Genomic DNA, 72,089 nt, shown 5'->3' on the forward strand with positions numbered 1-72,089 from the left:
GTCTTGAATTCACTTTTAAAGTTAAACGATGGCATGACTGATCTTGAGAGCAGTGTTGCTCTTATGAAACCATCTTTTTTTTCTTCCCCGCAAACTTTTGTACAAGACTCAGTTACCAGTTTTACTATTCTTTCCACACTTTGAGTATGGCAAGGAAATTTCATCGGGTCAAACTCCGGCAAAACATTACTACCAATCAGTTGTTCTAAGCTCTCATTTGACACATGGTTCATTGCTGGAGGAGGTGAAAGTTTACACTGAGACCAGTCAATCAGTTCAATGTAATCTGAAGCAGCAAAATTGATGGTCGGAGGTTGAAATGTACGCACGGATTTCCCTTTGGGCTCTTGATTTCTAGCTTTTAGCAACCTTCGAAAAGCTAACTGCCCTACATGGATTCTTTCGTCTACTGCCATTGATATTAACATATTTTCCGGATGACAAAAGAAAGCATTCCTCTGCATCACAGGATCAATGATATGCTTTACACTATCGGGTAGCTGACGTGACGACTGAATAGCTTTGAAGATGTGCTTGGGTCCAAACTTCACTGATGGATGCCTTTTGATTTCAAACCAAACTGGGGCGTATACTTTCATAATGTAGTCTACAAGCATCTTAAGTCCTTCAGAGGGTGTCACTTCAGATATGTATAGCCTTAGTGTCCTATTTGCACATGTCAACCACCTAGAATGACTAAGAGGACCAGGATCTTTCACAGTAAGATCTGAAGGACACTCTCCTGTCTTCACTGCTTGATATATGTCAAGTAAGTACTTTTGGTCCTTGCTCAAGTCAGTTTTTGTTATGTTTATATCTTCACCAGGGATTGTTTCAAAATTAACAACCGGGCGTTTTTCACAGTTCAATAAAAGTATGCCAATTGTTCCCGAGAAACTTGTTGGCCCTGAAGTCTCACCATCAACACTTTCAAACAAATGTCTCAGCGGCAGTTCATTGAAATGAAGCAAGCATATGAACCACTGCACTGGGCGGGCAAGTTTAATCTCAAGATTACGTATTGCACCGTTTTTCCAACCTGTATTTGTTGCTGTGCCGTCACATCCAACAGCAACAAGCTCATTATGGTCAAATTCCTTACTTTTTAAAAAACTCAAAATGGTTGATGCAATTTCGCTTCCTGTGCCACTTACTGGTGTCAAATGGCCTATGTACTTTCCACCAGGCTCTTGTACTAAACTTATGTGCTCTTCCTTCTTCACTCTCCGATACATTTTATTACCAATTTTTTCTTGGAAATAAACATTGTCCTTCCTCCCATCAAAATGTACCCCATATATCTCAGCACTGTTATTTTCGGTTTGTAAGGACTCTCGAACTTTATGTTTTTCACGTCTCATCTTGCTCTTGTCTATTACAAGCGATAAATCACCTTCATTGATTAAGCCGATGTCTTGTAAAACACTTGAAGCGATAGCGGCAGTGGCTCTATCTGATATCCCGTATTTATCACTCATCAATGCACTCGCAGGAAGTTTAATTCGCATTTGAGAGGTCGATGGTAAACTGTTACTGTCATCTCCGCAATTCTCGATTAGAATGTCATGTAAAGGTTCAATTGTAATATCTGTTTTACTGGCATTAACATCAGGTTCATCAATTTTAGGTTTCTTACAGATTTGTAATCGTTGATCTCTTTTAATTAACTTATTTGTCTCTACTCTGTCCAAGGAACCAATAAACCTTAACCTCATATTTCGTTGGTCATAGATAAATTCTCTCTCAATAATAGGGATTTTCTTTTCCTTATCACACCTACAATCCATAACTATTTTACAATTACAAGAGTTTGGCCTCTTACCACATGAACACGTAAAATGCATAACACATTTGCAGAAAGCAATGTCAAAAAGTTTGTTATTGGCTTCACTGACAAATTCGTTAAGCTTTTTCTTAAAGTTAGGTTTTTGTTTATCACGATTGAATGATTTTTTCAAAGTAAAATACTTGTCATGCAAATCTTTAATTAATTTTACAACACGTTGATGACTTACAGTTGGTATAGAAGCTTTACTGTAAATTTTTTCTATTTGATTGCCAACACAATGAGATATCTCGGAAAAGGGTACATTTTTCGCAGAATTTGATGTTTCCTCAATGCATTCTAACAAAACATCTTTATGTGTGGGTAAAACACTTTCACTAAAAGGTTTTGACTTACCAAGAATTGGACAAAGACTCAAACGCTTAGAAGTTTTGGTAGACGCCATGTTGATTGTTTAGGACTGACTGACTGATTGTGAGGTGAGGAACGGGTGCGGTATGGTTCCATGTCAGCACAAGCTCGGCCAGTGTGCTGCATGTCGCGACAAGTAGGCGCCGTGCCGCGGTGGCTTAGTGCGTGGATCACGGCCTTGGCGAATAATTTAGTTTATTTTTGACTTTTATAGAAACATACATGCATCGATCACACTTTCATTTTTAAGTGTAGTTAAAACCTTTTAACTATTAATTTTGGTACAACGATGTGATTTAAATATAGTCGAAAATATCCGAATTCACCGATTTATTACCATTTTATAACTTTTTTTGCGAACCAAAATTATTTTAAAACAGCAATAAAACCATTTTTAAAATCAAATATATGTTACATACTGTTGTTTTTTTGGTGTTGGATAAAAAAAAAACATAATTAGAATTTTTTTTCAACACTATGAAAAATTTGAAAAAAATTGATTTTTTCGTAACTTTAGGCGACATGCGCGAACTATAGATGATAATTTTAGAATTTTTTTATTATTTTTCCCGAATTCAGGGTACAAAACTGCAACTTTTGAGGGGTAATCGGATACCAAATTCGAAAAAAACGTTTTTTTCGAACCACCCTAGTGTATGTATATGTGTGTAGGTGCGTGTATGTATGCGTGTAAGTGTAGGATATTGACGAAACCTGGAGACGGTTTTCGCTAGAGGTGCAGCATCGTGAGGAGCCGGTCGAGGGTGATGCTGGTTGGTATAATCAAAGGAACGTCAACAAGAAGTTCCGTCTAGAACTATACGAGCCTACTTTCCCGTATACCCATTTAAAAATAAAAAAAACAGCACATTTTAACCAAAGCAGCTAATACACTTTTTTCCCTTTAAAAAAATTCTTTAACAGCTTTCAAAACGAAAAAATAATAATTAAAATTAATAAGCTTATTAAAATAAATACATCATATCAAAAAAAAAAAAAAAATCGTTTCTTTTTCCCCCTGTTGCCAAAAATAATTTTTTAAATTAATAAAATGTCAACTTAAAGAAATACTTTTCATTGTCAAAAAAAAAAAAATCGTCTGCATATATCGTTTTGTAGAAACATAAATGACTTTGAGGTTATTCGCCGAAAACGGAATACCTAAATTAAAATTTTAGCGTGAAAATAAAAACAAATCATATCAACAATAATTATTTTACAGTGAAAACCATAGCTGCGGAGTCGGAGTCAATCTCATTTTGGGATAAAGGAGTCGGAGACGAATATCCAAGAATCAGAGTCAGTTATTTGTCCTCCGTGTATAAATGTTTGCCAAAGCTACGAAGTCAGAGTCGAAGTTGGGGAGTCGGAGTCCGATTAATTTGTCGGGCACAGGAGTCGGAGTCAGGTGCCTCTAAATTCTGGGAGTCGGAGTCTGGAGTTTGGCGTCAAGAGCTATTTCCAACAAAATTTGTTTGAAATAAATCCACCTTCAATTACGGAATCTACATTGACTTTCAGTTTTCCCCGTAGGGCGCTAATGTTAAGTTTTGTTGAACTGTTCAAAATTGAACAAAAAATAGTTCAAAATCAAAAAGTGAAATATGGGACTGAGGTGTCCTCGCCCGAGATCTTTCGAACAAAAAAAAAGTTTGTTCGAATCGGACTATTCATTCAAAAGTTATTAGGGGGAGACAGACAGACAGACCGACAGACATTTTTCCCCATCTCAATACCCTACTTTCCAATTTTTAATTTTTCGATATTTATTTAATTATTTTATTTATTTTTGACTTTTTTTTGTTTTTCGCGACATTTTTAAGATGCATTAAGCCTTCTTTCATGCTTTTTTCTTCTTTTTCTGACTTTTACTGGGAAAGTACGCTAAAAACAGTCAAATGAAAGCAATAAGCAATCGTAATTGCTCAAAAAGTTCCAAAACTTTGCGCAAGTGAATATTTCTATCAAAACCGAATGACTGAAGTTCAAAGCAGGGCCGTGGAGTCGGAAAGATTTTGGGGTAAAGCAGTCGGAGTCGTTAGACTGCAGGCATTTTTCTTCTTTTAATTTTCATTGACTTTCCTTGCTTTTTTAAAAACTGACTACTAATTGGTTCTATTACAATTACATGTTCAAAACTCTACTAATAAGAAAATAACTGCCATTAGCAATGAGCAGTCTCGATTGTTTATTGAATTTTCTGTAATAGCCAGCTACGCTGTTCCCAAGTTTACCTGTATTTTAACATTCTTGAACTAATAGCAACTGCGAGCAAATGGTTTTGAAACCTAACATTTTACGGTAATCACTTTTAAACGAAAATAATAACCTTTTTTTTTTTTTACTTCGATCTCATTTATAAAATTGTAAAAGGAATGGATCCCTTGATTCTCACTAAAAAGTATGAAATAAAATAAGTATATGATTTCTTTTGGTTACAATACTCAATAATGGAGTGGTTTCCTTCAGTCAAAAGTACTACTTTTAGTCATTAAAATGTTTAGAATGAGCAAAAAAAAAAAAAAACATGGACCCAGAAAATACTTTTATTTTTCCAACAGTCTTTTTTACATTAATTTTTTTTAATGTCCGATTTTTCAAACAAGGCGTGGTCTTGATGACGTCACAAATGATGCACTTTGCCGCTTTCTACTACGTTTCCACGTTATGATAATCAAGCAGCGAATTAGATATTGCACTCTACGCTTGCTATCAACCCTATCGTTGCCAATACACGTGAGTAAAGATGCGAATTAAAAATTTTGCACTGTGAATGGCAACACTGAAAGGCATTTCATCATTTGTGATGTCATCGGCAGAAGCCGTAAACAATGAAAGCGCTCCGATTAAAGTAATTTTTTAAAAATATTAAACGTAAACAAATGTATCAAAAAATGGTTAGATCCAATGTTTTTAAAAATGCTCTTTCAGAAAAAAAAAAACTTTTAAAATTTTGGAAACGACCCCATTGCAGTTAATCTTAAAAATCTTTACATTAAAGTTAATTCTAAAGTAGCCAATAAGATTAGAATTAAAAACTGAGCAAAGAAGAATAATAGGAAAAATAAAAGCTATTTGTACACAGCTGCATACCGCCGCATTTCTGTAAAATTGGCTCCAGGAGTACATGTACCCCATATCTCCCCGCAATACAAGAATAGTGCCCTATTTTCGTTGAAATTTAATAGATGAAATATCATTTCAGATTTATTGGGGATTGTTTGCCGAATTAAAGTATGAATATTTTTTATTAACTCTAAAATTAACTTGGAGCCACCCACCAGATGGGTCTCAGCCGGGGAGAACCTTCCTACGCAAGAACAAATTTTTGACTTTGTAAGAAAAGCGTTTTTTTTCCCCTCACGAGTTACAACTTTCAAAAATGAAAAAACACACGATTTGATTAACATGTATTTGTTAAACATTAATGAGGAGAAAATTAAACCCTATCGATTTTTTAAACAATGGGATGATTGTGTGATCCCAATGTTAAAATCATAATTAGTGTAAAAATTTGATTTTCAAATTTATTTTTTGACGTTGTATGCTACAACTAGTGGCACCCGCATGGCTTTGAACGTAGTAGAAAATTAAAAGGTCTTTTGGTTCTCCTGTATATTTACCAATGATGTATGGTGAATTTCTCGCCTATTGGCTTTCCCATGTTACGGTTCCACCTTGTGATAACTTGGTCATTGACTCCTCCATCTTATATGTTCGGGAAAATGTTCTTAAAATTGGATAGAAAAAGAACAAAATCGAATTTTCGAAAAATCGCTTCGAGGTGCTCTTCCCTATGTTAAGAACTAATTGTGTGCCAAATTTGATGAAAATCGGCCGAACGGTCTAGGCGCTGTGCACGTCACAGAGATCCTGACAGACAGGGAGAGATCCGGACAGAGAGACTTTCAGCTTTATTATTAGTAAAGATGAAATTCAACGCTTAACTTTCATAAAAAGGAATTATTATTTCAATCTCTGTATAGAGGTTTTTCCCCCTTCTGATGAGGCGGGAGGTTGTTTCCTGTGTTTCTTTTCTTTTTTTCTTTTTTTTGTTTAGAGTTTTAACTTAAGGTTCTTTTTTTTCCCAAATCTCTCTAACGAATTTTGAAAGTTTTTACGCTGGGCCAGAGTAGTTCATAATTTTTTGGTAAAGAGATACGTTGTTATTGTGAAATTTTTAAACAAAAACCTTAACAGAAATGAGAAGGACAACTATGCTACTACACAAATTATTAAATAGCGCTTATAAATAGGTACTTAATAAACTCTTAGCTGATATAGAACTGCTTCTACATGTGGAAGTCTGAGAGACTATAAAGGCATATGTTAGCACAGGGCTTCGCAACCGGTGTGCCGCGGCACACTGGTGCGCCGCAACAAGGAACCCGGTGTGCCGCAGTATTTTCGCAGTTATATAAAAAGAATGATCCTTGACGTATTTTATTTTAAAGTTACGACCGAATAGCGTTTGATCGTTCTGTAACTTCTAAATTCACCCTGTCGATCATGTGCAAAGGGACATACCTGACCCGACAAGGGGGGGGGGGGATTTGCTGCCTCCCTTCTGTTAAATTTCTTGTGATCCTGTTGCTTTCAGTTTTTTAAAACGGATTTTAATTTTCACGAACTCAACTAATTATACGGAATTTTTTCTAAATATTTTGCAAACGGGAGTATCGTCCCCTCCCCAGAAATTTCAGCCCCAGCTTTAGCTTTCGTTTTCCTCTTTTCCAGTTCCGATACTAATTTCCTTTTATCGTAGTTTCTCAAAGCTTGGTTCTGAGACTTAGTAGATTAGAAACTAAAATCATATACTGTTTCCTCCATCATGAAGCTCTCATGGCAGAACTTACCAGATGAGCTGAAGTCAGCTTTGGCTGAAATCGTGAAAATCGTGAATTAAAAAAAATCGAGGCCGCGTAATTCTCGCTTTTTCTCGGTATTTTTTGAAGAAATGGGGACAGATCACCACTCCCTACTTCTTCATATAGAGATTCGCTGGTTTTCACGTTTTGAGGTACTATCAAAAATTTTTGAATTGAGGGACGAGGTACGACAGCTTTTGATTTTAAAAAACGAAATGCAGTACAACAGTTTGTTGCAAGACAAATATTGGCTGGCAAAACTAGCGTACATGGCTGACATTTTTGAAAACCTTAACGAATTGAATCGGAAAATGCAAGGACAAGGAGAGAATTTGGGTTACATGTATGGATAAGCCAAACGGGTTTAATTCAAAAATTCAGCTGTGGAGAGAAGATGTAGTTCGTAGCTCATTTGTCATGTTCAAACGTACCGCCAGCATGGTATGTGAAGAAAATGGCATGGAAGAAAAGCTACTGAATGTTGTTGCAAAACATTTAGTCATACTTCAGGACAAGTTTAAGCACTATTTCAAGAATATTAACATGGAACAGTATGACTGGATTCGCGCTCCATTCTCTTCATCGGTTGATACATCAGGTTAAAGACCTTTCTTTGAAGGTGCGAGAAGAATTTATGGACCTCAGAGAGACCGTACTCTTAAACTTAAGTTGAGCGAAGTGCCTCTGGACGACTTTTGGTTGCTGGTTAAAAATGAGTATCCCACTATCTCTTGTCTTGCTATTGATGTGCCGCTACCATTTTCAATTACATATCTTAGCGAACTCTTCCTCTCAGCCCTCGCATAAAAAACAGTAAGAGATCACCTCTAAAGAACCTGGATCAAGAACTTCGTGTAGTTCTTTCCCGCATAGAGCCGAACATCAAACGTCTTTGCAAAAATTAGTGTCAAACGGATGTTAGGTGCATGGTTTTAATTTCTTGTTTGCTTCTTTCTTGAAACATTATTTGATAAATCGTTTAGCTTCAGTGTGCACTTTAATGAAATGTTTGACAGAAATGCTTTGAAACATATGAAGCATAATTTTCTGTAAATTGCTATAGTTTTGTTGTTTATTATCAACCTCAATACATTCGAAATATTTCTGCTTTCTAAATAAATTTAAATACACTACGTTTGTTATAATTGTTTTATTCATGTGAGAAAAGTCCCCCTCCCCCGTCTTTTTACCAGTGAATGATAAAAACATTTCTATACTACCATTGCAAAATTAAGTTCAGTGTGCCCCGTTGATCTAGAAATTTCTTAAGTGTGCCGCAAAGTAAAAAAGGTTGAGAAGCACTGTGTTAGCACAAGGAACATACAACCAGTAGTTTTGATCCTTGTTGAGAGCTATCAAACTGCTTGGTGGTGTAAAGTGGTCATAAAATCGTAGGTTTTCAACTAAGATGGATATAATAAATACAATAAATTCTTTAAACATTTCAACTTTTTTGTTGTTATTTTAAAAAAGCACGGTACATTGAATTTCAGGAAAAAAAATATTGATTTAAGTAGTTTTTTTTTTTTTTTTTTGTAACACTTTCAATTCCCTATGTATTTATGACCACTTTACCCCATGGGGTGGGGGAAAGTGGTCATAGCACGGGGTAAAGTGGTCATGGTTAAATATAGATGCAAAACCATTATAAATTACATTAATATTTGTATATTTCGTTTTTTTTTTATAGTAACAAGTATATGCACAAGTATTTGTGTGTATACACGAGTATATACGTGTCGTGTAAACACGAGTAAACGCGTTAATGTGTGAGTGGATACATGTATACATCAGATACGTGCATGCACCTGGTATTCAAGTATATACGTGTATGCACGAGTATATAAGCATGAATACATGATTACCTACAGGAGTTTACACGTGTTTACAGTAGTATATACGTGCCTGGTGCATATACGAGTATATACGCGTAAAAACGAACATCATATGCGGGGATGCACTTACCTCGGGGATACACGTGCATATCTGAGTATATACGTGTATAGTAGACGTATATACGCAAATATAAGTATACATGCATTCATGCATACATATACGAGTATACACGAGTTAATTCGTGGATACATCCAGTGCGTCTTTGTACGCGTTTACTCACGTATATACATAAGGAAGCACGAGTACATCCGTATGTATACTTACACGTATACATACGGATATCGTGTAAACACAATTATATACCTATATAGATGTCATATACGTACATTTGCGCTCATACACCAGTACATGTACGTATACACGAGTATATACCCTTACATACATGTATGCATACAGAGTAAATCCAAGCTCTTGGGCAAAACTCTAAGTGGTGTGAGAGGGGAGGATAAGAAGCAAAGAATCATTAGGAACTTATGGTCGCTGACGCGCTACATGCACCGCGCACACAAAGCCAGAAACGGATGATGCAAAACAGGTCACAAATTTGTTGCACAAAGATGATATAAGTTTTTAAAAAATATTTAGAGCAGTTGTTAGAAGTTACGGCTTGCAGTAGCTCTAATATACGCATCGCAACAGAGGCGCAGACACTGATGAAAGTTTTTTATAAGTCTCGTTATTGCAACAGAGAATGATTTGTGATTGCGACGCATGTAAAAAACAGCTAGAGGCCGCAAATTTCATCAATCGCTTTAAAACTTTCTTATGACTTTTAATAGTTTGCTCAAGAGTTTAAACTCACTAGGTATAATTTTACATTATATGCTTGTATGTAAGTGTCTACTCGAGTACGTACGCGTATATACCTATCTACCTGAGTATATATAAGTGTTTGTATCTATACGACTATAAGCGAGCATATAAGTGTATAGTCGAATGTATATCTGTATAGATAAAAAAATACTCGCAGATACTCATATGCGTATTTATTGGTTCATTTATGTGAATACGTCTACATACGTGCCTACACGAGTATTTATGCGTATACATACGGATACACTCATATATTTAACCCCGTTTACTGTAAAAACAATACATATTAAGTGAAGTTATGTCATAGCTCTCACGGGTCCCCAAAAGTGCTTTACTTTATGGACCTGTTGCAAGAGACCCTTTAAAGTGCTTAATTTTAAATACAAATTTTTGATTGAAGCACATTATTTGACAATGTGCTTTATTTATTGAGCAATCACGATTGCTTATTGTTCTCATTTGACTGTTTTTGGCGTTACGCTGATTTTTCCCACCGCCACCCTCCGCACCATCACCGTCGACGGGCTGGCTCCTCACGATGCTGCTCCTATAGCGAAAGCCGTCTCCAGGTTGCATCCATGTCCTACACACACGCGCATACATACACAACTGCACACACACACAAACATATACACACATACACACAAGCACATACACACACACACATACACAACTACCCACACATTCATGCATGCACACAGACACAAACACATATGCCTACACACATACACATACCCCCAACACACATTCATACACACACATACACATAACCCGTACACACAAACACACACGCCTACATACACACACTCGTGATTGCGAAAAACATGATTTGAATTCAAGATGTCAAAATTCAAATTAATTTTTTTTTATTTATTTATTTTTTTTAAAGCAAGAATTTAAAAAAAATTTTTTTTTTTTTCAGTCACCTCTCTCTTTAATTTCCAAGCCCATGACGAAAGCATTTTGACGAAATTTGATGAATGACTAAAGAAAACTGCTCATCTTTCTGAATATTACGAATTTATTGAGCAACACGATTGCTTATTGTTCTCACTTGACTGTTTTTGGCGTGCTATCATTTTATTTTCCCACCGCCTTCCTCTGCCAGCACCGCCGTCGACCGGCCGGCCCCTGCTCCTCTAGCGAAAACCGTCTCCAGGTTGCGTCCATATCCTACACGCATACATACACACACGCATGCCTACATACACACACATACACACACGAACACATACACACACGAACAGATACCCAAACACACACATACCCACGCACTCATGCCTGCACACTGACACACACACGCCTGCACACAGACACAAACACACTCACACACATACCCACACACACACTCACGCCTGCACACAGACACAAACACACACCTACATACACATGCCTGCACGCAGACACACACACGCCTGCACACAGACACACTCACACACATACCCACACACACACTCACGCCTGCACACAGACACAAACATACACCTATACACACACACTCACACACGTACCCACACGCACGCCTGCACCTGCACACACACACAGCCACAAACCTACACACCACACACACACCTATACACACACATGCCTGCACATACGCAAAAAAACACGTGATTGCGAAAAACATAATTTGAATTCAAGATGTCAAAATCAAATTATTTTTTCTGCAAAATTAATATTTATTAATTTTTTTAAAAGCTTTCCCTGCTCCCGTTATCTGTTTTCTCTTAAAAACTTATTTGCTCGGGAAAACTGGTCATTCATGTTTCAGTTTCATTGACAGTTTCTTCAATTACTGCACAGTTATCAGCTTTATGCATTAGCAGGATTGCCAGCTACTCCACATTTCTCAGAGTTTCTGTGCAATAACAAAAACTCCGCAGAGAAGTTAGTTAATTTGCTTCGCATTGCTTGTCAAAATGTGTTAAACGAGCATTTTCTAACAATCACATAAATATCTTTCTTTTCCAATGCGTTGTTTCAGTCGGAATTTTTGAAGAGGAATATATTCTTCTCATTCCGATTTCATTGTTTCCTTTTTATATTTTTAAATAATTATTAAATATTCTTTTTCAACATTATATAAGGACTATTTTTTCTTTCAAAACAAAGACAAAAAAAAAAAAAAAAGATTCTACTCGAAAGTACGGATTTACATTGCTATTTATTTATTTTTTAAGAATTTGGGGGAATGATATTTACCATTCATTTTCGTTTTTATTTCTCCCAGTTAAAGCTAAACATGAGTCACAGCTTGCTCAAATCTTCTGAGAACAATCGTGTGTTGATTTCAAGCCTTTCGCAACGTCAAAACAAAATACGACAATTTAGTATTAAACAATTACATAACTCTCTCTTGTTTCTAATTATTTGGGATAGTTGCATACACACCTACAATCTCTCTCTATATATATATTTACAGGGAAAGAAATGGTGCTCGGACACATAGCGTGGATCCGGACCACGTCAAGATGAAATTCTTTTTCATTTTCCTCGTCATTTGCAGCATCACGTAAGTCCATTGTTATTGTTTATATTTTCCCTGTACAATGTACAGGAAGTACTGAATTCGCGAAGGAATGTTCACTCAAATTTCGACATAAACTTTCGTTTCACCCTTTCCATCACCCGCGAATGAATCTTTAAAAAAAGAAAAAATAAATAAATAAAAACATTACAGTAAAATTCTCCTTGAAAAAAATTACTATTTAAAGCAGTGATATACATGGATTCCCATTGGTCCACACTGGTCTCCAATGGGTGCGTGTCAAGGAAAGAATAAATTCCGGGTTTCAATAGCTGTAAATTTGGGTCCATTCGCCCAGTGGCGTAGCCATGGGGGGAAAGCTGGGTCAGAACCCCCCCCCCCCATGAGCCCCAAAACAATGTGTATATATATATATATATATATATATTTTATATATATATATATATATATATATATATATATATATATATATATATATATATATATATATATATATATATATATATATATGTACAGTATAAGTGTATAAACTTGAGGACATGGTTTTACTTTAAACTTCAGAAAAAATTAACACCCCCTAAGGATTTTTTCTCGCTACGCCACTGCATTCGCCTGAACCTTATTTGAATCGAGTATTTCAGGAAGGGCATGAGTCCCATTTTTACTTCCTTACACAAAAAAAAAAGAAGTATTGTATTCGCGATAAAATTTTCACTCAAAAATCTGCTTTAATTTCCATTTTTCTTTCCCCCGAATGAATGTTGAGTTTTTTTCCCGATCCGATCACACGTGGATATATGCCTAGGAACCTACAGACACCCGAAATATCCATTTCGACGACCCCCGAGTTAATGACAACGAATTTTCTCGTGACGTCTGTATGTACGTATGTGTGTATGTATCTCGCATAACTCAAAAACGGTATGCCCTACAAAGTTGAAATTTGATACGTAGACTCCTAGTGGGGCCTAATTGTGCACCTTCCCTTTTGGTTACATTCGAATGTTACTAAGGGGTCTTTTGCCCCTTTTTGGGGGGAAATCATCGTATATTTCGATGAAAACTCAAGTGGTGTTAAAATTTGTCGGACACTTGGCGATATATCGCCAGTCTTTTGGTCGCCAAGTTTTGTCGCCAACTTGGCGACAAATTTGGCGGTTTTTTTTTTTTTGAGCAATCACGATTGCTTATTGATTTCATTTGACTGTTTTGGCGTCCTGTCATTTTATTTTCCCACATGCAGCACCCTCTGCAGCATCACCGGGGGGGAAATCGTTATTAATTTTTCGATGTAAACTCAAGTGGGGTTAAAATTTGTCGGACGCGATATATCGCCAGTCTTTTGGTCGCCAAGTTTTGTCGCCAACTTGGCGACAAATTTGGCGGTTTTTTTGAGCAATCACGATTGCTTATTGCTTTTATTTGACTGTTTTGGCGTCCTATCATTTTATTTTCCCCTCTGCAGCATCACCCCCGGGGGGGGAAATCATTATTAATTTCGATGTAAACTCAAGTAGTGTTAAAATTTGTCGGACACTTGGCAATATATCGCCAGTCTTTTGGTCGCCAAGTTTTGTCGCCAACTTGGCGACAAATTTGGCGTTTTTTTTTTGAGCAATCACGATTGCTTATTGCTTTTATTTGACTGTTTTGGCGTCCTATCATTTTATTTTCCCCTCTGCAGCATCACCCCCGGGGGGAGAAATCATTATTAATTTTTCGATGTAAACTCAAGTAGTGTTATAATCTGTCGGACACTTGGCGATATATCGCCAGTCTTTTGGTCGCCAAGTTTTGTCACTAACTTGACGACAAATTTGGCGTTTTTTTTTTTTTTGAGCAATCACGATTGCTTACTGCTTTCATTTGACTGTTTTGGCGTCCTATCATTTTATTTTCCCACAAGCAGCACCCTCTGCAGCATCACCGGGGGGGGGGGGATCATTATTAATTTCGATGTAAACTCAAGTAGTGTTAAAATTTGCACAAATTTGGCGTTTTTTTTTTTTTTTTTTTTGAGCAATCACAATTGCTTATTGCTTTCATTTGACTGTTTTGGCGTCCTATCATTTTATTTTCCCACAAGCAGCACCCTCTGCAGCATCACCGGGGGGGGGGGGGAATCATTATTAATTTCGATGTAAACTCAAGTAGTGTTAAAATTTGTCGGACACTTGGCGATATATCGCCAGTCTTTTGGTCGCCAAGTTTTGTCGCCAACTTGACGACAAATTTGGCGTTTTTTTTTTTTTTTTGAGCAATCACGATTGCTTATTGCTTTCATTTGACTGTTTTGGCGTCCTATCATTTTATTTTCCCCTCTGCAGCATCACCGGGGGGGGGGGGGGGAATCATTATTAATTTCGATGTAAACTCAAGTAGTGTTAAAATTTGTCGGACACTTGGCGATATATCGCCAGTCTTTTGGTCGCCAAGTTTTGTCGCCAACTTGGCGACAAAGTTTGAGATTTTTTTTTTTTTTTGTTTCAATTCGGCCACTGTTGGTGTTATTTAGAGAGTAAACAATTGAATCACATTAAAATTGCCAGTGATGGGGAAATGTCATTAAATTGGAGTAAAAGGAAGACATGTGATGTTCATCAGCTCTTTTTTAAATATATTTTTGCACCAGACATTATTATTTGACAAAAACAAGACGGGAGAAAGAGGAAAATACAAGATGTATTTTCTTAAGATATTGAATTTATGCATACGGGCTTCATTAATTATTTTTGTCACTTTGCTACATACACACATACGCACATCACGAGAAAATTCGTTGTAATTAACTCGGGGGTCGTCAAAATGGATATTTCAGGTGTCTCTACGTTTCTAGGCATGTATCCACGTGTGGTCGGGTCGAAAAAAAAACTCAGCATTCATTCGGGGGTGAGCAAAATGGAAATGAAGGCCGAATTTTGAGTGAAATTTTTTTCGCGAATACAATACTTCCTTTTTTGAAAAAGGAAGTAAAAAACATATTTCCCTGAAAAATGTTAGGCCTATATTAATGGAAAATTCTTCATCTCCGCGAATCTCACCTCCGTGACAGACCTTATCAATGTCATTATTTCTGAGGCGAAAATAACTGATGGAGGGGAAATACATCAATAGGCATTCTAACCAAAATCAAAAATTGCAGTGTATCCTTAAATTTACCAAATACTATTTTTAATATACATTTGAAACTACTAATTAAGCCGTATTTTAATTCAGATCATAATATTATATTCCCACTAATCATTAAAATAGCTGATTGTTTGCACAATTAACAAAATGACTACTCTGATATTAAATTGGCCTCGATTTTTAAATATTAAATGTTTTTTTCTTTTTTTAAATTTCTATGAACAAGGCATTTTTTAAAGTTATCTTAAGTATAATGATGAGTAAAATAATTGCAACTTAGCTGGGCCATTGTTTATGGTAACTTCTAGTAGGTAACACTTTCACGTAAGAACGAAATAAAAAGAAATTAATTTGAATTTTGACCTCTTGAATTCAAATTATGTTTTTCGCAATCACGAGTGTTTGTGTGTATGTAGGCGTGTGTGTTCATGTGTGTATGGGGGGTATGTGTGTTTGGGTGTAGGGGGTATGTGTATGTATGTGTAGGCATGTGTGTTTGTGTCTGTGTGCTTGTGTGCAGGTATGAGTGTGTGGGTAGTTGCGTGCATGAGTGTTTGTGTGTATGGGGGGGGGAATGTGTATGTGTGTGTAGGGTAGGCATATGTGTTTGTGTCTGTGTGCAGGCATGAGTGTGTGGGTAATTGTGTGTAGGTGTCTGTATGTATGCGTGTGTGTGTGTATGTTTGTGTGTTGTGTATGTGTTTGTGTGTGTATGTGTTTGTGTGTGTATGTGTTTGTGTATGTGTGTGTGTTTGTGTATGTGCGTAGGTGTATGTATGTGTATGTGTTTGTGTGTACGTGCGTGTATGTATGCGTGTAAGTGTAGGATATTGACGCAACCTGGAGACGGTTTTCGATAGAGGAGCAGCATCGTGAGGCGGCCGGTCGACGGTGAAGTTGCAGAGGGTGCTGGCGAGAAAATAAAATCATAGGACATCAAATAAAAGCAATAAGCAATCGTGATTGCTCAAAAAAAAAAAAAAAAGAAAACAAAAGGATTCGAAATTGAAAATTATTTGCGTTCAAATGTTACGTTTTCTGGAGAATGACTGGGAACTTAACGAACATGAAATGATGCCTCTCCAACATCCTCTGCTACAGTTCTTTCGTTTGTCCGGATTCCAGTCCCCCGATAAAACGTCAAGCCATGGAATCCGGTAAATTACGGTGTCGTGGCATTTTCCATTCAAAAAAAAAAAAAAATTGAATTTTGACATCTTGAATTCAAATTATGTTTTTCGCAATCACGAGTGTGTGTATGTAGGCGTGTGTGTTTGTTGTGGGGGTATGTGTATGTGTGTGTAGGCATGTGTGTTTGTGTGTGTCCTGGCAAAAGTGTGTGGGTAGTTGTGTGTATGTTTTTGTGTGTGTGTAGGTGTCTGTATGTAAGCGTGTGTGTATGTGTTTGTGTGTGTATGTTTTTGTGTGTAGGTGTCTGTATGTATGCGTGTGTGTATGTGTTTGTGTGTGTGTATGTGTATAGGTGTATGTGTTTGTGTATTTGTGCGCGTGTAGTTGTGTATGTATGCGCGTGTGTGTAGGACATGGACGCAACCTGGAGACGGCTTTCGCTAGAAGAGCAGCATCGTGAGGAGCCGGTCGACGGTGGTGCTGGCAGAGGGTGGCGGTGGGAAAATATAATGATAGCACATCAAAACATTCAAGTGAGAACAATAAGCAATCGTGATTGCTCAAAAAAAAAAAATAAATAAATTAAAATAACGGTTGAATATTACCGCTCAGACAGTGAAAAAATTGGCCTCTGTTAAATCGTGATTTTCGCTCTTGTAACCTTTTTCCGCTTTTCGACGACAGAAGCTTTGATGTGCTTCCGAAGTTTGCGTTTTATTCTCATGTTTTCTGAAAACATGGACACTTTATTGGAAATTAATTTCCGGAATAATATTTTACTCAATTTTGTTAAAATCATTTGCCCCGAACTTAAACTTTTAGGAGGGTGGAAATTCTCAGTTTGCCGACTCCAAATGAATAATGATAATTTTGTTGAATCGTTAAACAAAACGTGGAAATTTTGGAAGGTCACAGCTACCTCCTCACTTTATAACTTGATTATTTCAAAAATTTTAAGTGATTTCAGGTCAAGCGCAGTAAATGACCAAAAGCAAAAGTTTAAAGTATTTTTTTTTTAGAGCTCAGTAATCTTTGTGTGTGAGTGTGTGTTTACATTGTTTTTGAATACCTTGGATTTTTTTCTAGTAAAGACACTTTTTTTTTAAGTAATAGTTTTTGTAGTTGATTTTTTTTAAATGCAGTTGACTGCAAAATATATCTTCTACCTAATACTAAGAAAACGACAGCTCATATTTGTAGGATTGGTTTTGTGTTTATTTAGCGAAAAACATCCTTTGAAATTTTTTTTTAAAAAATAAACTGTTGATTGCGTGCAACAAATTTGCATGCAAATAGTTTCGAAAAATTATTTATTTTTCTTAATTTAAAAACTTATGAGGTTCCTCAAACCTTGACGAATATAAAAATTCAAAGCATCAAATTCATCCATGCTATTAAAAATATATTTATTTTTCAAAGCTTTTCTAATGCTGGAATACAAAAATGCGTGCTCATGTTTTATGCTACTTTTTTCTACATTAATCATAAGTAGAAGAAATAAAAAAAAAAAGTTTAAAATTTCTTTTTAGGACTTCAATGTAGGAAACGTTCTGTGGGAGAATTCCCGAACTCCATCCCTTCCTCCAACGTCGTCAAATATTTGTTCAAGTTTAGCGCATTTAAAACATTAATTGTCGAAAAATTTCCAGGGGGACAGAACTCAAACTACTTCTTTTTCTTTAGTCATCAAAGATGATGTTTAATTGCGTTTTCAAGACTTAAACTTCAAAAAACTCTCCGAGGGAGAGCCACCTAAGTTGCAGCCGCTTCAATATCACCAGCCAAAAGTCATTGAAGCTCATCAAAACTTTCGGGACCTGAACTTTAAAAACTTCGCGGGATGCATCCGCCCTCCCGATTTCCACCCTGCACCACCATTATTGAAAATCGTCCAAAGATACCATTTTTGAGCGTTCAATTTTGAAAAATTTCATAGGATATTTGATATTTCAGAGGTATATTTATTTTTCAGGTTTCGGCCGATGACGGCATCAAAGGGAAAAGATGCAGGTGAAAAAGTTGGAGAGACTGCCGGTAAAGGTGGAGGTGGCTCTGGTTCGGACTTCGCACCTCCACACTCCAGGGTCCGCCGATTCTACGGTGGTGGTGGAGGCCCTGGTGGTTTTGGAGGGCCTGGCGGTTATGGCGGTGGAGGCCCTGGTGGTTATGGAGGACCTGGCGGTTATGGCGGTGGAGGCCCTGGTGGTTATGGTGGTGGTGGAGGCCCTGGTGGTTATGGTGGTGGTGGTGGAGGCCCTGGTGGTTGTGGCGGTGGTGGAGGGCCCGGTGGTTATGGAGGCTATGGTGCTGATGGTGCTGGTGCTCCTCCTCCTGCCGATGCAGGTGGTGGTGGAGCTTCTGGTGGTAGTCATAGTGGCGACAGGACCATAACAAACACCATCAGTGGCGGCTATGGAGGCTATAGTGCTAACGGTTACCCTAGCGCCGCTGACGCTGTAGGTTACCAATTCAGGAGGCCAATGCCCGGCAATCGTTGGTTTCCTCAACGCTAAAGGTGGAGTTGGTAGCGCTGGTGTTAGTCCTGGAGGTCACGTTTTTAGTGTGCTGGTGTGATCAAGATTCATCATCAGAGGGGGCAGAACCCCGCAGATTCTCCCATGCCCTGCGACGTTCATGTTCCAGGTCAACCAACAGGTACTTCGAGCAGCGCTTGCCAAGGACAACCCTACTTTCATGTTCTTTTACTGATAAATAAATCGATTTTTTGTAGTTCGGTTACTCATTCGTAAAACGACATTAACACGCAGTCAAAATACATCGTTTTTAAAATACGGTAATTTCAGTTCATGCTAGATGAGTCATGGGGGTATCCCGAAATATACTTTTCAAATATACTTTCTTATTTATGTTAAAAAGCCAAACATAAAGACGGGAAGATTACGAATCTATCGATACCTGGTTCGATGGCCAGTTCACTGTCGTTCGGGAGAAGAAGATTGGACATAGATACAGGGTCCATTATGAAAGTAATGAGCATTTACTGGCAAAATTTGTTTATTGATCGTAATTTGTACAAATGTTCAATATTCTTCAAAATACATTCCTCCTGCATCAATACACTTGCGGAGACGTGTTAGCCACGCCTGAAAGGCACCCTGAAACTCCTTGAAGGGAATGCCTCTCAGGAACGTTGTAACATGGTGTTGGATGTTTTCCACGGTTTCCCAATGTTTTCCTTTCATTTTTCTCTTGAGTCGTGGAAACAAAAAGAAGTCACATGGAGCTAAGTCGGGACTGCAAGGGGGTGAGGGATCACCGGGGTGTTGCTCCGGGCCAGGAAATTGGTAATGCTGAAGGCTTTGTGACTTGAAATGCAATCGTTCTTGAAGGCTTCTTGCAACATCTGGAATGTTTCGGTTGCATTTTTTCCAAGCCTCACGCCAAACTTTACGGCGTTTCGTTGTTTAAGCGAACGCTCCATCGTGTCATGTTACAAAAGTTGAAAACACACTTCAAGCGGAGGCACGTATCTCCTCTCACACTGCTCGAACTCAACTGACGATGGGATGCATTGAAAGGGCATGTCTCCCACCACATTTTCCAGCCAGTTTTACCGTGCTGCCATCTATCGTCGCGTCACAATAACATTATGATCATTACTTTCATAATGGACCCTGTACATAGGTACATACGCTCAGTTTTTAATTGTATAAGATAACTAGCAGCCGAAGGCGGCTGCGGTGGACTGGTGAGGATGTAAGCAACTGCAAAGGACTCTGTTCCACTGTACCTCCAAAGCAGAATTTTTAAGACAAGAGTCAAAAGTTATGAATGAAACATATGACCATTACATGACTGCAATTGATGAAGTTTCTAATTTATGCCTCAAATTCAAAAAAGACAAACTTAGCTTAACAGCTAAACTATAGCAAAAATTATAATCTAGTGTGGACCCCTCACTGCTTCCTTTTCCGACTATTAAATAATCGTTTCTTTTTTTTAAACAATTCAAAAGAATCGGTGCATGTAATGTACGAGCGTTAGAAGCAATACTTCTTAAATCCATAGCGTTTTACAAATTTTCTCACACTCATAAACTTTACTAAATATTTCAAATGCCTCCAGCTTTTTTTACTTCCTTTTACAAAAAAGGAAGTATTGCCAGACGTGGATAAGTGCCCAAGAACCTACAGACACCCGAAATATCCATTTTGACGACCCCAGAGTTAATTACAAAGAATTTTCTCGTGGCGTCTGTATGTACGTATGTATGTGCGTTTGTGTGTATGTGTGTATGTATCTCGCATAACTCAAGAACGGTATGTCCTAGAAAGTTGAAATTTGGTACGTAGATTCTTAGTGGGGCCTAGTTGTGCACCTTCCCTTTTGGTTGCATCCGGATGTTCCTAAGGGGATCTTTTGCCCCTTTTTGGGGGGAAATCATCGTTAATTTCGATGTAAACTCAAGTGGTGTTATAATTTGTCGGACACTTGGCGATATATCGCCAGTCTTTTGGTCGCCAAGTTTTGTCGCCAACTTGGCGACAAATTCGGCGGATTTTTTTTTTTTTTTTTAATTTTGTTTCAATTTGGCCACTGTTGGTAATATTTAGGGAGTAAACAATTGAATCACATTAAAATAGCGAATAATGGGGGAAACGACATTAAATTGGAGTAAAAGGAAGTCATGTGATGCACACATCAGCTCGTTTTTAAAGATGTTCAATTCATTCTCTTTTTCTACATTACATTTTTTAACGGAACACTGTGAAGCGCACCAACGCGCCCCGAGCGCGTTGGTCCGCATAACGAAAACAACTTCAATAACAATTTTTTGACAAATATTATCTAACGTTGTAACTAACTTATATTATATTGTGTTTAGCATGAGGAACAAAGATCAAAGTTCAGTATTACGTATTAAATTATTAAACTGACAGATTTCTACTTTTACGCTATTTATGCCATAACCGTCCACATTTCACAACTCAGCACAACTTGATTCAGCCAAGCATGAGTCATAGCTTGCTCAAATCTTCTGCGAACAGTCGCGTGTTGATTTCCAAACCTTTCGCAACGTCAAAAAGAAAAAAAAAAGAAAGAAAAAAGAAAAAGAAAAAAAAAACAATGCCGATTTAGTATTAAACAGTTACATAATTCTTTTGCTTCCAATTGTTTGCGATAATTTCATACACACATACAATATATACATATATATATATACAGGGAGAGAAATGGAGCTCGGACACATAGCGTGGATCCGGACCACGTCAAAATGAAATTGTTTTTCATTTTCCTCGTCATCTGCAGCATCACGTAAGTTCAATGTTTTTTTTTTCCTTGTACAAAGTACAGGAAGTACTGAATTCGCGAAAAAATGTGCACTTTTTTTCACACTTTCCGTCACTCACAAATGAATGTTAAGCGAAAAAAAATAAATAAATAAAACTAAATTAAAAAAAAAAAATTTGAATTTTGACATCTTGAATTCAAATTGTGTTTTTCGCAATCACAAGTGCGTGTATGTAGGCGTGTGTGTAGGCATGTGTGTTTGTGTCTGTGTGCTGCCATAAGTGTGTGGGTAGTTGTGTGTATGAATGTGTGTGGGGGGGGGGGGGGGTATGTGTATGTATGTGTAGGCATATGTGTTTGTGTCTGTGTGCAGGCATGAATGTGTGGGTAGTTGTGTGTTTGTGTATGTGTGTGTAGATGTATGTGTGTTGGTGTATGTGTGTATGTGTTTGTGCGTGTACGTGTGTAGTTGTGTATGTATGAGTGTGTGTGTAGGATATTGACGCAACCTGGTGACGGCTTTCGCTAGAGGAGCAGCATCGTGAGGAGCCGGTCGACGGTGGTGTTGGCAGAGGGTGCTGGCGGGAAAATAAAATGATAGCACACCAAAACAGTCAAATGAAAGCAATAAGCAATCGTGATTGCTCAAAAAAATCAAGGATTACAGTAAAACTACGCTCGAATAAGTACAATATACACTGTAAAAAAAATCCGTAAAATTTACAGAAAAAAAGCCAGTTTTCTTCCGTTTATTTTACAGAAATCTTCCGTATTTTTATTATTTATTCAAGCTGATTTATTATTTTATCAAGATTAAAAAATGAAACTATACTTTCATAAATACATTTCAATATTTACTATACTACTACGAAATACATGTATACAAAGGTAAATTTCCGAATATGCCTCTGTAACAGATGACAAAAAAACAGAATAATAAAATATTGATTAGAATGCAATGAAATGGAAGTTGCAAACGATTTAAGACTTACTCGCTTTAAATAAATATAAGATCAAAAACTCGAGCACGGGAACGAAAATCCAAACACGCGGGCGAAATTTCGAAGATTCGAAGAAAAACAAAGTATAACCGGTTACAGATTCAAAAAAACAGAGAAATCCTGTATTTTATTACGAAATGTTTTTTTCTGTAAAAAATACGATAACTTCTTCAAACTTTACAGTTTTTTTTTTGCAGTGTACTACTTTTAATCATAATTTTTGAAGTTGGCGCAAAAACAAAAAGTAAAATACAGTGTATTTATGACTCGTTCATATTTTTTCAGAAAATCATCGAAAGTTATGAACGAAACATTTATATCGCTACTCAAATATGCTGTCATCAATGCATAATGTATGTGGTAGTGAAGAAACTGCGCCTGGTTAAATTTATAGTTTTAGTTGAGTTATGGCTGTGAATGATTTTATCTATCGTTTCTGCGCCAACTTCAAAAATTATGTTTAAAAGTAGTATCGATGGTGTTTAAAGAATAAAATTATTTTTTACTTTTTAGAGCAATTTTGAAGTCGGTTCAATTTTTTTTTCAATTTTTTTTAATTTTATTCTTTTTAGTGTATTTCAGAAATAGTAAGAAGTCATCATCACGCAACTTCACTTTTTTTTTCATAAAATGCTCCTTACTAAAAAAAAAAATATAAAAACACCGTAAACTTTAAGCGATAAGCGCTAAAAATTGATCCTTGTTCCTCTCTGGAATTCATTTGTGCGTTAGTTTAATTATACCCTAGGTTACCTTAGTTACTGTGGCAAATTTGAGATATCCGCGATTTAGAGTCTAGTTGCAACTGTTGAATCTGTTTTAGTCTTGATTGAATTTCATTTCCTAAGACAACTTTGAACAACTGTTAGATCTGTTCTAACCTTGTGCAATTGCAGTCAGAGATTCACAAATCCTATGAGCTGAGAGTAAGTACATAAGGATTTAAGGGAAATTAGTGATTTTCAAACTTTAATTACTCCAGCCCATGATGTCTCAGTGGGTTGAATTTTCGTGTATGTACTCAATGCCCCCCCCCCCAAGAATATGTATACAAACAATCATTACCATAGCCCCCGGGGGGCTGTGACAGAGGCCCGGGAAGGTACAATTTGGGGGGTAAAAACGAGGGGGGAGGGGAGCCAAATGGCACAAAAGGCACATCAGTAGGGCACAAGGAATGTGTGTGCGAAATTTCAACTTGATTCCTTTTTTCGTCTGCGCTGTTGCCCTGTTAAAGAAGGCGAAAACTTTTTTGAACAGCGATTTTCTAACTTAAATTCCTCCTCCCCCTGATGGTCCAGGGGATTGTATTTTAGTTTACGTCGTCAGGGGACATTAGAGATTGAGTATATTAAAAATCAACTCCGGGGGTCATCATGGGGCTGAGATACAGAGGGGTGAAAAACCCAGAAACCCCCCAAACTGTTCTGTCGTGTAAACTAAACTTAGTCGCGTTTATTTTCTTTCGTCTTTCTTGGCGGTGTATTTGCTTTTGTTGGTTGCTGACGTTAGGTTTCCTTGGCGGCCGTAACGCTCCCGCGTCCCATGATCAGTTATTTTCTGCTTTTTAGTTCCTAGGTGTTTTTTGAAGGCGATTTTTTTTAATTTAAAAATATTTTTCTTTGCTATAGATCAGTTTGAAAGTTTGCGGGAATTTAATTCAAATGCAAAAAGTGCAAATGTTTTATGAAATCAAAAACTCCAGGTATCCAATGCGTTCCTCTATATTTATTGGAAAAAGAAAAAAAAAAGTTTCAGATTTCATTTTAGGACTTCATATTAGAAAAAGTTTTGGGGGACAGTTCCCATACTTTATCCCTTCTTCCAACGTCGTCAAAGATGTCCAAGAATAGCACATTTAAAGCTATATAACTGTCCAAAAATTTCCGGAGGGACGGAGCCCAATCATCTTCCCAAATCATCGAAGATGATCTTTAATTGCGTTTTCAAGTCTTAAACTTCAAAAACTTTTCGGCGGAGGACCACCTAAGGCGCACCCACTTCATTATCACCACACAAACATCATTGAAGTTCATCCAAAATTTCACCTTTCGGGAGTTCGATTTTAAAAACTTTTCAGGATGCGCCCCCCGACAAGCGCCCTGCGTCGACATTTTTGAAAATCGTCCAAAAATTTCATTTTTGAGGATTCAAGTTTGAAAATTTTCAGAGGATAACATATTTATTTGTTTTTCAGGTTTCGGCCGATGACGGCATTGGAGGGAAATGATGCAGGTGAAGAAGTTGGAGAAGCAGGCGGTGCTGGTTTGGACTTCACACCTTCACATTCCAGAGTCCGCCGTTTCTACCACCTTGGCGGTGGTGGCGGCCCTGGTGGTTATGAAGGCTATGGCGGTGGTGGAGACCCTGGCGGTTACGGAAGCTATGGTGATGGGGGCCCTAGTGGTTATGGAGGCTACGTTGCTGATGGTACTGCTGCTTCTCCTAGTGATGGAGGTTCTAGTGGTGGCAATGGAGCTCCTGGTGGCAGTTCTAGTGGCGCCAGGACAATAATATCCTCCATAAGTGGAGGTTCTGGTGGCACCAGGACCATAACATCCACCATTAGTGGCGGTTACGGAGGCTATAGTCTTGATGGCGGTGGAGGCCCTGGTGGTTATGGTGGTGGTGAAGGCCCTGGTGGTTATGGCGGTGGAGGCCCTGGTGGTTGTGGCGGGGGTGGAGGCCCCGGTGGTTATGGAGGCTATGGTGCTGATGGTACTGGTGCTCCTCCTCCTGCCGATGCAGGTGGTGGAGGAGCTTCTGGTGGTAGTCATAGTGGCGACAGGACTATAACAAACACCATCAGTGGCGGCTATGGAGGCTATAGTGCTAACGGTTATCCTAGCCCCGCTGACGCTGTAGGTTACCAATTCAGGAGGCCCATGCCCGGCAACCCGTGGTTTCCTCAACGCTAAAGGTGGAGTTGGTAGCGCTGGTGTTAGTCCTGGAGGTCACGTTTTTAGTGTGCTGGTGTGATCAAGATTCATCATCAGAGGGGACAGAACCCAACAGATCTTCCCATACCCTGTGACGTTCGTGCTCCAGGTCAACCAACAGGTACTTCGAGCATCACTCGCCAAGGACAACCCTACTTTCATGTTCTTTTTCTGACTAATAAATCGATTTTTTGTAGTTCGATTACTTATTTGTAAAACGACATTAACACGCAGTCATAATGTATCGTCTTTAAAATACGGTACTTTCAGTTCATGTTAGATGAGTCATGGGGGTATCCCCAAATATACTTTTCAAACATTTTCCAAAATCACTGCAAAATGTGTCACAAATTGTATCAATTTGTCACACATTTTGTCTCACATGTAAAACATTTCATGCAATACAACGACTGCCCGGTCATGCCATCTAGATAGACTGCAGTTCCATCCTTGTGATGGACTCATCAGTCTGTGATAGACAATAACGCAGCTGAAGGCAGATGACATCTCATTGAAGTTTAGAGTACAAAAAAAAAAAAAAAAATTTGAATTTTGACATTTTGAATTCAAATCATGTTTTTCGCAATCACGAGTGTGTGTATGTAGGTGTGTGTGTTTGTGTCTGTGTGCTGGCATAAGTGTGTGGGTAGTTGTGTGTATGAATGTGTGCGCGTGGCTGCGGGGTATGTGTATGTGTGTGTAGGAATATGTGTTTGTGTCTGTGTGCAGGCATGAATGTGTGGGTAGTTGTGTGTATGTGTGTGTATGTTTTTGTGTGTGTGTAAATGTAAATGTCTGTATGTATGCGTGTGTGTATGTGTTTGTGTTTGTGTATGTGTGTGTAGGTATGTGTGTAGGTGTATGTGTGTGTATTTGTGTGTGTATGTGCGTGTGTAGTTGTGTATGTATGTGCGTGTGTGTAGGATATTGCCACAACCTGGAGACGGCTTTCGCTATAGGAGCAGCATCGTGAGGACCCGGTCGACGGTGATGCTGCAGATGTGGCAGTGGGAAAATAAAATGATAGGACATCAAAACAGTCAAGTGAAAACAATAAGCAACCGTGATTGCTCAAAAAAAAAAAAAAAAAAAAAAAAAAAAAACTGGTAGCTAAAGTAAATTTAGCATACCAGTGAGAGTCGGCCGCTATGGTACGGTTCAACTCGTCAGTTGGTGGCAAAGCTTAGGTATTAAGTAGTAAATTACCACCCTTAAGCCAGGGCTAAGGCAAAACGAAATAAAAATACAGTTCGACTACACCATCCAGAGCCTGCTGTTCTACAGTTCTGCCGTAGCCCTGGCATAAGGGTAATAACGTACTGCCCAGTACTTGAGCTTTACCTTCAGTTTACGAGTTGAACCGTACCATTTCTGCAGACTCTAGCTGGTGTGTGCTAGATTTACTTTATCTACCAGTTTGTTTCACTCTCAGATCCAACGAGATGACATTTGCCTCCGGCTCGGTTATTTTTCGATTCCAGACTGATGAGTCTATAACTAGGACGTAACTGAAGTCTGTGGATGGTACGACAGGGTTGTCGGTATATTGCACACGTAGTTCTGCCGTAGGCCCAAGCCCCGACTAACTAAATAAATACAAATACAAATGTGACGACCAGCAACAGGCTCTGGTCCCAGCTAGGCTGGTCCTAGTCAACTAATTAGTCCCCAATGAAGATCAATGGCCCTTTTAAAGCTATCCACTCCCTTGCTCATTACCGCCTCTTCCGGTAAGCTATTCCAAGTGCCCACGACCCTGCTAAAGTAGTAGTTTTTCCTGATTTCCAAGTTAGTCTAAGATTTAAATAGCTTAAAACAATGACCCCTCATCTTGTTTTCCCCGCAAAAATTTTACCCATTTACATCTTTCATTTTTATAAATTTAAATAACTGAATCATGTCCCCTCTGACTCTCCTTTGCTCCAGGCTATACATGTTAAGCCTATTAAGTCTGGTATCATAATCTAACTCTGAGAGTCCCCTTACTAATTTAGTTACCCTTCTTTGAACCCTTTCCATTACAAAAATATCTTTCTTCAGATAAGGCGACCAAAACTGAACAGCATACTCCAAATGAGGTCTTACTAAACTCCTATATAAAGGCAGAAGAACTTTCTTAGATTTGTTTGAAATAGATCTATTGATAAACCCAAGCATTTTGTTGGCTTTGTTACTAGCAATACCGCACCGTTGACTAAACTTGAAGTCCTGATTTATAAAGATACCCAGATCCATAACATTTTCTGCCTGATTTATGACTGAACCCTGTAAACGATATCTCATACGCTTATTTCCATGACCTAAGTGTAGCACTTGACATTTCCCTACATTAACTGCCATACCCCATTTATCTGCCCACTTAGTAATATGATCTAAATCCTCTTGCAGCTGTTTTACTTGTTCTTCATTTTCGACAATCCCCATAACTTTTACATCGACAGCAAAACAATTCATGCTTCCAGAAATATTTTCATTGATGTCATTCATAAATATAATAAACAAAAGAGGCCCTAAAACTGATCCCTGAGGAACCCCACTTAAAACATCACTCCAATTAGAATGATTTCCTCTCACAACTACTCTTTGCTTCCTACCAGTAAGCCAATTTCTAACCCAAAGTAAAGTTTTTCCTCCTATTCCTATGTCAGCTAACTTGCTGAGAAGAGCAACATGCGGTACCTTGTCAAAAGCTTTTTGAAAATCAATATAAACAACATCCACACATTTTTTGTTATCTAAAGCTGAGGTAACCTTGTCGTAGAAATGCAATAAATTAGTAGTACAGGATTTACCTTTCCTGAAACCGTACTGCAAACTAGTCAACAGACAATTAGTCTCTAAGAACTTCATGATCTTAATTTTGATCAAAGTTTCGAAAATCTTACAAATCACTGAAGTCAAACTTACAGGTCCATAATTCCCAGCAATACCTTTAGACCCCTTCTTGAAGAGTGGCGTTTCGCTCGCAATCCTGCGGCCAATCCTGCATTTTTTTTTCCATTCAAGTGTTTTCTAGCTTTTTGCCGCTCATAAAACGATTGTTTTCACAAGCATCCTCCGAAGTTTGAATCTTCTTCTTCGTATATCTGCAAGAAGAGCAAGTAAAATTTTGTATCTCATATGACCAACAATGGATTTACCATTTCAGAACACAATAAAAGTAGAATATATTTTTCTGAGAATGAATTGGTATCCTCATTCGAAGTTTCAGTTTTCCTACGTTCATCCATTGAGAAAATGCGTAAAACCTATAAGCATTTTAAAAACCACAACTAAAATTTAAAATCAAATAAATTACGCTTAAAACGAGCTGATGTGTGCATCACATGACTTCCTTTTACTCCAATTTAATGTCATTTTCTCATTATTGGCAGTTTTAATGTGATTCAATAGTTTACTCTCTAAATCCCCAAAAATGGCCAAATTGAAACCAGATTTAGAGAAAAATAAATTAAAAAAATCACCAAATTTGTCGCCAAGTTGGCGACAAAACTTGGCGACCAAAAGACTGGTGATATATCGCCAAGTGTCCGCCAAATTATAACACCACTTGAGCTTACATCGAAATTAACAATGGTTTCCCCACAAAAAGGGGCAAAAGACCCTTTTTGAAGCATCCGAATGCAACCAAAACGGGAGGTGCACAACTAGACCCCACTAGGAGTCTACGTACCAAATTTAAACTTTCTACGACATTTCGTTCTTGAGTTATGCGACATACATACACACATACATACGTACATACAGACGTCACGAGAAAACTCGTTGTAATTAACTCGGGGATCGTCAAAATGGATATTTCGGATGTCTGTACGTTCCTAGGCATACATCCACGTGTGGTCGGGTCGAAAAAAAAAACTCAACATTTATTCGGGGGTGAGCAAAATGGTCGATCGAAAAGAAAGGAAAAAAAAAAAGGGGGGGGGGGAAATGAAGGTCGATTTTTGATTGAAATTTTTTTCGGGAATACAATACTTCCTTTTTTTGTAAAAGGAAATAAAAATAGAGAAAGTGTTTTACACATTCTAAAACCCGCTGAGTAGCCTGAATGTAATGTTGAAGCACTTCTGTATGCTTTAGTAATGCACTCAAAACCTAAAAGTTACAAAAAACTTACACTCCAAAGAAGAAAGCAATGAAAAATCTGACATTATTTATGTATTCGGCACGACTTTAAAAGGGGTAACATAAACTTGTAGGAAGCACAGGATGGCTCTTATGACAGTGCAGTAAGTTAAGCTGCTCATCAGGAACGTGCATACAAGTTTTGGGGCCCGTCACAAATAAATTTTACGGGACCGCCTTCATATTGTTTACCCCTATTATTTCAACCATCATTTTAAAAATATTGGGCCGCCTTCAGCTTAGGGACCCCCCCCCCCCCTTCCTCTGTGCACGCCCCTGAAGCTGCTCGTGTTTTTCAATTCCTCTTTAAAGTGAGAGGCACAGTTAGCGAAGTTATCCAAACACTTTGACTGAGACTGCAACTTGGTGAAACGGTGAAATCAATCAGTATTCACCATTGACTAATAATAAGAGAGAGACCGAGCTATGGCAACCCTTTTGCTGCTCATAAACCAAACCATGTGACTGGTGGATATCCTGGCAACAGCGGGCGTTGATCGTAGCAGACGATCAACGCCCGCGAGAAATAAAATAAATAGAATTGATGGAACACGGAAGAATGATCTTTTATAGAGTCCGAATTGTTAATTTGTTACTCTAAGTTGTAAATATTTTGTTAATATCGTGAGTTTTTCGTTTAGATAGTACTGTTTATTTTCTTCAGTCAATTTCAATAACTCTCTAAGCAATTAAAGATACAATTGCCCAAAAAGAATCGGCAAACGGTAAGATTTTTACCTTCAATTTCAATTTAAGATACCGATTAGTACATTTTTGCGTTAACGCAAAACGTTTACGCCATTACGTTCACGCCAACGCTGACGTAGCAGTTCCAAATGAAAAAAAAGTTACTGAAAACTGTGATCAAAAACTAATTACTAATGTCAAAATAATTCATAACTAAAAGAAAAACAGTTCAATCTCTGCACCTGGGGAAAAAAATTATAATGAAAACACATTACGTCTTAAAATACATGTCGAGTGCCAAACTATGGATAATCCTGCCATCTAGCAACCATGCAGCCAAAGTTTTCGCCAAGCCTTCCACCAGTCACATGATGTATCCATGAACCATTTTTTTTCATCAGCAAGTCTGGGAAAGCTCGGTCTACTCTTATTATTAGTCTATGGTATTCACCCCTTGCTGTAAGGAATCAAATTCACTAATACAGTGAATTTGATTCATTACAGCAAGGGCCTGATACAATGCAAGTTAAATTGGATACATCCAACATTGTCCGAAATTTGCAGATGTTGAGCAAAAACCAATCATGAGAAAAGAAAAATCTATTTCAGAAGATGATGAGGGTCATGCAGATCTTTTTCTAACTGTCCACAATTTCTTAATTTTAGTAAAACCAATTGCAGTGGAGCCACAGCACGTGTTTTCATCATGCGTATTATTTTTCGAGTAAAAATCCTTTACCACCCCACACGAGCGGCCAGGGCCGGATTTCGGGGAGGACAGGCGGGGCTACTGCCCCGGGGCTTCCACAACAAAGGGCCCCCCACAATAAAATTTTTGCAAAATATCCTAACTTTCACGGGGCAGCAAATTTTACGTTTTTTCTCCCAGACATTTTTTTTTTTTTTTTGAATGTCTACAAAGAATGCTTGCACAAAAATATTATTATCGATACATCAGAAAGCCCTGATTGCAAGTATCCATTTACTATCAATTTTTTATTGGATCGAGCATTTCAGTGGCAATATATTTTTTATTCATTTAATTTGTAATTTGTACCTATGAGTTAAAGAGAAATAAAGTAAGTTAAAAAAAAATCCGAAAAATGGTTAACTTTGCAGGTCATCCTTACAACTTCTCGCTTCTTGAGCTCAAAAATTTAAAAATTATTTGACGAAATGACTTGAATGGAAATTTTTTAACGAAAATATCTATTGAACACGTCGATTTTCTTTCGCTCCCCCCCCCCCTTTTAACATTTTTTAATAATGACATAGAATTCTGATTTAATCATCAAAAATCTGTTATAATTTTCTATTAGCAATAGATTGCATGGGGGCGCTCTTTTTTCTTTACCAAAGAAAGGATGTAGCCCTTTAAGTTGATGAAACCGCTATAATCTATCAAAGTATCGGATATTTTGGAAAATATGATTATCATTTCGAACCCTGATTAGGGGCCTCCACTCCTTCGTTGCCCCGGGGCCTCCACACTTCCAAATCTGGCCCTGCGAGCGGCACACTTTTGCTTACCAAACGATAGTCGCTAATTAGGATCTGACTTTGTAGTGTGTGTTTACAATTGTTGTACAGAATTCAAGATAACTTCTAATTCAAGTAAAAACGAGCAGATGTGTGCATCACATGACTTCCTTTTACTCCAATTTAATGTCATTCTCTCATTATTGGCAGTTTTAATGTGATTCAATAGTTTACTCTCTACATATCACAAACAGTGGCCAAATTGAAACCAGATTTAAAAAAAAAAAAAAAAAAAAAAAAAATCCGGCAAATTTATCGCCAAGTTGGCGACAAAACTTGGCGCCCAAAAGACTGGCGATATATATAGCGCGCAGTGTCCGCCAAATTATAACACCACTTGAGTTTGCCTTGATATTAACAATGATTTCCCTCCAAAAAGGGGCAAAAGTCCCCTTTAGAAACACCCGAATGCAACCAAAAAGGGAGGTGCACAACCGGACCCCACTAGGAATCTACGTACCAAATTTCAACTTTCTACTAGGACACACCGTTCTTGAGTTCTGCGACATACACACATACGTACATTCGCACATACGTACATACAGGCGTCACGAGAAAACTCGTTGTAATTAACACGGGAAGCGAATTTAGAAACACGACCGCGTACGCAGGTCGTACAGATGGCGCTATGATCGCATTTCATTTGGCGCGGTTCGACTCCTCGCGTAAATGCGCCAAGGAAGCGATATCGCTTTTGAGGTACTGGCGCATGCGCAATTATTATGGTGTCTGTTTATTTACCTTTGTTGCTGGTATTTCGTTGATTTTGTGAAATGAATGGGTGTGGGGTCCAAATCGGTTGTTTTGCTACAAACTTTGATGTTTTTTAACCTACGAACAAAACTTTATTGACATTGTATTTCTGAAATATTCTTTTGTGAATTTATTCTTTGCATCTGAAAGTTCTGTGTTGGACTGCCGTTGAGATGAAAATTAAGAATGTTTCGATTTGTTCAACTGAACATTACAAAACATTAGAAATTAATTCTTTAAAACCACGTTTGAATGGATGTGGTGTCAAAATAAGTTATTTTGCAACAAACATTTGCTTTTTTTTAACCTGCGGACATATCTTTATTGACATTGTAATATTCTTTTGGGAATTTCTTCTTTGCATCTGAAAGTTCTGGGTTGGATTGCCGTTGTGATGAAAATCAAGAATGTTTCAGTTTTTAAACTGCAAATTGCTTAACATTAGAAATTGATTCTTCAAAACCACGTTTTAAACTGCATGTATGCAATACATAATTATTTGCAGATACTTCATTAATTTAATTGCTGATTTTTTCTTGGTTTATCAAAAGTAGTGATTTTATTCGTTTAAAGTGTCAGCTGAAAGCTAAATTTTCAGCAATTAAAGTATATTTAAAGTGTCAACAGAAAAAAAGAAAAGATTAATCTAGTTTGTAGACATAGTTCATTAATATTTAAAGGTACTCAACTGGTTATGTATATCATATACATTTCAGCAACAGCCTCAAATGATTGAATTAAAATCCTTAGTTGTATTTTTAACTGCTTTCTTCTTTTACTGTGTTTTTGTGTGTGTATTTTTTAAGTGAAGTCAAATCTCGATAACTCGAAGTCTCAGGGGACCGGTAGAAAGCTTCGTGTTATAAGAGGTAGCTCAAGTTAACAGAGGTTCCTACAGTATTCTCAAGAGTTTGGGGCCCAGTGAAAAGTTTGAGGTGAAGGTATATTCAGGGGTTCCAACCCCATAAGAGCAAGGGCGCACTCCCCCTAAATATCGGAAAGACCCCTCAAAACAGCCCCCACTCACTAAAAATTTTAATGTCGCACTCTGCGTCATGAACCACCCCCCACCCTCCGCCCTAGGTAGGCACCCCTGGTATATTCGAGTTATAACTCTGCGAGTTATCGAGACTCGACTGTGAGTAACTTTGATAGGACAATGACCAAACATAGTGACAGTAAATAAAATGAAAATCGTCACCAAGGTTAGAAATGGGCCTGTTAGAATATCATACAGTCTCGATTACTCGAATCTTATTACTCGAATATTCTTTTATCTCGAAGTTTTGAATGAAGTGTGAAGTGAAAAAGGGGGCGCTTGAAACGAGCGCGAGCACTGAGAACACTGCACAATAAAAAGCATGTTGCAAGGACAAATGTTTCAAGGGAGGGTTGATTGATTTCATTACGTATCCTTTACTACACATCTTTGTAATCTCCCTTCAGTTAGCATCGAAGATTGCCTAAAAAGGCCTTTTTTGAACTTCAATATTAAAAATTTACCATTGGGGATGTACCCCTCCCTTATATTTTTCTGTGGTGTGCTGGGACAGGCTGAAAGTTGTAGAGGGTGCTTTGCTGGGTAGTCGAAGAAATATACTGAGAAGCTGTCTGCATCGAGATTTTACAAAGCACCTAGGGCTATAATACTGCTAAAGAAATGCAGAACATGTTGTTTAAGCTGATGCAGATTGCACTCTATTCAAAAGTAATGAGTTGTTTATTCAAAAGTACAGCATGCTCTATGAATCCACAGCAACAAAAAGCCTTCGTGTTTTAACTGTCCTATACAATGTCGCCCCCTACCTCTTTCATATGGCATATCTGGACTGTGATGCTGTTATATATGCACTTCTGACCCTTTTCAAAACTTTTCCATATTTTTTGATCACCTTGTATGTCGTATATCTTGTATCGTAACTTTACACCTCAGAGCCTGACTAACATGAGCCCAAAATTTGCAATCTTCACTTTATTACTGCATTGAATGTAAAATATCATTCCGTGTCAACATATGAGATCCTTATTCTATGAAAGATATTCCTTCACAAATATTTAGCTGCGTTAAAAGAGCGCAAGTCCCATCCTTTCTATGCCTCAGACGTTTTCGACAAGACGTTCTCAGACAAACGCTTTCGCTCTCTCCTGAAAAGTGACGAAAATCTACTAACTCTAGTCTGGCTCAGAGGTATAGGTATTATAACCCTAAATTTGATTTGTTCGCATCAATACATAAATATCAAAACATTTTATTATTTTAGCATAAGCAGAACAGGTCACCAAATTAATTTTGTGTTCATTGTCTTTGGAAATCATAGTCGAGGGTGTACACACACACAAATATCATTAGCAGTTAACTCTGAGCAAAATTAGCAAGTTGTTTCTTGCATCCTACGATATTAGGATCCCATTCTTTCCTTCTGTGCATCTGAGATGAAATAGTCCTTTTTTTAACTTCTCTACTCTCAAATAATAGATATCAATTAGAAACCTACTGCAAGTAGAATTTACACTTAAAACAATATTCCTTTTATCTCATACAAAATGGTTCTAAGAGAGGAAATTAAAATAACTGTCTTAGAATGTATTAAAAATGAAGTGATTATTTAATTAGAGGGAGAAATGTGTTGTTTAATTTGTAGGCTAGTTTTATAATTCCATTGAATTTTTAATTGAAATCCGTGTAATAATTGCACATAAAAGATTTAAATGCTGCACATATTTTCCATGATTATTAAAAAGTGCTTTTAGTAAATGTTAATTATGGTTTAGAAAGTTCTTCTTACCTTGCTTGCCTTTCGTATCTGATATATTTGTTTACGTTTTAAGTCATGACACATGTGTATTTTTGTTTCTAATATTATCTGTAGTTCTAAAAGGGAAAAAAAAATGTTTGAAAAATGTTTTTTTCGGTGCACAAGATAGTGTTTTGCAAAATTATTAAAAACGATAAATAAATAATTGTATTACTACATGCTTTTATTTAAAAAAAAAAAATAATAATACAAAGCGCTATGGCTTTTTGCATTAGCTCTATTAAAATTAATTTTTTGAGTTAGATTACGATTTCTTTCGGCTTTATATTGTGCTTTGCACTTAAAGGTCTCCCTGCGGGGATTCTGTTTGACCTTTTTGGCATTCCACTTCGTCTTGAAATAGATGTCGGTTGAAGTTTTATTTTTCTACCTTTCCGTCTGGGTGGAAAAATTTTACTTATTAAATTTAATTTTTGATTCAATTATGTGCCCGTTTTGATATTTTTTACATAGTCAACTTTGTTAATTTTGTTTTGTCAATATTTTCATATGACACTAGTCTTTTTATTTCGTCTACAAATAACTGCTTATCTTCAGCTGAGGCATTAATAATTTGAGAACTAGTAGAGGGATCCTGCATTTCGTTTTTGATATCTTGATGGTCAAAAGTGTCACTGATTTCATTGACTTCATTGTCTAATATGACATTTTCAAGTTCCATCTCAGAGAGGATGTTTCAGTTAAGCGAAGAAAAAAAATTAGGGGCTGGTTATTTGGGACCTAAAGCAATTTTAGCTAATACATGCCTACCTATATAATTCAGTTTGGTATTATTAGGCAATATAAGTCCATTTTTATCTTGCAGCAAACATTCGCAAATGATGTCATTAGTAAAATAGAAATAATTAGGAAAAAATTAAGAATTTAAGCGGCAATCGCGACTTGCGCTTGTGGCTCGAAGGTTGGCGATGAATCCCTTCCCGAAAGTTTCTCCTCGCCAATCGATCGTAGCGCCATCTGTGCGACCTGCGTACGCGGTTGTGTTTCTAAATTCGCACACGGGAAACGTCAAAATGGATATTTCGGGCGTCTATGCGTTCTTAGGTACATATGTACGTGTGGTCTGGTCGAAAAAAAAACTCAACATTCATTTGGGGGTGAGCAAAATGGAAATTAAGGCCGATTTTTGACCGAAAATTTTTTCGCGAATACAATACTTCTTTTTTACTTCCTTTTACAAGAAAGGAAGTATTGTATTCGCGAAAAAATATTCACTCAGAAATCGCCCTTAATTTCCATTTTTCTCGCCCCGAATGAATGCTGAGGTTTTTTTTTCGACCCGACCACACGTACATATGTACCTAAGAACGCATTGATGCCCGAAATATCCATTTTGACGTTTCCCGTGTTAATTACACCGAGTTTTCACGTGACGTCCGTGTGTACGTATGTATGTGCGTATGTATCTCGCATAACTCAAAAACGGTAAGTCCTAGAAAGTTTAAATTTGGTACGAAGACTCCTAGTGGAGCCTCGTTGTGCACCTTCCCTTTTGGTTGCATTTAGATGTTCCTAGGGGGTCTTTTGCCCCTTTTTAGGGGGAAATCATTGTTAATTCCGATTTAAACTCAAGTGGTGTTATAATTTGTCGGACACTTGGCGATATATCGCCAGTCTTTTGGTCGCCAAGTTGTGTCGCCAACTTGGCGACAAACTTGGCGATGTGTTTTTTTTTAATTTTAAATTTGGTTTCAATTTGGCCACTGTTGATGATATTTAGAGAGTAAACAATGAAATCTCATTAAAACTGCCAGTAATGGGGAAATGACATTAAATTGGAGTAAAAGGAAGTCATGTGATGCACACATCAGCTCGTTTTGTAAAAGGAAGTAAAAAAAATAGTTTCATGATGTGAAACTAATGTCACTACAGACTCTAAAATAAATCATAAGAGACCAAGGGTAGAGCGTTGCCAAAAATGCATTGTTATGGGTAAAAAGTGGGTCCATGTAATTTTTTTTAGTGCGAAAAAATGTAATAGGACTAGATGGTTTTTGCTACTAATGGTACGATCTATGTGAAGGAAAAAAAAAAATCTCAACGCGTACATTTGGAGGCGGCTCAGTAATGGTCTGTGGAAGTTTTGCTACGGACGGAAACTATACCAATGTTTTTTGGGCATGGCAGAGTGAATTCTGAGAATGATGTTGATGTACTGAGCAGCATTTTGAACACTTAGGAGTGACTACTTATGTGGAGTCGGAAAAAGAAGGAAAAAAAAAACTTCTCACAAGTACTTTTATGAATAGCTGTAGAATTCAGTGAGAAAAACCAAAAGCTTGTGTAATCCATGTCTATAAATTCGTGGAAACTTTAAAAATAAGGAAGAAACACTCATTATAGTTACGTAGTTTTATTTTCTTTCACTTATACATTACTTAATCGGAATAACTGATTTTAATGTACTTACTGTTCATTAAAACAATCCATCAGTGTTGACTGATGAAGTTGTTGCTTATTGAAAATAAATCTCTCTTCTAACGTGCTTCAAGCTTTAAATTCTACGTCTGTTGTACATTTAACGAATGTTAAACACTGAGAAACGTTCTCCAGGCATTAAATTTTGTCTGTCTTGCTGGATGGAGTTCAATTCATATGATTGGTACCAGACAGAGTCGCAGCAAGGAGTATGCTTTGAATGACCAGAAGTGAGAAGCGAGATTTCAAGGAAAATTGACTGTCACTCAGCATTTCAACAAAGTCCAACGCTATTTTCTAAGATCCGATAAGAAAAGAGAATTTTAGAAAGCAATTTTTGAGCGACTAGTTAACCTCGGTAAAATTAAATTTGGTAACCAGTAAAAAAGGATCATTTTTTAATACTGTGAATGAGACCTTGTCAGGACCAAAGGAAAGCGACGAGACTTAAGCGGAGTGACCACTTAAACGGTTGACTACTTATTGAGGTTGTATTGTATTTTAAACAATTTGTTCCAACAGGATCATGCCCCATTGTATGTGTCTGCAACCTCAAAATCATTGTTTAATGCTTATTCCATGAAATTGCTGTAATAGCTCGACAAAAGGCTCGATGTAAACTTAATGGCGACTTTGCGAGATATTCTGGCACCTGAAGTATGAAAAGATGGAATTCAATGTCGAAACAAGCAAGAATTTATTTTCTCCATTGAAAAATCCGGGATGAAAATTTTCAAGAACGTTCTTCAACTTCCATGACATCAAGACTGAGGAAAGTGATTGAAAACGAGCTGATGTGTGCATCACATGACTTCCTTTTACTCCAATTTAATGTCATTTTCTCATTATTGGCAGTTTTAATATGATTTAATAGTTTACTCTCGATATATCACCAACAGTGGCCAAATTGAAACCAGATTAAAAAAAAAAAAAATTAAAAAAAAATCGCTAAATCTGTCGCCAAGTTGGCGACCAAAAGACTGGGTATATATCGCCAAATGTCCGCCAAATTATAACACCACGTGAGTTTACATCGAGACCCCACTCGGAGTCTATGTACCAAATTTCAACTTTCTAAGACATTTCGTTCTCGAGTTATGCGACATACATACACACATACGCACATACATACATACATACGGACGTCCCGAGAAAACTCGTAGTAATTAACTCGGGGATCGTCAAAATGGATTCTTCAGGTGTCTATCAGGGCCTGATTACTGAATAGGCCAACTAGGTCTTGGCCTAGGCCCCCCCCCCCCGCTCTTTAGGGGCCCCCAAATGGTTAAAATTGCTTTACCTAACGAAAAAAAAAACGTTTCAAACGTAATGTTTGATTACCGGGGCGCCTGAAAAAGGGTTTGGCCTAGGGCCCCTCGACGTCTTAATCGGGCCCTGGTGTCTATACGTTCTTAGGCATGTATCCACGTGTGGTCGGGTTGAAAAAAGAAATCAATATTTATTCGGGGGCGAGCAAAATGGAAATTAGGGCAAATTTTTGAGTGAAATTTTTTTCGCGAATACAATACTTCTTTTTTTGTAAAAAGAAGTAAAAAAGGGGGAAATTATTGATTACTAGGGTTTTTCAGGGCAAAATGCCCGTTGTGATATTTTTTTTACTAATCACGGCAAATCATGTATAATTTATATTTTTAAATATTCTGCTTCCTGCAACGATTTCTAGCATAAAAAGGCACTTTGTGTATAAATTTCACTGAATTATTCCAGAAATAACTTGTTTCTATGTATTTTTCTGCTGCCTTTAAATTTCTGACCACCACTGTAATTCGTTCTTTTGAAGCCAATTTTATTCTATCAATAGATTGATTTTGGTTCTGTATCATGGGAAAAGCAATGCACAATAGATATTTAATAGGTAAACCGCTTCAGACCTGGTGTCCGGTATACCGGATATTCTTTAAACAGCTGCTAATCATTTAGTAATTGATTTAATTAGTTGATTTTTTTGTAGTTGACTCTTTACATTCTACTTATTATAATCTGTGAAATAATTTTTCGTTTCGGGATTGACAACACTGACATATAAGGATTGAGAGATAGAGAGTGGCTCATTTTTCCAACAATGGATTTTCATCTGAAAAGCGAGTTTTTTTCCCGATTTTTTAAAAATATTTTATCTTTAATGAATCGTTTCAAACGCTTATGTTTTACAATTGTTTGTAGAACATTTTATAATGAAGTTTTTTCGGTATTTTATCGTTTTTGTACATGAAATATTGATTTCAAAAATATAAGTCCGGAATATTGGACGAGCCATAACTCTTTTAATTTTTCTCCTCCAAACTCAAAATTTTGTCTATAAGATACCCTTTACCATAGTACACTGTGTACCAAATATCAACATTTTTGGTCCAATATTTCATAATTCCGATTGAAGGGGTTAAATGGAAAATTCTTTAATTGAAACTACTTATTATTTTCAGCTAATACCAAAAATACCGGTATTTTACCTTAGTAAATACCCGTATTCCGAAATTGCAAAATTGCTCGAAATACCAGTATTCGGTACACCGGAAGAAATTTCAATAACTGCGCACTTACCAGCTTTTATGCATTAGCAGAATTGCCAACTTACTCCACATTTTGCAAAGTTTCTCTGCAATAACAAACACTCCGCAGAAAAGTTCATTTGCTTCGTATTGCTTGTCAAAATTTGTTAAACTAGAATTTTATAGCAATCACATCAATACCACTCTTTTCTGATGTGTTGTTTCAGTCGGGATTTTTGAAGAGGAATATATTCTACTTATTCCGGTTTTATAACTTCCTTTTTATACTTTTAAGTCATTATTAAATATTCTTTTTCAACATTATATAAGGACTACTTTTTTATTTCGAAACGAAGGCGAAAAAAGAAAAAAAAAAAGGATTTTACTCGAAAGTACGGATTTATATTGCTACTTATTTATTTTTTAAGAATTGGAAAGTGATATTTATCATTTATTTTCGTTTTTATTTCGTCCAGTTAATTTAAACCATGAGTTTCATGTTCTAAACATGAGTCATAGCTTGCTCAAATCTTCTGAGAACAGTCGCGTGCCGATTTCAAAATCTTTCGCAACGTTAAATAAAAATACGACAATTTGGAATTAAACAATTACGTAATTCTCTCGCTTCGAGTTATTTGGGATTATTGCAATCTATATGTATATATATATATATATATACAGGGACAGAAATGGTGCTCGGACACATAGCGTGGATCCGAACCACGTCAAGATGAAATTCTCTCTCATTTTCCTCGTCATCTGCAGCATCATGTAAGTTCAATGTTCTTTTTACTTCCTTTTACAAAAAAGGAAGTATTGTATTCGCGAAAAAATTTTCACCCAAAAATCGGCCTTCATTTCCATTTCGCTCACCCACAAATGAATGTTGAGTTTTTTTTTCGACCCGACCACACGTGGATATGTGCCTAGGAACGTATTGACACCCGAAATATCCATTTTGACGATCCCCGAGTTAATGACAACGAGTTTTCTCGTGACGTCTGTATGTATGTGCGTATGTGCGTCGCATAACTCAAGAACGGAATGTCCTAAAAAGTTGAAATTTTGCACGTAGATTCCTAGTGGGGTCTCGTTGTGCACCTTTCTTTTTGATTGCATTTGGATGCTCCAAAGGGGGTCTTTTGCAATTTTTTGGGGGGAAATCATTGTTAATTTCGATGTAAACTCAAGTGGTGTTATAATTTGACGGACACTTGGCGATATATCGCCAGTCTTTTGGTCGCCATGTTTTGTCGCCAACTTGGCAAAAAATTTGGCGATTTAATTTTCTTTTTAAAAATCTGGTTTCAATTTGGCCATTGGTGGGGATATTTAGAGAGTAAACTATTGAATCACATTAAAATTGCCAATAATGGGGAAATGACATTAAATTGGAGTAAAAGGAAGTCATGTGATGCACACATAAGCTCGGTTTTTTTTTTTTTTTACTTCCTTGTACAAAGTACAGGAAGTACCGAATTCGCGAAAGAATGTTCACTCAGATTTCGACATACACTTTCGTTTCACCCTTTGAGTCACCAGCGAATGAATGCCAAGTAAAAAAAATCCAGAATTACAGTAAAATTTCGCTCGATTATGTCCATTTAAAGCAGGGGTCCACATGGACCCCCATTGGTCCACACTGGTCTCCAAGGGGTAGGTGTCATTGAAAGAATAAATTCGGGGTTCATGAGATGTAAATAGGGGTCCGTTTAGGCTGACCTTATTTGAATCGATTATTTCAGAAAGAGCACAAGTGTCATTTCTTTTCAAAATTGAGTTAGCTGAAGTTTTACCATATTTGTATGTGGAGAAATCGACTAGTGTTGCAGGGAAGTCAATCCTTGTACAACAAAGCACTTTATTTAGGGGCCATATTTTTTGTTTAGTGCAGAGAGGGCATAAGTCCCGGACTTATGCCCTTTCTGCACTTATAACGAAACTGCACTTTTAACACGAATAAAGGAATGGGAAGAAAAAAATGTGAATAGAAAATGTGAATAGGGGAAAAGAAGGCACACTTGTGAAATTTTTTTTTTAATTCTTCATTTTTCAAAAAATACTATTAATTTTCCAAATTAAAAGTGTCCCTATGATTGAATAAACGTTTCTTTGTGTCATGGCTTTTTTTTGAATTAAAAAAAATATTTCTATACATTATGTTATTTTTAAGAAACGTCTTCAGTTTTACATATGTGCCCCTATAGAGGGGCACATGTAAAAAGGCTTGAGGCACATATGAACACGGATGCATAACGTTTTAAAGGAAAATTCTTCGATATGAAACATATACCGAAATAACAAATACGTTGAAGGGTTTGTAACCTATAATGCATCAGTTTTAATTGTACAGTAATTGTTCCACTAAGAAACTATCTTTTTCAGAATATATAACTGCTCAAATTCTTAAGCCTCGTAGTTTGTTCTTATCACTGAATAGACTAGAAAAAAACTAATATGACTACATAATACAAAGAACTTTTCATTATGTAGGATTATTCTATATATATATTTTGCTTTTAAGCTTCATGCATTATTTGATAATAGAGCCGATAGTGGGTACTTTAGACTTTGGAGTAACGAACAACTATTTTTTACCGCTATTTTTGAATCTCATGAAATTTTTTCTAATGCTTGGAGTTAAACTTAAAGTTTCAGCTCAAAATCTGAATTGTTGTGAGATATTAAGCAGCGAAAACTGAACTGTCTTCAAAGGTTGAAATACACTTAGTCACAAAAAAAAATGTATGCATCAAGAATTAATTGAGCTGCAGCCAACAAACTCGGCAGGAATGTAGTTTGTTAAGTAATGATTTAAATTTCATCGCCTGTGACGAAAGGGTAAGCGCGCTATGCGCATACAAGATGCGCAGATAGTTACGATTGAAAGTGTGAAAGCTTGTGTCAGAGGACAGTTCAAACGAAACTGTCGAGTTGTATGGACGCTATTGTGACTAAGACGACCTTTTAGAGGTATATGAACAATTGTTGGACTTTTTAAAGGGACGTACAGTAAATTTCATAAAAGCAGGTTAGTTGTACGCGTGTATCTGCCGCCACCTCTGTCGGAGCGATATGGTAGTAGCTTAGTGTAGGTTAAAATAAATACTATTTTAACCTACCCTTCCTTAATATCATCGAACAAGGTATTAAACTGCCTTTTTAAAACTTCAATTTTGAAAATTTTCTGAGATAAATTACTTGAATTCCTACGTTTCTTCCAGTGTTACCAAATTTATTCTTCAACCACGTTTAAGACCTTAAATTCGAAAAATTTACCAAGAAGGGCATCTGAATCTACCGTCCCCCAACATCACCAAAGATCACCCATGTGTTTTTTAAGCTACACTTTTAATAATTTTCTGAGAGAGAGAGCCAAACCCCTGTTTCTTTGAGGTGTTACTTTACGTCTACGATCATGCTGTTAATTGAAGGGCTTGCTACAAAAGAGAGGTAGCTCCAAATTCCAATTTTCAAACAAATACAAATATGACGACCAGCGACAGGCTCTCGGCCCAGCTAGGCTGGTCCTAGTCAATTTATTAGTCCTCAATGAAGATCAATGGCCCTCCGAAAGCTACCCACCCCCTTGTTCATCTCCGCCTCTTCCGGTAAGCTATTCCAAGTGCCCACGACCCTGCTAAAGTAGTAGTTTTTCCTGATTTCCAAGTTAGCCTGAGATTTAAATAGCTTAAAACAATGACCCCTCGTCCAGCTTTCTGCGCAAAAATTTAATCCATTAACATCATTCATTTGGATAAATTTAAACAACCGAATCATACATGAAATACACCGCCAGCTCAGTCAATTCCAGCCGAGGACTGCAGTTTCGTGCTTATTAGCACTCATCAGCCCGGCATAGGACTAAATGAGCTGGAGGTGGAAAACCTCTTAAGGAAGCCAAGAGTGCCATCCAGGCTATACATATTAAGCCTATTAAGTCTGGTACCATAATCTAAGTCTGAAGGTCTCCTTACTAAGTCTAGTTACCGTTCTTTAAACCCTTTCCAATACACAAATATCTTTCCTCAGACAAATCGCATTAAAGCTTAAAACACTAAATCACATTCTGAAGTTTTAAAATGTTTATGACTTCTCATGAAAAACTGCACTGAGAAACGTTCAAGGAGAAAAAATACGAGAAGGATATTTGTGTTATGCAAACCTTTTGAAAACATTGAAATTGGAGCTACCCCCTTTTAGTGGCAAACCATTCCATTCTCTTTCTCCGCAATTTAGTCTCACGCAATGGGGTTGTTTCCTTCAGTCATAAGTAGTACTTTTTGTCACTAAAATTGATAGAATAAGCAAAAAAAAAATATAATTTGAATTTTGACCTCTTGAATTCATATTATATTTTTCGTAATCACGGGTGTGTTCGTGTATGTAGGCATGTGTGTTTATGTGTGTGTGGGGGGGACATGTGTGTTTGTGTGTAGGGGGTATGTGTATGTAGGCATGTGTGTTTGTGTCTGTGTGCAGGCATGAGTGTGATGAGTGTGTGGGTAGTTGTGTGTAGGTGTGTGTGTAAGTGTAGGTGTCTGTTTGTATGTGTAGGTGTCTGCCTGTATGCATGTGTAGGTGTCTGTATGTATGCGTGTGTGTGTGTATGTACGTGTTTGAGTGTGTGTTTGTGTGTCTATGTGTTTGTGTATGTGTGTATAGGTGTATGTATTTGTGTGTGCGCGTGAGTGTTTGTGTGTGTGTGTGCAGTTGTGTATGAATAAGCGTGTGTGTAGTATATGGATGTAACCTGGAGACGGTTTTCGCTCTAGGAGCAGCATCGTGAGGAGCCGGTCGACGATGATCTGCAGTGGGTGTTGGCTGGAAAATAAAATGATAGCAACTCAAAACAGTCAACTGAGAACAATAAGCAATCGTGATTGCTCAAAAAAAAAAAAAAAACATGCACCCAAAAATACTCTTATTTTCCCAACACTTATTTATTAATTAATTTTTTAAAATGTCCGATTTTTCAAACAAAGCGTGGCACAGTGTGGCATAGTCGGCAAAAATCCACCGAACTAGCGGGTTTTGAGCTAGGATTTTCTATTATGGCTCAAAATGCGGCAAAATTCTTCGACTATTTTGAAGTGGTGCTGCAATTTTGAATTTCTTAACACCCTAAGCCCCGCAGAGCTCAGAATGGACCCAAGTCGCGATCTTGAAAACTAAAAAGTATGACCATATTTTTTCCCTGATATGTGGCTCAATGCTTAGTATAAATCGAGGAATCGGATGATAAAACACTACTTTTGATCACTACCGGGTGTTTAGAAATGCTTTTTTTCCACCGTATAAGTCATTAAAAACATTATTTTTCAGGTTTTTCCGATGAAAAAATGGGTTTTAACGGTCTTCACACATCTCCCGCGCAAGAACAAATATATATTTTGATTCTAATCTACATGTTTTCAATTATTTTCCAAAGTTCAAAAGGTAAAAACCTCCCTAAAACACCGAAAAATTGCTCAAAGTCCGAATTTTAGCTCGAGATTCTACTATTGTTCACGGAAATACATCTGTGAAATAGCGGCAAACAGCTTATTTTATATGTATACAATTTTATGTATACATTTTGAGAATAAATCGTCTGCGTTCGAATAAAAACTTTTGCATTTAAAATTTCCAAATTCTTTTGATGTTTTTAAGAAAATTTAATGTATTAAAGTAACAGTTGAGCAAATGTGTAGACGCAATATTAGTATGTTTGTCTGTTTCCTTGGATTAATCGTAATATTCGAAATGTAACAGGTATGTTCACTCTTTTACATAAGTATACAAAATAAAAAACTTCGTCCTCTGTTACATAAATAAGTGTTTAAACAAATTATGTAAATTACATTTTTTCAAATATTAGTTTCTGCGTGTAAGACCAACAAAACAACATAAATTTTAATATAAATTGAATAAAAGTTTATAATAAAGTTAAAATAACATGTCTTTCCTGTCTTTCATACAGAAAGTGAAAGCTAATGGACATATACTTGTAAATATTTGTTTTTTAAATTAAGTAGAGTGAAGTAAAATCATAAAATTTCATTAATCTTTTCATCCCTACCTTAAATTTAGCTGTATTATAACCTATAAATGATGTTGTTACGAACAAAACTGGGCTAAAAGGGTTCATCTGAGCATTAACTGTTTAGTTTAAAACACATTAAAATTTTAATATGTGTTTTTACATTTTAAGTTAGAAGTCCAACAAATACACTTATGTGAAAGAGGTGAACATACCATTACAATTCAAATATTACGAATATTCCGAGGAAATAGACAAACATACTAATTTTGAGTCAACACATTTGCTCAACTGTTACTTTATTATATTAAATTTTCTTAAAAACATCAAAAGCATTCGGAAATTTTAAATGTAAAGGTCTTTATTCGAACGCAGACGATTTATTCTCAAAGTGTATACATATAAATGTATGCATATAAAATAAGCTGTTTGCCGCTATTGCACAGATGCATTCCCGTGGACAATGATAGGATCTTGAGCTGAAATTCAGACTTTGGGCAATTTTTTCGGCGTTTTTTGGGAGGTTCTTGCCTTTTGAACTATGAAAAATGATTGAAAACTTGTAGACTAGAATTAAAATATACATTTGTTCTTGCGCGGGAGATGTGTGAAGACCGTTAAAACCCATTTTTTTTCAACGGAAAAAACCTGAAAAATAATGTTTTTAATGACTTATACGGTGGAAAAAAGCATTTCTAAACACCCGGCAGCGATCAAAAAAGTTGTGTTTTATATCCGATTCCTCGATTTATACTAAGCATTGAGCCACATATCAGGGAAAAAATATGGTCATACTTTTTAGTTTTCAAAATCGCGACTTGGGTCCTTTCTGAGCTCTGCGTAGCTTAGGGGGTTAATAAATTCAAAATTGTAGCACCACTACGAAATAGTCGAAGAATTTTGCCGTATTTTGAGCTAAAATAGAAGATCCTAGCTCAAAACCCGCGAGTTCGGTGGATTTTTGCCCACTATGCCACACTGTGCGTGGTCTTGATGACGTCGCAAATGGTGAATTTAGGCGCATCTTTCACCGAGTTTCCACGTCATAATAATCAAGAAGCGAATCAAATATTGCGCTCTACGCTTGCTACCAACCCTATCGTTGCCAGTACACGTGAGTAAAGATGCAAATTAAATATTTGGCTCTGTGAATGTCAACACGTAATGGCATTTCAACATTTGTGATGTCATCGGACAGAAGTATAAATAATGAAAGCGCACCGATTTAAGTAATTTTTTAAAAACATCAAACGTAACAAATTATTTAAAATACTAGTGGTACCCGCACGGCTTTGCCCGTAATAGAAAATTAAAAGGTCTTTTGGTTCGCCTGTATATTTACAAATAATGTATGGTGAATTTTCTCGCCAGTTGGCTCGTACCCATGTTACGGTTGCACGTTATGATAATTTCGTAATTTACTCGTTCATCTTACGATATTTTCGTTCTTAAAATTGGAATAGAAAAAGAACCACATCGAATTTTCGAAAAATCGCTTCGAGGTGCACACCTCCATGCTACAAACTTTGCGCTAAGTTTCATGAAAATCTGCCGAACGGTCTAGGCGCTATGCGCGTCACATAGATCCTGACAGACAGAGATCCTGACAGAGAGACTTTCAGCTTCATTATTAGTAAAGAAAAGATGGTCCGATCCTATGTTTTTAAGCATGCTCTTTCAGAGAAAAATACTTTTAAAATTTTGGAAACGACCCCATTCTCCGGATTTTTGTGCTCATATTCTAGTAATGACCCCATCCTAGTCTAGTAAGACAAATAAAATGGTCTGATAGAACTAGAAAATTTGTATACCAATGTTTAGATTATTTAGCTTTTAAATGAAAAATTATCATATAAGCTTTGTGCTACAATATGATTAAGGTGAAAAAACAACGTAAATAAAGCACAAATATTCGAGAAAATGCAGCATTTTTCTCGAATATTTGTGCTTTATTTACGTTGTTTTTTCACCTTAATCATATTTAGCTTTTAGCTTGAAAAAACCATGTAACATGTTGCTGGTTTGAAAAATTATGCACCAGAAAAAGTGTAAATTTGCATTTTCAAGCTACAAAAATCAGATTTTTTTGGGTGGTGGGAGATGCCCCATAGGATTACATATCTCCTTTGACCCCCGAAGACGCCCCGCCCCCCAATAATTTAGACAAATCGGCGCCCCTGGTCCTGTTCATCTGCAAATTTTTATTTTTCCCAGCTTCTTTGCTTCTCACTGCCTCATTTGATAATTCAGAGGAATATTTATTTTTCAGGTTTCGGCCGATTTCGTTTTCGAGGATTCAATTTTGAAAATTTTCAGAGGATAACCTGTTTATTTGTTTTTCAGGTTTCGGCCGATGACGGCATTAAAGGGAAAAGATGCAGGTGAAGGAGTTGGAGAGGCTGCCGGTAGAGTCGGAGGAGGTTCTGGTTCGGACTTCACACCTACACACTCCAGATTCCGCCGTTTCTACGGTGGAGGCCCTGGTGGTTTTGGAGGACCTGGCGGTTATGGCGGTGAAGGCCCTGGTGGTTATGGAAACTATGGCGGTGGAGGTCCTGGTGGTTATGGAAACTATGGCGGTGGAGGTCCTGGTGGTTATGGAGGCTATGGTGCTGATGCTGGTGCTGCTCCTCCTGCTGCTGATCCAGCTCCTAGTGGTGGTGGTGGAGGTGGGACTTCTAGTGGCCACAGGACCATAACAAACACTATCAGTGGCGGCTATGGAGGCTATAGTGCTAACGGTTATCCTAGCCCCGCTGACTCTGTAGGTTACCAATTCAGGAGGCCAATGCCCGGCAATCGTTGGTTTCCTCAACGCTAAAGGTGGAGTTGGTAGCGCTGGTGTTAGTCCTGGAGGTCATGCTCTTAATCGCAACGGGGATCAAGAATCATCATTCTAGGGGTGCGAACCCCTCGGACGACCTTGCTCTAGGTCAACCAACAGATACTTCCAGCAGCACTTCCCAAGGACACTCCTACTGTCATGTTAATTTACTGACTAATAAATCGATTTTTCGTAGTTTTTTGACTCATTCGTAAAACGACATTAACACGCAGCCAAAGTATATCTTTTTTAATAAAATAATAGTTTAAAAAACTAAAAAAACACGCTTTCGTAGCAAAATTTGCATTTACAACAAAATAATTCACACTAAAAATTTATATACTTTATCATTTTTGGCCTCCTCACACCTTTTTTAGATACGCATCATTTAAATTGAAAAAAGGGGGGTCACTTACCCCTGACTTTGGGGTAAGTGTGATCTTTAAAAAATACAACCCTTCAAGAATATTTAAAGCATTATTTTAGAAAATGATAAACTTTTTTTTATTAATAACGTGCAACATAAAATAAGACAATAAGTTTAAATTTTTTGTTGTTTCAAAATTTTTGTACGAGGTTTCAAAAACGAGCTATTCTCAAAAGGGGTCCTACTTACCCCAACCAACCCTACAAAGAACGTAGTTATTTGAATCGCAATAGCTTTTAAGCAACACATGCATTAATATAAAAAATAATAGTTTAAAAAACTAAAAAAAACACGCTTTCGTAGCAAAATGAACTAAAAAGTGAAAAATAATCTTTGGATGGTAGTAGTTGACCAATCACTTAATTTTAATGTAATACAAAAAAGCGTGGGGTGCTGTCTATTCACATTTTTGCTCGGACAACAAATGGAAGACATTCAAGACAACTGATAAGAAGTCCCCCACGCTTTTTTGTATTACATTAAAATTAAGTGATTGGTCAACTACTACAAAGATTATTTTTCACTTTTTAGTTCATTTTGCTACGAAAGCGTGTTTTTTTAATTTTTTTAAAACTATTATTTTATTTTTCTGTTTTTTAATCTTATTTTGGAGAATTTTCAGGCGACGAAATTATTTATAAAACGAGTGCGAGGTAATATCTTAAAGTTAAGACAAGGGCACCCCGATGAGAAGCTACTGTGAGTCATCGATGTATGTTTGCGGAAATCATATTTATATTACTTTGAAAATTTGAGATGCATTTGAATAAAAGTTTTGATCAACAATAGTCCGATCAGCAATCTGACGGATCGGTTGGTTAGATCCAGAGATCATCCGGACATCCGGACAGAGAGACTTTCAGCTTTATTATTAGTAACTAGTGATACCCGCACGGCTTTGCCCGTAATAGAAAAATCAAAAGGTCTTTTGGTTCGCCTGTATATTAACAAATAATGTATGGTGAATTTTCTCGCCAGTTGGCTTGTACCCATCTTACGGTTCCATGTTATGATAATTTCGTACCTCGCCAATTGGCTTGTGCCCATGCTACGGTTCCACGTTATGATAATTTCGTAATTTACTCGTCCATCGGATGTTAATTTTTAATCTTATAAATTGGAATAGAAAAAGAACCACATCGAATTTTCGAAAAATCGCTTCGAGGTGCACACCCCCATGCTACATACTAACTTTGTGCCAAATTTCATGAAAATCGACCGAACGGTTTAGGCGCTATGCGCGTCACAGACATCCTACAGACATCCAGACATCCTCCGGACAGAGAGACTTTCTGCTTTATTATTAGTAACAAGGAATTCATAATTTTCATTGCTATTCAAAAATAAATGCACGTGTTATGCCTTGATACGCAAAAACACACTGCAAAACCTCGAACAACTTGAAAAACCACACCCTATGCACACATATCATTTTAAACACTTGTTAACCGCTATATTTTCCTCCAAAAGGCGTTATTGACGGCGAGTGAAAAGTGGTGTAAGTCACAAAACGCTGCGTTTCATATCTCGGTGAATATTGGTCGTACTAATTTCCAACTTGATGTGCTGGAATTATTTTTCAATGGATATTATTTCCCTAAACATGAGTTAGGGGACCTGCGGCCCGTATAAAAAGCTTTTTTTTTTCCGCTTCAAACTTTCAATATCTTAACTCTGCATATGATTTTGAACATTTTTGCAATCGGAAGTTTACATCCAGGACTAACGGTTACAAAAATAAAGGTCTTTCAGGTTAAAACGGAATACTCTGTAGAATTCAAAAAGCATATCTATCAAAGCAATTCACATCATTTATCGACAAAAAAGGGTCCACTGTCTTCTTTTTCAAACATGTATTTCATTTCAATAAATGCAGAGGAATCTCGCTAATGCGAATTATGGGTGCAGTAAAAATTCTTTATATTATGAAATTTCCAGAACTTTTATTCCGGTACTAGTGGTACCCGCACGGCTTCGCCCGTAATAGAAAAATTAAAAGGTCTTTTGGTTCGCCTGTATTTACAAATAATGTATTGTGAATTTTCTCGTCAATTAGCCTGTACTCATGTTACGGTTCCACGTTATGATAATTTCGTATCTCGCCAATTGGCTTGTGCCCATGTTACGGTTCCACGTTATGATAATTTCGTAATTTATGATAGTTTTTTTTTTTTTCTCTTAAAATTTGAATAAAAAAAAACACATCGAATTTTCGAAAAATCGCTTCGAGATGCACATCCCCATGCTACATACTAACTTTGTGCCAAATTTCATGAAAATCGGCCGAACGGTTTAGGCGCTATGCGCGTCACAGACATCCTACAGATATCCTACAGACATCCTACAGACATCCTCCGGACAGAGAGACTTTCTGCTTTATTATTAACTAGTGGCACCCGCACGGCTTCGCCCGTAATAGAAAAATTAAAGGTCTTTTGGTTCGCTTGTATATTTACAAATGATGTATGGTGAATTTTCTCGCCAACTGGCTTGTACCGACGTTACAGTTCCACGTTATGATAATTTCGTATCTCGCCAATTGGCTTGTGCCCATGTTACGGTTCCACGTTATGATAATTTCGTAATTTATGATAGTTTTTTTTTTCTCTTAAAATTTGAATAAAAAAAAAACACATCGAATTTTCGAAAAATCGCTTCGAGATGCACATCCCCATGCTACATACTAACTTTGTGCCAAATTTCATGAAAATCGGCCGAACGGTTTAGGCGCTATGCGCGTCACAGACATCCTACAGATATCCTACAGACATCCTACAGACATCCTCCGGACAGAGAGACTTTCTGCTTTATTATTAACTAGTGGCACCCGCACGGCTTCGCCCGTAATAGAAAAATTAAAGGTCTTTTGGTTCGCTTGTATATTTACAAATGATGTATGGTGAATTTTCTCGCCAACTGGCTTGTACCGACGTTACAGTTCCACGTTATGATAATTTCGTATCTCGCCAATTGGCTTGTGCCCATGTTACGATTCCACATTATGATAATTTCGTAATTTATGATAGTTTTTTTTTCTTAAAATTTGAATAAAAAAAGAACCACATCGAATTTTCGAAAAATCGCTTCGAGGTGCACACCCCCATGCTACATACTAACTTTGTGCCAAATTTCATGAAAATCGGCCGAACGGTTTAAGCGCTATGCGCGTCACAGACATCCTACAGACATCCAGACATCCTCCGGACAGAGAGACTTTCTGCTTTATTATTAGTAACAAGGAATTCATAATTTTCATTGCTATTCAAAAATAAATGCACGTGTTATGCCTTGATACGCAAAAACACACTGCAAAACCTCGAACAACTTGAAAAACCACACCCTATGCACACATATCATTTTAAACACTTGTTAACCGCTATATTTTCCTCCAAAAGGCGTTATTGACGGCGAGTGAAAAGTGGTGTAAGTCACAAAACGCTGCGTTTCATATCTCGGTGAATATTGGTCGTACTAATTTCCAACTTGATGTGCTGGAATTATTTTTCAATGGATATTATTTCCCTAAACATGAGTTAGGGGACCTGCGGCCCGTATAAAAAGCTTTTTTTTTTCCGCTTCAAACTTTCAATATCTTAACTCTGCATATGATTTTGAACATTTTTGCAATCGGAAGTTTACATCCAGGACTAACGGTTACAAAAATAAAGGTCTTTCAGGTTAAAACGGAATACTCTGTAGAATTCAAAAAGCATATCTATCAAAGCAATTCACATCATTTATCGACAAAAAAGGGTCCACTGTCTTCTTTTTCAAACATGTATTTCATTTCAATAAATGCAGAGGAATCTCGCTAATGCGAATTATGGGTGCAGTAAAAATTCTTTATATTATGAAATTTCCAGAACTTTTATTCCGGTACTAGTGGTACCCGCACGGCTTCGCCCGTAATAGAAAAATTAAAAGGTCTTTTGGTTCGCCTGTATTTACAAATAATGTATTGTGAATTTTCTCGTCAATTAGCCTGTACTCATGTTACGGTTCCACGTTATGATAATTTCGTATCTCGCCAATTGGCTTGTGCCCATGCTACGGTTCCACGTTATGATAATTTCGTAATTTACTCGTCCATCGGATGTTAATTTTTAATCTTATAAATTGGAATAGAAAAAGAACCACATCGAATTTTCGAAAAATCGCTTCGAGGTGCACACCCCCATGCTACATACTAACTTTGTGCCAAATTTCATGAAAATCGACCGAACGGTTTAGGCGCTATGCGCGTCACAGACATCCTACAGACATCCAGACATCCTCCGGACAGAGAGACTTTCTGCTTTATTATTAGTAACAAGGAATTCATAATTTTCATTGCTATTCAAAAATAAATGCACGTGTTATGCCTTGATACGCAAAAACACACTGCAAAACCTCGAACAACTTGAAAAACCACACCCTATGCACACATATCATTTTAAACACTTGTTAACCGCTATATTTTCCTCCAAAAGGCGTTATTGACGGCGAGTGAAAAGTGGTGTAAGTCACAAAACGCTGCGTTTCATATCTCGGTGAATATTGGTCGTACTAATTTCCAACTTGATGTGCTGGAATTATTTTTCAATGGATATTATTTCCCTAAACATGAGTTAGGGGACCTGCGGCCCGTATAAAAAGCTTTTTTTTTTCCGCTTCAAACTTTCAATATCTTAACTCTGCATATGATTTTGAACATTTTTGCAATCGGAAGTTTACATCCAGGACTAACGGTTACAAAAATAAAGGTCTTTCAGGTTAAAACGGAATACTCTGTAGAATTCAAAAAGCATATCTATCAAAGCAATTCACATCATTTATCGACAAAAAAAGGGTCCACTGTCTTCTTTTTCAAACATGTATTTCATTTCAATAAATGCAGAGGAATCTCGCTAATGCGAATTATGGGTGCAGTAAAAATTCTTTATATTATGAAATTTCCAGAACTTTTATTCCGGTACTAGTGGTACCCGCACGGCTTCGCCCGTAATAGAAAAATTAAAAGGTCTTTTGGTTCGCCTGTATTTACAAATAATGTATTGTGAATTTTCTCGTCAATTAGCCTGTACTCATGTTACGGTTCCACGTTATGATAATTTCGTATCTCGCCAATTGGCTTGTGCCCATGCTACGGTTCCACGTTATGATAATTTCGTAATTTACTCGTCCATCGGATGTTAATTTTTAATCTTATAAATTGGAATAGAAAAAGAACCACATCGAATTTTCGAAAAATCGCTTCGAGGTGCACACCCCCATGCTACATACTAACTTTGTGCCAAATTTCATGAAAATCGACCGAACGGTTTAGGCGCTATGCGCGTCACAGACATCCTACAGACATCCAGACATCCTCCGGACAGAGAGACTTTCTGCTTTATTATTAGTAACAAGGAATTCATAATTTTCATTGCTATTCAAAAATAAATGCACGTGTTATGCCTTGATACGCAAAAACACACTGCAAAACCTCGAACAACTTGAAAAACCACACCCTATGCACACATATCATTTTAAACACTTGTTAACCGCTATATTTTCCTCCAAAAGGCGTTATTGACGGCGAGTGAAAAGTGGTGTAAGTCACAAAACGCTGCGTTTCATATCTCGGTGAATATTGGTCGTACTAATTTCCAACTTGATGTGCTGGAATTATTTTTCAATGGATATTATTTCCCTAAACATGAGTTAGGGGACCTGCGGCCCGTATAAAAAGCTTTTTTTTTTCCGCTTCAAACTTTCAATATCTTAACTCTGCATATGATTTTGAACATTTTTGCAATCGGAAGTTTACATCCAGGACTAACGGTTACAAAAATAAAGGTCTTTCAGGTTAAAACGGAATACTCTGTAGAATTCAAAAAGCATATCTATCAAAGCAATTCACATCATTTATCGACAAAAAAGGGTCCACTGTCTTCTTTTTCAAACATGTATTTCATTTCAATAAATGCAGAGGAATCTCGCTAATGCGAATTATGGGTGCAGTAAAAATTCTTTATATTATGAAATTTCCAGAACTTTTATTCCGGTACTAGTGGTACCCGCACGGCTTCGCCCGTAATAGAAAAATTAAAAGGTCTTTTGGTTCGCCTGTATTTACAAATAATGTATTGTGAATTTTCTCGTCAATTAGCCTGTACTCATGTTACGGTTCCACGTTATGATAATTTCGTATCTCGCCAATTGGCTTGTGCCCATGCTACGGTTCCACGTTATGATAATTTCGTAATTTACTCGTCCATCGGATGTTAATTTTTAATCTTATAAATTGGAATAGAAAAAGAACCACATCGAATTTTCGAAAAATCGCTTCGAGGTGCACACCCCCATGCTACATACTAACTTTGTGCCAAATTTCATGAAAATCGACCGAACGGTTTAGGCGCTATGCGCGTCACAGACATCCTACAGACATCCAGACATCCTCCGGACAGAGAGACTTTCTGCTTTATTATTAGTAACAAGGAATTCATAATTTTCATTGCTATTCAAAAATAAATGCACGTGTTATGCCTTGATACGCAAAAACACACTGCAAAACCTCGAACAACTTGAAAAACCACACCCTATGCACACATATCATTTTAAACACTTGTTAACCGCTATATTTTCCTCCAAAAGGCGTTATTGACGGCGAGTGAAAAGTGGTGTAAGTCACAAAACGCTGCGTTTCATATCTCGGTGAATATTGGTCGTACTAATTTCCAACTTGATGTGCTGGAATTATTTTTCAATGGATATTATTTCCCTAAACATGAGTTAGGGGACCTGCGGCCCGTATAAAAAGCTTTTTTTTTTCCGCTTCAAACTTTCAATATCTTAACTCTGCATATGATTTTGAACATTTTTGCAATCGGAAGTTTACATCCAGGACTAACGGTTACAAAAATAAAGGTCTTTCAGGTTAAAACGGAATACTCTGTAGAATTCAAAAAGCATATCTATCAAAGCAATTCACATCATTTATCGACAAAAAAGGGTCCACTGTCTTCTTTTTCAAACATGTATTTCATTTCAATAAATGCAGAGGAATCTCGCTAATGCGAATTATGGGTGCAGTAAAAATTCTTTATATTATGAAATTTCCAGAACTTTTATTCCGGTACTAGTGGTACCCGCACGGCTTCGCCCGTAATAGAAAAATTAAAAGGTCTTTTGGTTCGCCTGTATTTACAAATAATGTATTGTGAATTTTCTCGTCAATTAGCCTGTACTCATGTTACGGTTCCACGTTATGATAATTTCGTATCTCGCCAATTGGCTTGTGCCCATGCTACGGTTCCACGTTATGATAATTTCGTAATTTACTCGTCCATCGGATGTTAATTTTTAATCTTATAAATTGGAATAGAAAAAGAACCACATCGAATTTTCGAAAAATCGCTTCGAGGTGCACACCCCCATGCTACATACTAACTTTGTGCCAAATTTCATGAAAATCGACCGAACGGTTTAGGCGCTATGCGCGTCACAGACATCCTACAGACATCCAGACATCCTCCGGACAGAGAGACTTTCTGCTTTATTATTAGTAACAAGGAATTCATAATTTTCATTGCTATTCAAAAATAAATGCACGTGTTATGCCTTGATACGCAAAAACACACTGCAAAACCTCGAACAACTTGAAAAACCACACCCTATGCACACATATCATTTTAAACACTTGTTAACCGCTATATTTTCCTCCAAAAGGCGTTATTGACGGCGAGTGAAAAGTGGTGTAAGTCACAAAACGCTGCGTTTCATATCTCGGTGAATATTGGTCGTACTAATTTCCAACTTGATGTGCTGGAATTATTTTTCAATGGATATTATTTCCCTAAACATGAGTTAGGGGACCTGCGGCCCGTATAAAAAGCTTTTTTTTTTCCGCTTCAAACTTTCAATATCTTAACTCTGCATATGATTTTGAACATTTTTGCAATCGGAAGTTTACATCCAGGACTAACGGTTACAAAAATAAAGGTCTTTCAGGTTAAAACGGAATACTCTGTAGAATTCAAAAAGCATATCTATCAAAGCAATTCACATCATTTATCGACAAAAAAGGGTCCACTGTCTTCTTTTTCAAACATGTATTTCATTTCAATAAATGCAGAGGAATCTCGCTAATGCGAATTATGGGTGCAGTAAAAATTCTTTATATTATGAAATTTCCAGAACTTTTATTCCGGTACTAGTGGTACCCGCACGGCTTCGCCCGTAATAGAAAAATTAAAAGGTCTTTTGGTTCGCCTGTATTTACAAATAATGTATTGTGAATTTTCTCGTCAATTAGCCTGTACTCATGTCACGGTTCCACGTTATGATAATTTCGTATCTCGCCAATTGGCTTGTGCCCATGCTACGGTTCCACGTTATGATAATTTCGTAATTTACTCGTCCATCGGATGTTAATTTTTAATCTTATAAATTGGAATAGAAAAAGAACCACATCGAATTTTCGAAAAATCGCTTCGAGGTGCACACCCCCATGCTACATACTAACTTTGTGCCAAATTTCATGAAAATCGACCGAACGGTTTAGGCGCTATGCGCGTCACAGACATCCTACAGACATCCAGACATCCTCCGGACAGAGAGACTTTCTGCTTTATTATTAGTAACAAGGAATTCATAATTTTCATTGCTATTCAAAAATAAATGCACGTGTTATGCCTTGATACGCAAAAACACACTGCAAAACCTCGAACAACTTGAAAAACCACACCCTATGCACACATATCATTTTAAACACTTGTTAACCGCTATATTTTCCTCCAAAAGGCGTTATTGACGGCGAGTGAAAAGTGGTGTAAGTCACAAAACGCTGCGTTTCATATCTCGGTGAATATTGGTCGTACTAATTTCCAACTTGATGTGCTGGAATTATTTTTCAATGGATATTATTTCCCTAAACATGAGTTAGGGGACCTGCGGCCCGTATAAAAAGCTTTTTTTTTTCCGCTTCAAACTTTCAATATCTTAACTCTGCATATGATTTTGAACATTTTTGCAATCGGAAGTTTACATCCAGGACTAACGGTTACAAAAATAAAGGTCTTTCAGGTTAAAACGGAATACTCTGTAGAATTCAAAAAGCATATCTATCAAAGCAATTCACATCATTTATCGACAAAAAAGGGTCCACTGTCTTCTTTTTCAAACATGTATTTCATTTCAATAAATGCAGAGGAATCTCGCTAATGCGAATTATGGGTGCAGTAAAAATTCTTTATATTATGAAATTTCCAGAACTTTTATTCCGGTACTAGTGGTACCCGCACGGCTTCGCCCGTAATAGAAAAATTAAAAGGTCTTTTGGTTCGCCTGTATTTACAAATAATGTATTGTGAATTTTCTCGTCAATTAGCCTGTACTCATGTTACGGTTCCACGTTATGATAATTTCGTATCTCGCCAATTGGCTTGTGCCCATGCTACGGTTCCACGTTATGATAATTTCGTAATTTACTCGTCCATCGGATGTTAATTTTTAATCTTATAAATTGGAATAGAAAAAGAACCACATCGAATTTTCGAAAAATCGCTTCGAGGTGCACACCCCCATGCTACATACTAACTTTGTGCCAAATTTCATGAAAATCGACCGAACGGTTTAGGCGCTATGCGCGTCACAGACATCCTACAGACATCCAGACATCCTCCGGACAGAGAGACTTTCTGCTTTATTATTAGTAACAAGGAATTCATAATTTTCATTGCTATTCAAAAATAAATGCACGTGTTATGCCTTGATACGCAAAAACACACTGCAAAACCTCGAACAACTTGAAAAACCACACCCTATGCACACATATCATTTTAAACACTTGTTAACCGCTATATTTTCCTCCAAAAGGCGTTATTGACGGCGAGTGAAAAGTGGTGTAAGTCACAAAACGCTGCGTTTCATATCTCGGTGAATATTGGTCGTACTAATTTCCAACTTGATGTGCTGGAATTATTTTTCAATGGATATTATTTCCCTAAACATGAGTTAGGGGACCTGCGGCCCGTATAAAAAGCTTTTTTTTTTCCGCTTCAAACTTTCAATATCTTAACTCTGCATATGATTTTGAACATTTTTGCAATCGGAAGTTTACATCCAGGACTAACGGTTACAAAAATAAAGGTCTTTCAGGTTAAAACGGAATACTCTGTAGAATTCAAAAAGCATATCTATCAAAGCAATTCACATCATTTATCGACAAAAAAGGGTCCACTGTCTTCTTTTTCAAACATGTATTTCATTTCAATAAATGCAGAGGAATCTCGCTAATGCGAATTATGGGTGCAGTAAAAATTCTTTATATTATGAAATTTCCAGAACTTTTATTCCGGTACTAGTGGTACCCGCACGGCTTCGCCCGTAATAGAAAAATTAAAAGGTCTTTTGGTTCGCCTGTATTTACAAATAATGTATTGTGAATTTTCTCGTCAATTAGCCTGTACTCATGTTACGGTTCCACGTTATGATAATTTCGTATCTCGCCAATTGGCTTGTGCCCATGCTACGGTTCCACGTTATGATAATTTCGTAATTTACTCGTCCATCGGATGTTAATTTTTAATCTTATAAATTGGAATAGAAAAAGAACCACATCGAATTTTCGAAAAATCGCTTCGAGGTGCACACCCCCATGCTACATACTAACTTTGTGCCAAATTTCATGAAAATCGACCGAACGGTTTAGGCGCTATGCGCGTCACAGACATCCTACAGACATCCAGACATCCTCCGGACAGAGAGACTTTCTGCTTTATTATTAGTAACAAGGAATTCATAATTTTCATTGCTATTCAAAAATAAATGCACGTGTTATGCCTTGATACGCAAAAACACACTGCAAAACCTCGAACAACTTGAAAAACCACACCCTATGCACACATATCATTTTAAACACTTGTTAACCGCTATATTTTCCTCCAAAAGGCGTTATTGACGGCGAGTGAAAAGTGGTGTAAGTCACAAAACGCTGCGTTTCATATCTCGGTGAATATTGGTCGTACTAATTTCCAACTTGATGTGCTGGAATTATTTTTCAATGGATATTATTTCCCTAAACATGAGTTAGGGGACCTGCGGCCCGTATAAAAAGCTTTTTTTTTTCCGCTTCAAACTTTCAATATCTTAACTCTGCATATGATTTTGAACATTTTTGCAATCGGAAGTTTACATCCAGGACTAACGGTTACAAAAATAAAGGTCTTTCAGGTTAAAACGGAATACTCTGTAGAATTCAAAAAGCATATCTATCAAAGCAATTCACATCATTTATCGACAAAAAAGGGTCCACTGTCTTCTTTTTCAAACATGTATTTCATTTCAATAAATGCAGAGGAATCTCGCTAATGCGAATTATGGGTGCAGTAAAAATTCTTTATATTATGAAATTTCCAGAACTTTTATTCCGGTACTAGTGGTACCCGCACGGCTTCGCCCGTAATAGAAAAATTAAAAGGTCTTTTGGTTCGCCTGTATTTACAAATAATGTATTGTGAATTTTCTCGTCAATTAGCCTGTACTCATGTTACGGTTCCACGTTATGATAATTTCGTATCTCGCCAATTGGCTTGTGCCCATGCTACGGTTCCACGTTATGATAATTTCGTAATTTACTCGTCCATCGGATGTTAATTTTTAATCTTATAAATTGGAATAGAAAAAGAACCACATCGAATTTTCGAAAAATCGCTTCGAGGTGCACACCCCCATGCTACATACTAACTTTGTGCCAAATTTCATGAAAATCGACCGAACGGTTTAGGCGCTATGCGCGTCACAGACATCCTACAGACATCCAGACATCCTCCGGACAGAGAGACTTTCTGCTTTATTATTAGTAACAAGGAATTCATAATTTTCATTGCTATTCAAAAATAAATGCACGTGTTATGCCTTGATACGCAAAAACACACTGCAAAACCTCGAACAACTTGAAAAACCACACCCTATGCACACATATCATTTTAAACACTTGTTAACCGCTATATTTTCCTCCAAAAGGCGTTATTGACGGCGAGTGAAAAGTGGTGTAAGTCACAAAACGCTGCGTTTCATATCTCGGTGAATATTGGTCGTACTAATTTCCAACTTGATGTGCTGGAATTATTTTTCAATGGATATTATTTCCCTAAACATGAGTTAGGGGACCTGCGGCCCGTATAAAAAGCTTTTTTTTTTCCGCTTCAAACTTTCAATATCTTAACTCTGCATATGATTTTGAACATTTTTGCAATCGGAAGTTTACATCCAGGACTAACGGTTACAAAAATAAAGGTCTTTCAGGTTAAAACGGAATACTCTGTAGAATTCAAAAAGCATATCTATCAAAGCAATTCACATCATTTATCGACAAAAAAGGGTCCACTGTCTTCTTTTTCAAACATGTACAGTCGAACCTCGTTATCACGACACCTTTGGGACTGTCAACAAAGTGTCGTCATAGCCGGAGCGACGTCATAACCGGAATATTTAAAAATTCATAATTATACATTTGTTAACATTAAAATTAGATTTAATGAAGAAAATAGTAGTATGTATATATACATTTTAAATTAGATTTAACTAATGTAAATTTGAATTATTGGTAGATATAAAAAAAATATTTATTTCTTAAAGAAATCTTCACTTATTATTATTATTTTTTGTGTAACTAAAAACTTTTCTAACTAAATAACTTTTCTATAGCATTTTTAACACTCCTGTTTTCCACGAAAGTATCAGCAAGAAAGAAACTAATTCAAGACTCTCCACCTGCTTTGAATTCCTTTCTATTGTCCCTCTTGTCAAAGTATGAAACCTGTACCTTTCAGAACTTATCTACTTGCCCCCCCCCCCATTCTTGAGGTGTCATGCCTGGTCAAATCTCTTGCAGAGTCCGAAGTTCCTACAACAAACATTTCCTGATGTTTTCATTATTTTGCAGAAAAGTTAACAATTGCAAAGAAATATTTGATCCAGTCGGCGCTGTTCGAAGTGTCGTCGTAACCGGAGGTGCACCAAAAAGACTGTCGTAAAATCCGGAGCTACTTAACGTTAAAATTATGTGGCATAGGTTCGGGACTTTGAAAAAGTGACGTGACATCCGGAGTGTCGTGAAATCCGGGTGTCGCGATAACGAGGTTTGACTGTATTTCATTTCAATAAATGCAGAGGAATCTCGCTAATGCGAATTATGGGTGCAGTAAAAATTCTTTATATTATGAAATTTCCAGAACTTTTATTCCGGTACTAGTGGTACCCGCACGGCTTCGCCCGTAATAGAAAAATTAAAAGGTCTTTTGGTTCGCCTGTATTTACAAATAATGTATTGTGAATTTTCTCGTCAATTAGCCTGTACTCATGTTACGGTTCCACGTTATGATAATTTCGTATCTCGCCAATTGGCTTGTGCCCATGTTACGGTTCCACGTTATGATAATTTCGTAATTTATGATAGTTTTTTTTTTCTCTTAAAATTTGAATAAAAAAAAACACATCGAATTTTCGAAAAATCGCTTCGAGATGCACATCCCCATGCTACATACTAACTTTGTGCCAAATTTCATGAAAATCGGCCGAACGGTTTAGGCGCTATGCGCGTCACAGACATCCTACAGATATCCTACAGACATCCTACAGACATCCTCCGGACAGAGAGACTTTCTGCTTTATTATTAACTAGTGGCACCCGCACGGCTTCGCCCGTAATAGAAAAATTAAAGGTCTTTTGGTTCGCTTGTATATTTACAAATGATGTATGGTGAATTTTCTCGCCAACTGGCTTGTACCGACGTTACAGTTCCACGTTATGATAATTTCGTATCTCGCCAATTGGCTTGTGCCCATGTTACGATTCCACATTATGATAATTTCGTAATTTATGATAGTTTTTTTTTCTTAAAATTTGAATAAAAAAAGAACCACATCGAATTTTCGAAAAATCGCTTCGAGGTGCACACCCCCATGCTACATACTAACTTTGTGCCAAATTTCATGAAAATCGGCCGAACGGTTTAAGCGCTATGCGCGTCACAGACATCCTACAGACATCCTACAGACATCCTACAGACATCCTCCGGACAGAGAGACTTACTGCTTTATTATTAGTAAAGAAGAAGATGAAGCAGTGAGAAGCAAAGGGGTGTAAGTGGCAAAATTAAAAATTTGGAGATAACCAGTACACACACGGTAGGTGAACCTATCCTCTGTCTTGGGACAAGATATGGAACTAGTAGCCCTGGTAGTTGCTGCTATACAGCATGATTTAGAAAAAAAAGCAATGAAAGCATACCTAGGAGCTAATTTTTAAACGTATTTCACTCAAAACTTGAAAATGTCCACTTACATCCCTTTGCATCTCACTGCCTCATATGATCACATACACATACAATGAAATCCCGTTACAACAAACTTCAAGGGACCGATAATTTTGTTCGTTGTAACGGGAATTTCGTTGTAATGGAATCCAATTAATGTAACAACAATTAAATTAGGACTAAAATTCATTTCGTTGAAACGGAAATTTCGTTGTATTGGTATTCGTTGTAGCGAGATTTCACTGTATTGTGCGCAATGGATTACTGGGAGTATACTCTCAGAAAATTTGATGGGAACATCACTGCTACCGACGAATTTAAATACTTGGGCTCTACATTTGAGAATTAAATAGGGAAGTTTTCGATTTTTCAATTTTATTTTTATATGATAGAGTAACATGTGTGAACATCATAGGTGAACAAATTTTTGCGATACGATTAGTAGTTTTTTTTTTAAATAATTTTTAAAGTTCAAGCTATTGTGACGTCAAATGGCACAGGAAGTGACGTCATGCGCTTTTCCGCCACGCTTAGCTGACAAGGAGACGCCGAAGGAAATGCAGTTGGCTTCGAAGACGAAACGTAAGGCTTACCTCCTCGCATTTAACTCCTCGCGTTTCTGGAACATTAAACCTCTCGTCCTCTCGAAAATATTCGAATATAATCATTGATGTTACTTGAGGAAGATTATTTAGATTGTGCTTTAACGAATCCAGCCTCCATAGTGTATTCAAAAGGATTATTGAATTTCTAAAAAATAAAAATATCAGCGCGCTCAAAATGTCCGTAGCGAAAACAAGGGATCTTCGGCGGAAGGCAGCCCATGACGTAAGCTCGCCCTGTGACGTAAGCTCGTGACTTCTCAGAAAAGTGCACTTTTGCGCGAGGGTTTAAAAAAATTCATTAAAAATCAATCATGGTGTTTTAAAATTCGGCGATGGCGAATTTTTTAGTTTTGAGGGTCAATTAACAATATCCAATAGTCAAAATAGGAACATTTAATAGGTTGCAACTTCCCTATTGGGGATTCAATGGTTGAACGCTGTTCCAAGGAATGACAATTTCAAAGCGATTGGCCGGCTACCTGTGGGGGTGTGCCGGATCAACAATTAAAAATACGCATAAGGGTTTTGTATTGCTCTTATTAAATTACTAGAACGTCGCCGTTCAAGAAATGACGGATGAAAATTGCTTCTCTTCCACATTTTAACGAAGCAATTGCTTGTTTGGTGATATTTTGAGAGTTGAGATTTTAACCCTAAAACCAGTGGATTAACCATAGACTAATAATAAGAGTAGACCGAGCTTTCCCAGACTTGCTGATGAAAAAACTGGTTCATGGATACATCATGTGACTGGTGGGAGGCTTGGCGAAAACTTTGGCGGCATGGTTGCCAGATGGCAACATTATCTATAATTGGACACTCGACCTGTATTTTAAGACATAATGTGTTTTCATTATAATTTTTTCCCCAGGTGCAGAGATTGAACTGTTTTTCTTTTACTTATGCATTATTTTGACATTAGTTTTTGATCACAGTTTTCAGTAAATTTTATTTCATTCGGAACCGCTACGTCAGCGTTGGCGTGAACGTAATGGCGTAAACGTTTTGCGTTAACGCAAAAATGTACTCATCGGTATCTAAAATTGAAATTGTAGGTAAAAATCTTACCGTTTGCCGATTCTTTTTGGGCGCTTGCATCTTTAATTGCTTAGAGAGTTATTGGAATTGAATGAAGAAAATGCACAGTACTATCTGAACGAAAAACTCACTATGTTAACAAAATATTTGCAACTTAGAATAACAAATTTACAAATCGGACTCCATAAATATTCCGCGTTCCATCAAGTCTATTTATTTTATTTCTCGCGGGCGTTGATCGTCTGCTACGATCAACGCCCGCTGTTGCTAGGATATCCACCAGTCACATGGTTTGGTTTATGAGCAGCAAAAGGGTTGCCATAGCTCGGTCTACTCTTATTATTAGTCTATAGAATTAACCTTAAACTCAAGTTAGTAGCATTCACTGTTGACTGTTTTTTCGTTTCTTCATTCCCCTGAATGACAGTCTTACCAGTAAAACAATTAAGTGACCGGATCGAGTCCAGCTTTGTCACAATAAAGCCTTTCCCTGCATCATAAACATTATCAAAACACATTATCATATTATCGCGCCGTGGCGCGAGTTTCATTGCTGAAACACGCACGTTACTCGATCATTGGCTATTATAAATATGAGGATTGCTGGAAGCCACTAATTTCAGCAAGCAGTCATGCTCTAAAGCAATTAGAAATTATACAAAATCAGAATACGAGGCTTATTACAGGGGGTGTAAAATCCACTCCAATTGAATACATGCTATTGTCAACAGAAAAATAGGCCTGTTGAAATAAAAAGAAAAAAAAGTCTATTTTGCATTATGAAAAACTAATTCGTCTTGGAGATCCCTACTGGGTTAATCAAATCCGTACCAGAAATATTAAAACACAACGTAAATTTATTCAAAAAGGTTTTGATATTTTGCAAGGGGACGAGACATCCCATTGAACACATGAAAATTCGCAAATGCGATTTGAACATGAAAACTCACAGATAATTATGAAACCCGAAAACCTCTTACAAATCTACGAAGTGGAGTTTAATCCGGTTTGCATGGAATGTCTCGCGTGTCAGAAGTAACAATTTGTTTTCTGTGATTTTGTAATATGTTAGTAGAAAATGTTTCTTGAAATGTTTGGGGATACACCCTTGACACCTCCCACGAATCCATGCTAGCATGAACTGAAAGCACCCTATTTTAAAAAAGATCCATTTTGACACCGTGTTAATGTCGTTTTACGAATGAGTGAACAAACACATACTACTACACTACAAAAAATAGATTTATTGGTCAGTAAAATAACATAAACGTAGGAGTGTCCCTTGAAGTACCTGTTGGTTGTCCTGGAGCATGGTCGTCTTAAGGGTGGAAGAGAGGGAAGGGGTCCGAGGTGTTCGAACTCTTCGGACGATGACAATTTACGCCAGCGCCGTGTGTGCGTTGTGAATCAAAGCAGGACCTCCAGGACTACCACAAGCGCTACCTTTAGCGTTGAGGAAACCAAGGATTGCCGGGCATTGGCCTCCTGAATTGGTAACCTACAGCGTAAGCGCCAGGATAACCGTAAGCGTCACCAGCACTATAGCCTCCATAACCGCCACTTATGACACTTGTCACGGTCCTGTGGCCAGCAGAACCTCCACTTCCACCAGCACCACCAGGAGCTCCAGCGCCACCAGCATCAGCAGGAGTTCCAGCTCCACCCGCACCACCAGCACCACCGGCATTACCGGCGTCAGCACCATAGCCTCCATAACCGAGAATGCCTCCACCGCCATCAAAACTGCCAGGACCACCAGGGCCTCCACTGCCGTAGCCTCCATACCAACCAGCGCCTCCACCGCAACCATAACCTCCATAACCAACGGGGCCTCCACCGCCACCATAACCACCAGGACCACCAGGTCCCCAACCGCCATATTCTCCATAACCGCCAGGACCTCCACCACCAGCGTAGAAGCGGCGGACTCTGGAGTGTCTAGGTGTGAAGTGCGTACCAGCATCTTCTGCACCTGTACCGACTGCTTCTCTAACTTCATCACCTGCAGCTCGTCCCACTAATGCCGTCATCGGCCCGAACCTGGAAAACGAACATACAGGTTACCTTCTGAAAATTTTCAAAACTGAATCCTCAAAAACGTACTTTTTGGACGATTTTCAATAATTTTGGCGCAGTGCGGAAGTCGAGGGGCGTATCTCGAGAAGTTTTTGAAATCGAGGTCCTGAAAGACGAAAATTTCGATGAGCTTCAATGCTGTTTGGGAGGCGATAGTGAAGTGGTTGCACCTTAGATGGTCTTCCGCCGAAGAATTTTTATGTTGAAGTCTTAAAAACGCAATTAAAGATCATGTTTCATGACTGTATTCAAAGCTGACATTTTTACGCAATTTTAGTTTTAAACAATGTTTGATGGAAAATAAAAAGGAAAGAAAAATGTTACTTCTTACTCTTCCGCGACAAACATAGGAATCTGGCAATATTCCAGCATTAAATAAGTGTTGAAAAAAATTATATTTTAAATAGCATAGAAGAATTTGATTTTTTATGTTCGTCAAGTTTTGAGGACCCTCATAAGTTTTTTAAATTGAGTGAAATAAAAGGAAAAGTTAGAGACTTTTTTGCACGCCAAATAAATTTAACAATCAACAATTTATTTTTCGAAAAATTTCGAAATATTTTTTCGCTAAATGAACCCAAAATCAATCCTACAAATCGTTGTTGTTATTTGCTTCGTATTTGGTAGAGGATATTTTTAGTCAACTATGTTAAAAAAAATAAGCAGATTCTTTCATATATTTTGTTTAGCATGCTCTGGAAGAGGATAAAATGCTTACCCAAAGCACAGTTTACTAAATATACACTATTGAATAAAATAACTATTACTTTAGATATGTATCTTTACTAGCAAAAATTCCAAGGTTTTCAAAAACCATGTAAACACACACAACGATTACCTAGATTAAAAAAAAACTCGAAACTTTTGCTTTTGGTCATACCTATATGTTACTAAAAGAACAATGCAGGGTGTCCGAAAAAGCCTTGACACATTTAAAAAATTCATAGAAAACCAACAAATTGTCGCATGAATTTGCGGTTTGCACCATAATACTTCATAGGTTCAAGATGTTTTATGACATCGAGAAAAAAAATATTAATAATAATTTGGATTTTGACATCTTGAATTTAAATTATGTTTTCTGCAATCACGAGTGTGTTTATGTAGACGTGCGTGTTTGTGTGTGGGGGAATGTGTGTTTGTGTGTAGGGGGTATGTGTATGTGTGTAGGCATGTGTGTTTGTGTCTGTGTGCTGGCATGAATGTGTGGGTAGTTGTGTGTATGTGTGTGTCTATGTTTTTGTGTGTGTATGTGTAGGTGTCTGTATGTATGCGTGTGTGTATGTGTTTGTGTGTGTGAATGTGTGTGTAGGTGTATGTGTGCGTGTGTGTGTAGTTGTGTATGTATGCGCGTGTGTGGGGGCGGGGTATACAGGGGCGGCATTTCAGCATTTCGTTTGGGGGGTCGAGTTTCTTGAACATGAAATTCCTCAGTACGGTATAAAATAAATATTGGTAAACAGGAAGAAATAATAAAATGGTTTTAATGTTAAGAATAATTAAGTTTGTTAAGAACAATCAAAGTTTTTGCGACCAAAGCTTTAAATTTATTTTGTAACAAGTTATCTCAAAAATATATCGGTACTAGTTTTTATTTTTTAGTAAAGTTTTAGTCTGCTATTCTTGGGGTCAGGAACAACAGAAAATTTTGTAACTATACTTAATCAATATCCAGTGGTTTGCCTCATTTCCAGTATAGCTAAAGATGAAGGTCTTGCTTGCCACATTGCGCTTCGAAAGTAATTCTCTAACCTCCTGAGACACAAAAGTCATCTTTAAAATGACTGACCAGATTGAAACAGACAAAAAAAACAATGGAAGCAAGAAAGTTATGTTAAAAAACACACGTCCGCACTTCCTTCAGATTTCTCTCTTTAAAATAACCAAGAAAGCTTTTTAAATTGGGCTGGTGTTTGTTTTGCTTCATTAAAAAGTATAGTCGTAATTCACAAAACAATTCCTCTTCCCTCATGCTATAAATTTTTCTCATTGGTGCTGTGGCACAGAGAAGGTGGGGGGCGTGAAAATACCCCCCCCAGAGCCATTGGTTTTAACATAAACGCAAATTCTAATGCAGTAGTTTATGCATATGAAAGGGCTATTTTGATCAAAAAAATTCCCTTCAGAAGGTATTTTTCATCAAAAACTCCCCTTCAGAAGGTAATTTTCATCAGAAAATCCCCTTCAGAAGTTATTTTTCACCAAATCCACCCTCCAGAAGTTATTTTTGATCAAAAACCCCTTCCAGAAGGAATTTATGGCTGCGCTAGTGTATAAGTGTAATATTTTCTTTCTCGTTTTCTATAACCAACTTACATAATATTGAACTTAAGACCAAAGATAAATGCATCTCATCAAATCCTGCTTCAATTTCTTGAGAAACTGAATTGATTGTTTTATTCAAAATATTAATTTAATATTTTGACTGCAACCTCATGTGAGTTGTGTCACCTCTTCTGCATTGGCATTCAGTAAAAATTGTTATAGAAAGCTCTGTCACAAAGTTCCACACTTGGTTCAAGTATGCATTAGTGCGAAAATTACTAAGAGTTTCAATTGTCAATCGAATAATTGAGATTGAAATTTTTAAAGAGCCTCAAGATATATTTGTTGATATGAAGCTATTTTTGATGTGGGATGTTTTTCAAAAATAGCATATCTTTACAAAACGTTTCTATGAAAGCATATAATACATCAAGTTGCTAAAATGTGTTTCTAGTCAGGGGTGCCCATCCCCCCCAAGCTCAATGGCGCAAATTCCCCCCCAAAAATGATCTCGCTTTCGAATCTGGTTAAACATGACAGTTTTTAGAGTGTCTATATTTCCAGTCAAATTCATAGTTTTTTTTTTTTGGGGGGGGGGAGGGTAGCACTAACAAATACCATTTGAACTGAAATATTGTAGGATTGTTCCGCCTCGCCTTCCCAAAATTTACAACGTGGACCTTGAGTAAACAAGTTTTGCATACCCCTGAGTTTCGCTACACTTTATTTATTTATTTTGCAAATGCATGAATAATTACAAGGAGAGTGAATTCAGCTTTCTGGATTCAGATGGAGTCATTACTAGATGTATTGAATATGAACCTTGAAACGGAAATATAATAGTCACTTAGCTAGGAGTCCGGGGGTTTCTCCCCCGGAAAATTTTCGAAATTGTAGTTTTAAAATCACAGTTTTAGGCGCTCTCCGGTGATGTTAGAGGGATAAAAGGTTCGGTGGCCCCTTCCCGGTAATTTTTCAATACTGAAACTTCAAAAACGCAATTTTAGATAATCTACCGTTGTGTTAGGGACAGGGGACGGGTTCGGGACTCTCCTCCGATAAGTTTTTCAAAATTTAATTCTAAAAACTAGACTATCTGTTTTCGACTATCTGTGGTAAAGTTAAGGGAAAAAGCGATTCGGGGACTCGCCCCGAGAAAATTTTCGCGCTTTAAGTTTTAAGAACACTCTTTTACGCTATCTATGGTTAGGAGACAGGCAGTTTTTTGAAATTGATCCTCTAAAATTGCAATTGTATCCGACCTTTGTGACGTTAAGAAAAAGAATTTTCGGAAGCTCTCCCGGAATTTTCTCGAAATTGAAGCCCTGAAAGTCAAATTTCAGACGATCTTTAACAATGTCGACGAGAGTGGAGGAAGGCAGAGGGGGCGCTCTACCATGGGCGGATTTATGGGGGGGACGAGAGGGGGCAATGCCCCCCCCCCCCAGTCTTGGAAGGACTCGATACATGGTAACAACACATCTTCCAAAATCATAAAAGAAAAAATCATGATTTATTTTCTTTTTTTTTTTGAATAGTTCAGAAGTGAAGATGTAGAAAATAGTGACTGTCCTTCTCTGATGGGGGGGGGGCACCGTACACTGGTATTACAAAAGAGTAAAGCTGTCACCGGGTTGCTGAAATGTGTTGAAAACGACTACTTTGAATTGAAAACCATTAGGGCAAGTACATGGGTAAAAAATATCGGCTGAACAAGCTATGTAATCAGCTGAAAATACTTAAAATAATCAACTATTGTTTCAACAAATTAGAAACTGAAACAAAGATTTAAGAAAAAAAAAACGGATTTACCTGTAAATTAAACTAGCTATAGTTTAGGGCAACTGTTTTGTTGAAGGTCCCCAACTGCCGAAAATTTCTTCATTTGTTCTTAAAAAAAAAAAAAAGAAAAGTACTTGAAAAAGTAAATTTCTTTTTAAAGTGATTGAAAACCTTGAAAATTTGGAAAAGTGTGTCTACAAACCAA

General features: G+C 37.2%; 3 protein-coding genes across 3 annotated transcripts; 2 read left to right on the top strand and 1 right to left on the bottom strand.

The window, feature by feature from the left end:
• Nucleotides 1-18,494: 18,494 nt before the first annotated feature.
• On the top strand, nucleotides 18,495-25,694 carry LOC129233877 (uncharacterized; the record flags this gene model as incomplete). The annotated part of the gene is made up of 2 exons (XM_054867807.1): nucleotides 18,495-19,019; nucleotides 24,974-25,694. Coding segments are annotated over 2 exons (1,246 nt in total), but the record flags the coding sequence as incomplete, so codon positions are not given.
• Nucleotides 25,695-29,924: 4,230 nt separating this feature from the next.
• On the top strand, nucleotides 29,925-49,406 carry LOC129233878 (uncharacterized). Its single transcript, XM_054867808.1, has 2 exons — nucleotides 29,925-29,944; nucleotides 48,929-49,406. Exons 1-2 carry the CDS (start codon nucleotides 29,925-29,927, stop codon nucleotides 49,404-49,406), a joined length of 498 nt encoding a protein of 165 aa, XP_054723783.1.
• Nucleotides 49,407-67,206: 17,800 nt separating this feature from the next.
• LOC129233879 (ctenidin-3-like) lies at nucleotides 67,207-67,791 on the bottom strand. Its single transcript, XM_054867809.1, has one exon. The coding sequence runs from the start codon at nucleotides 67,789-67,791 to the stop codon at nucleotides 67,207-67,209; it is 585 nt and encodes a 194-aa protein (XP_054723784.1).
• Nucleotides 67,792-72,089: the final 4,298 nt, after the last annotated feature.

This window comes from Uloborus diversus, unplaced genomic scaffold (genome assembly GCF_026930045.1).
Source record: "Uloborus diversus isolate 005 unplaced genomic scaffold, Udiv.v.3.1 scaffold_768, whole genome shotgun sequence".
Classification (NCBI taxonomy): domain Eukaryota; kingdom Metazoa; phylum Arthropoda; class Arachnida; order Araneae; family Uloboridae; genus Uloborus; species Uloborus diversus.

Bases quoted from the DNA above. Each gene is read 5' to 3' on its own strand.
- LOC129233878 (XM_054867808.1), top strand. From the start codon at position 29,925: ATGGCTCTTATGACAGTGCA. The intron at 29,945-48,928 runs GTAAGTTAAGCT...TTTGTTTTTCAG, and splicing joins ATGGCTCTTATGACAGTGCA to GTTTCGGCCGATGACGGCAT.
- LOC129233879 (XM_054867809.1), bottom strand. From the start codon at position 67,791: ATGACGGCATTAGTGGGACGAGCTGCAGGTGATGAAGTTAGAGAAGCA.